Source organism: Sarcophilus harrisii, chromosome 5 (assembly GCF_902635505.1).
Source record: "Sarcophilus harrisii chromosome 5, mSarHar1.11, whole genome shotgun sequence".
Lineage (NCBI taxonomy): Eukaryota > Metazoa > Chordata > Mammalia > Dasyuromorphia > Dasyuridae > Sarcophilus > Sarcophilus harrisii.
The window spans coordinates 225,243,622-225,315,710 of record NC_045430.1 but is presented as its reverse complement, the minus strand read 5'-3'; the positions used below and the strand labels follow the sequence as shown (position 1 = coordinate 225,315,710).

The following is a 72,089-nucleotide window of genomic DNA, read 5'->3' as shown; positions in this document are numbered from 1 at the left end:
CTCTGTCTTTCTCTCTTTCTCTCTCTCTGTCTCTGTCTCTCTTTTTCTCCTTTCTTCCTTTCCTGTCTTTTCATGCTCTTTTTCTTTAAAACAGGATTACAATGTCTACAAGAATGTAAATATAAGTCAGCTTTTAGCAGAAATCAAATTGAGTAACTCATAAACTATCAAGGGTTCAGGACAGCAAATGATATAATATCCCTCCCTCCTTTGGTGTCCACCTGTCCCCCAACTCTCACCTGTGGTTCTAAGAAGCTGTAGTATATGTAGCAGCCACACCTTGATAAACCACTTAGATAGACAGGCTAAACCAGGTTGAGGGTAACAGGTCTCAAACCCTTTGGTGATTAGTCTGTGAAGACTTCCCCTGGGGGAATGAATGGCCGAGAACATTTTGTCCCAATGGCCATGAAAGCAGCAGACACAGGTGTTTTGGAGCACTTTGAGTTTGATCAGAGATTGAAGACTCCATGGCTATCCACTACATATTGGGCTCTATCAGCAGTCTTTTGACCTTTGTATTGACTTGGATTGGATTGGATTGTAATGACTCTAGAAGACACAATGAAGCTGAGGACTTTGTTCAACTTTGCTTTGCTTAAATCCAATTCATGCACAAGTTAAGACATCATCCCATAATATCTTTGGTCCTCTTTGAAAATGAAGAACAAAAAAATTTTTTTAATGAAGGACCAACAACAAACAATAGTACTATTTGAGGCACTACTTTCTATATTTTTAGTACCTTTCCTGATCTCTCCAACTATTAGTGTTTTCCCTCATCATCAACCTCATATTTAATTGCCTTATATTTATTTTGAATTTATTCTGGGTATTATTTTTATTTATATTTGTAGATGTCTCCCTCAAATAGAATGGAAACTCCTTAAGGATAAGGATTAAATACTTTTAGCTTTTGTACTCAGTGTCTGAAAGAGTGCTTATCACCTAACACATGTTTGTTGATTGACTCTTAATAAATTATGCTTCTTTTGTCCTTAAAGTTACTTCTTCTAATGTCTGTGGGGTTCCATGATTAACAATTGCATGCATTTTATGAATAAATTGGTGTTTAAAAGGGGAAAACAAATGACATTTTATGCCAGGGAACAACTTGAGGTCATGGAAAATATTGTGTAATTTCTGAAATGCAATCCAGTGTGCCCTCCACCCATCCAATTCTGGGTTTATTGCCCATTTACATACAGTATCTGTCTAAAACGTAAGTTGACAATAATATCTGACTTTATATAATATCATATATATTACTTTTGATTCATATATATATTACTTTTGATTCTTATGACAATCCAACTCCAGTTAGCGTAATTCCCATTTTATAGATAGAAAAACTGAAATTGAAAGAGTAGAGGGACTAGCCCACGGCACCAAATCCAGACATATATAAATACTGAGTTCTTTTCTCTTTGCAGTATACCACATTGACCCCTAATTCATTAGATTGCCAATCTGTTTGCATCTTAAAATCTGCTCCAATGATATGGATTGCAAGGCTAATTTATTTCTTCTGAGTTATTATGGCTCTCCTTAGAAAAGCTCTGTATCTTTGGAGACTTAATGCAATCAGCACAAGCCCAGTACCATATACAAATATCTGAAAGATTACCCACTTGAAAAAAAAACAGAACAAAATGAAAAGGCTGACATTTTCAAAAACAACAAAAAAATTAGCATAAAATCCCCAAGTGAAGATAGTTGAGATCCCAAAAATTGGATTTACACTACAGCAGAGACAACAGAGACAAGTCTGGATACTTTGTCACAGTAGATTCATTTTAGGAATTTATTTTTAAACTTCTGTCCTTATCTGTCTTCCATCCTATCCTGGCTTTTTATTTCCTTATGCTTCTTCACTGATTTTCCACTAAACATTTCTTTCTGCTCCTTTTTACCTCTTCTTCATCATCTCAAAAGGTTGGATTTTCAAATTGCTTTATCACCTCAGGAAAAGAGGAAGTGAAAAAGAGAGTGAGAGAAAATTTGGAACTCAATATCTTTTTTTAAATGAATGTTTAAAATTTTTCTTTATATGTAATTGTGAAAAAAACAAAGTTTTTTTTTAAAGAGATTGTTTTATAAGTTCTCTGTCTCTCCACTTCGTCACCTCCTGGCTTCATTCCAAACTTCCAGAACTACATCCTTCCAAGAAACTCCTAATCAGAAATGCCAATGAAGACAACTTTGAAGGACCACTTCAAAACCTCTCAGACTCGCTAAAATGACAGGAAAAGATAATGGCGAATGTTGGAGGGAATGTGGGAAAATTGGGACACTAATGCATTGTGTGAAATAATCTAACTATTCTGGAGAGTAATTTGGAACTATGCCAAAGGATTGTCAAACTTTGCATGTTCTTTGATCTACTAGATCTCCTAGATCTATATCCAAAGGAGATCATAAAAGAGGGGAAAGGACCCTCATGCCCAAAAATGTTTGTAGCAGCTCTTTTTGTAGTGGCAAGGAATTGGAAATTGAGTGAATGCCCATCAGTTGGGGAATGGCTGAATGAATTATGGCATATGAATGGAACATAAGAAATTATAGAACAATGCTATTCCATTCATATGCCATATGCCATAAGAAATTATGAGTATGCTGATTTTGGAAAAGTCTGAGAAAACTTACATGAACAAATCTTCAGTGAAGCAAGCAGAACCAAGAGTACATTGTACATAGTAACAAGAAGGTTATGTGATAATCAACTGTGATGGATTTGGCTCCCCCTCAGCAATTAGTGAGAAACAATTCCAATAAGATTGAGATGGGAAAATGTCATCTGCATCCAGAGAGAGAACAGTGAACACTGAATGTGGATTGAAGTATAATATTTTCACCTTTTTTGTTTGTTTGTCTTTTCTTTCCCATGGTTTTTCTCCCCTTTGGGAAATATGTTTAAAAGAATTGTACATATTAAACCTCTATCAGATTGCTTGCTATCTTGGGGAGGGGGAAAGTAAAGGAGGAAAGGAGGAAAATTTAACACAAAGTCTTACAAAAATGAATGTTGAAAACTATCTTCACATGTATTTGGAAACAATAAAATACTATTGGGGAAAAAAAAGAAAAGAAAAGAAACCTCTAATTAGCTACCAAAGACTTTCATAGAACACCCTGAAGAATTCTGTCTTACATACTCAGTCTTGATATCATGAAAATCTTCAACTACTGTTCACCAGAGGACCTTACATCCATGTAGCAATGAGTTCAAATCTTTCCCCCAACATTATATGGAGAAAGACCTATAAAATCTTCCACTTTTCTAATCAAGTTCTCTCTTTCCCTAGGCTCATGTGTTACTAGCTCATCGAATTGATATTTTTTTGGTTTAAGCTCCACCTTTCAGTTTCTTGTGTGTGGCTACCAGGTGAGGGAATCCTTTCTACCAGTGCAAGTCTATCATTTTTCTGCATCTCAGAGTCTCAAAGAGTTTCTTGGAAACTCTGAGAGATCAGTGATTTACCTAAGATTACACAAGTCAGCATGTGGGTCAGAGCCTTACTTGAACTCGGTAGGTTCATCCTACCACCACTACTGTCATTTAGCTCAACAGAGTCGCCTGAACCTACAAAATTTCCATTATTTCACCATATCAAGTCTAAACTATACTACTTGGCTTTCAAAACCTGCTGGTCCTTAGAATTCTCATTCCAATGTGATAAAGTAAAGTAACAGAATAATCCCAGAGGACTGATGGTGGAGGATGCTATCTACCTGCTGACAGAAACACGATGGATGCTGAACCAAGCATGTATTTTTGTTCATGGTGGGAGCCATGATTTGATTTGGTTATTATGCATATTCATTACAAAAGCTTAGGAAAGGGATTGCAGTGGGAAGGGAATAGGAGGAAATAAATAAAACATAAATAAAAAAATTAAAAATAAAATTTTGTTGTCTTTCTGGGTTTTAGTTTCATTTCTGCAAGATGAGGTTGTATTGGAAGATTCTGAAAATTTCTTCAAGCTCTAACATCATATAATTCTACTATTCTTTATCATTTTCCCCCTTTGATCAAAGAGAGGAAAAACCAGCTACCTATTTTCTTGAATTCACAACAATTCTAAGCAATAAGCTGCTTTTTTACCTAAGTGTTTAGGGGCACTAAGAGCTGCTTTCCCACTTCCTTTTCCCCTCTAGAGTTTATGGTCTTTTTAGGTAGGTTTACAGGATGTCTTCCTTCCAAAGACCTCATTTAGAGTCATCTGGTTAAATGTGAGACATTTAATATTATAAGTGGTTACAAATTGAAATAGGGAATTGAATTAGGAGGGAAGATGATGGAGACAGAAGTGGGAGCCAGAGAGGATGAGGGGTAGGGGAAGGAAGTGGCTTAAGCAGAGGAGACAGGAACATATTGAACCAGGCAAAGAACGGTCAGTTCAAGTCCCTGGGAAATTCCTGTTTTGTGCCTGAGAGTCTCAAAGAACACAAAAATTATTCCCCTGCCCTTCCCCACCCCTCCTCTCATTCTGGTTTATTCCTAACTTTGATTGTTGACTGGCTGGATATTTATATATATTTAAGTATCAGCACATATATCATTCATTAGAAGACCTTTTTTGCTATTTAATTAGGGGCTTACTTGTCTATGGGAGGGGTTTTAAAAAATGGAACAGTCCCTCCTAATGACTCTCTAAGTAAACAATAAATTTTTATTTATTTGTTTGCTTTTGTTTCTGTCTGCAATTGGAGTCATTTTGGAAATTGGAGAAGGAGAGGGAATGACAAGAGGTATACAGAATGTATTGCTGATATGTAGCCAGGGAGGCTAAAGACTACCACTCCAGACCTGTTAGAAGCCCTGGCTCAAAAAGCTCATTGATTTATTTGTTTATTTGTCCTTCTTTCTTGAAAAAGAACATAACATCAGGAAGGCAATTCCATGATTGCAAGTAAATCGGATTTAAGAGAAGGAGGGCCATGCAAAGTCACCAGATTAGAGAGTAAGGACTACAAAATACTGACCCAACCAGTGCTAACTTTCCAGTTAAGAGCAAATGATGCTTTGGGTCTCTTTTCCTTCTTTGTAGAATTGGGGATGGGTGGATATAAGTGTTGAATTCTGCATACACCATTAGACTATTGATAGGCTGTTTAGTTTAATTTCTTGCCCTTTTAAAAATTTGATTACAAGGGATGGCTCTCGGGATGAGAATTCATCCTAGAAAACGAAAGTGATATAGTTTAGAAGTGTCCACAAGATTAATGTGTCTGTTTTTTCTGAGCTACCATGGCAAGCAGATGCACTAGACACAAACAAAGCAAGACTTTGGCTACTGCAAACACCTACTGGATCCTTTCAGCCCACAGAATGACTCTATATCTGGTGCACCTGCCTGGCAAGGGAACTCAGAAAAAATAGACACATTAATTTCAGGGGTACTTTTACTGTAAAAATAAAAGATATCAATTTTTAAAAAGATTAAATATTCCCAAGTTAAGATTTTCTTTTTTCTATATGTGAGATTTTATAAATCTGAGGAATTCCCAATGTAGGAACTCCCTCAGGAAATATAATAAATAAATTATAATCAATTTTCTGTCTTAGAGAATTGTCCAGGGTACTAAGAGGTCAGTTGATCCACCTGTAAGGATATGGTAAGTCTGCATGAAAGGCAGAATCTAAAATTAGTTCTTGTTCCCTCAAGGCCTATCCTCCTGTCACATGCCATATTTGTCTAATATTTAATATGATTTAATAATATTTCAAAAGAGGTGATATTACACCCATGTGAATGTTCTACCTATTTTCTAAAATGCTTATTTAACCATATGAACTATTCTCCATTTAAAAAACTACAGTAGCTTCCAATACCTACAGGATGAAATATAAAAACTTCTGTTTAGAGTTCAAAACACTTTAACTGCACTCCCTCCAAAAAAATTTTCTAGTCTTCTTACACCTTACACGCTTCCCACCATCACCATCACATATTCTGTGACCCAGTTCCTCCAACAAGACATTTCATCTCCTATTCCTGGCATTTTCACTGGCTAGCCCCCATATCTGAAATTCTTTCCCTTCTTATCTGTGCCTTCTGGCTTCCATCATCAAGTCCCAGCTAAAACCCCACTTTTTACAGGAAGCCTTTCCCATTTCTCCTTTATTCTAATGCTTCTCTCTGCTGATTCTTTCCAATTTATCCTGTATATAGTTTGTTTGTTTATATGTTGTCTCCTGCCACGAGCCTGGGAGCTCCTTGAGAGCAGGAACTGTTTCTTGCCTTTCTTTGTATTACCAATGCTTAGGACATCACTTAGTACATAGTAGGCATTTAATAAAGGGTTATTGACTATTAGTGTTAATTAAGTACCTATTACATGCCAGGAACTGTACTTTTCAACCTACCACCTTAATACACTGACACACATACACACAAGTAATTAATTTTATCAGTTTGTGAAGCAATAATGGTAATAATGATCACTTTGTGGACAATTTCATAGGCTCTTAGAGTTGTAAATGACTTTAGACATTATATAGTTCAAGTCTTTTGTTTTATAGAAGAAAAAATGAAGGTTCTAATTCCAATTTTGGTGTTTTTCCCCAATATGAAATGCTATTGCTGAATTTCTCATTTAGCTACATTTATTCTTGTGTCAAAAGAAAAAAAAAGATGAGTACTAATACTATATTTTGTTCAAGTCTCCCAGAATCAAGTTTATTTTATATCTATATACATATAGAGGTATGTGTGAGTGTGTGTGTGTGTGTGTGTGTGTGTGCTAGAAACAAAGATATCTATATTTCAGCTTCTTCCTAGAATCGTTCTCTCCCTTTAAGAACTTCTCTTTAAAGAAAATCTGGAACTGAATCTCTTCTCAAAGCTTGGAAACCAAAAAACCAAGATTTCTCTTCTTCCAAAAGCTCTCCCATTCCTTCCCCCTGACAGCAGGCTCAGAGCATTGAACAATCAATCTCCACAAATGAGGATAGTCCAATGAAAACGTGCTTTGAGCCATGGTTATATTCACATAATACAAAAACATTCTTGAAGAATAAAATAAGACAAGTAAATAGAGATATATTTAATGTTCACGGCTAGGCTGAAGAGTTGAAATGATCAAAGTAACCAAGTTACTATACAGATGTAGTGCTACTAATCAAATTACTAAGGACTATATTATACAATTTGGAGGGGGGGAAAATAACGTTCATATGGAGAAATAAGTTTTTAAAAATCAAAGAAAATGTAAAAAGAAAAAAATTAAGGATTTGTCACTGTGTGATCTCAACCTATCTTACAAAGTAGTAATTATTATTCAAAACAATCTGATATATATTTAAAAAATATAAAAGTTCATCATGAGAATAGCTTAATTAGGCCAAACCTAGAAATAAATGTGCCTGGTGGGGAAAAAAAACTCTTAATTGAATAAGAATTTCTGAAAAACTGAAAAACAGTTTAGTGAAAAGTAAGTTTAGTCTAGCATCTAATACTAAACATAACAAATTCCAGAAGTATAAATGAGCTAAAAATAGAGAATCAAACCTTACAAAAAGCACAATGGAAAATTCCCTCCCTCTGTGTGTGTACATGTGTATTTCTTTTTCTCTGTTTCTGTCTCTTTCTCTGTCTCTGCCTCTGTCTACATCTTTGTATCTATCTCCGTTACTCTTTGGGTCTATCTTTCTATCTGTCTGTCTCTGTGTATATGTCTCTGTGTCCATCTCTGTCTGTTTTACCTTCCCCCCAAATATAGCTGATCATAGAATTCCTAACAAGATTGAATGAAAAGTTTGCACACGTTCAAAAAATGGCAATCTCAAATACATTAAATTTTTAAAAAAAGATTTTTGATAAATAAAATCAGAATAAAAGATACAGACCAAGAAGAAAAAATCATTGATTTAACATTTCTCATTTAAGTCTATCATCTAAAAATCAATAGACAATTAATATAGATTAGATAACTAAGAACCATTTCACAACAAAGATGGATAAAAGATATGAACAAATAATTGTCAAAGGAGAAAATAGAAATTGTCAACAGTAAATCTGAAAAATTGGAAGGTAAATATTAGATAAGTAAATAAATAAAATAAAATAAAATGAAATGAAATAAAAACACTAATAATCAAGGGATCAGGGATATTTAGAAATGCCATATGCTGACTATGTTTAGTTTTGTGCTCTGGCCTGTGTTCATAGTATATTTAATAAATTAATAAGAATAGGACCCTAGCTCTAGAGCTGGAAATGACATCAGAAGATATCTAGTCTAACCCCCTCATTTCATAGATAAAGAATATAGGCCCTGGAAGAATAAGGTCATGCAAGTAGATTTAAATGCAGTTCCTTTAACCCAAGAGTTCATGTTCTTTCCCCGGAACCCTGTGGGAATATGTTTTGCTTGACTATGCATAAAAAATCATTTTATTTTTCTTTCTTTTTCAATAGGGAAGTATGGGGGCAATTGGGAAGTAGGCTGGAAAGAAAGCGGATATTTATTGTTGATTGGAAAAAAAAGATAATTAATTTTTTAAAATATTAACTCCATGTTGCCCACAAGATACTTAGGTCAAAGGAAAGATTTAAACTCAGGTCTTCTGGCTCCAAATCAGTCTTTGAAAAACAAATTCATCTTCTCTGTGCAAGGCAGGTATTTCACCTGGCTGTCTCCTTAAACGGGTAAAACAGTATAACTCAGTTCTTCATTCCTTCCACATCCTGGATTTCTCTTAGTAAATTGCCCTCCGGGTTGTGACCCTGATCAGAATGGAATTTTCAAGGGAGCCTATATCATGAGAAATACTTCTCCTATGACCTTTAGTCACCAGGGAGGGCCTCTTACCCCGACTGGGCAGTCCTATGAGTAGGGTGTCTTGGGATCAGTCACTACAAAGCTGTTATACAATTTTTTTTCTGACTGGCCCTCCTTTATTCCCCTCACCTCCACCCCAAATGCAAATCAGCTCTGTTGCTGTCCCCTTAAGTGAAGTAAGATGTAGCACTTTCTTTTGAATAAACCCTGGGTCAAATCTCAGGCTTTTTAACTATGGCAGTCACCATCCAGAGCCAGTAGAATCTGTGCATTCTAAATCTCGTGTTTTCTTGTGATGTATGTGTCAGTGGACTTGGAGTTAGGGTCAAGTACCTTCTTTTACATTGCATAGGGTTAATTACTAGTCTTCTAATGCCTATTAGAAACTATTTTCCTTCTGTAATTTTTTTCCACTGGGGCATCTAGGTGTGGCAATGAATAGATCCCCAAACCTGAAGTCAAGGAAGACTAATTGTGTGATCCTGGGCAAGTCACTTAACTCTCTTTGCCTCAATATCCTCATCTGTAAAATGAGCTGGTAAAGGAAATGGCAATCACTCCAATATCTTTGCTAATAAAATCCCAAATGGAGTCATGAAGAGTCAGACATGACTAAACAACAATAGAAATTTTCCATTTCTGCCACTGTCTTAATTTGTCTTGAAAAGATGTCTTTCTTTTGTGACTTTCTAATCTGCAAATCATCCATGATCAATGTGAATACTAAGGATTGGCCCTAGACCATGGAGTTTGCTTCCCCTGATGATAGTTTTTCCAGAGAAGTTCTCCAAACCTGGTTCTATACTTTCTGGGTCAGAGGCCGTGCTCCTATGACTCATGACCACTGCTGTCTCTGTAAGAATTGTCACGCTCTGACAGATGAGGACCATGGGCTTGGCATCTGAATAATTGATGTGGTTTCTTCCTAGTCTACAATTATATAATAAATCACATTTGCATAGCATGTTAAAGTTTGTAAAGAGCTTTCCCTCACAACAACCTTGAAATAAAGTAAAAATTATTCCCATTTTACATTTCAGGAAAATGAACATCAGAAAGACATAGTGAGAAAACACTGACTTTATGGCTTAGGAGCTTAGCACAGTGTGTAGCTAAAAATGTTCTTAATAAATGCTTGCTAACTGCCTTTTCATTTCTATCCAGCAGCAAACAACTTAAGCTTCTGTTGGCCTATAAATCAATGAATTATTGGCCACTTGTCCTAAGAACTTTGCTCCACATTTAAATTGTTTTGGTAACAACTTATTTCAGAGTCAACAGCTTGTATCTGAGAAGTGAATAAAAGGATCTCACAGTCAATGAGTGCCCAGAAGAAAAATACAATCACTTTCCCAATAGAGTGTTACCCTTACCACCTAGACTAAACTCTTCATGCAACACAAAGGCCTTGATGAGATAATAATAATTGACACTATCATCAGGATTTAAGGTTTACAAAGTACTTTACAGATATCTGGTGTCCTAAAGGTCTTGGTTTAGTTTTAAGCTTCAACAGCTTAAAATTATACTAAGGCTCTTGGGACAACCCTTGTAATTTCATTTGAGCCTCACAACACCTCTGAGAGATAGGTTTGACAAACATTAGTATCCCCATTTTACAGATAAGGAAACTGATGTTCATTTGCTCTTGGTCAACCAATCAGAAGGTATCAGAGGCAAGATTTGAACCCATTTGGGTGGGTTGATAGATAATTTCCAGATTTCCATTCTGTTTGAAATTCTATGATCCTAATAGCTTCTTTATGCATTTCCTCTAAGAGAAACTATAAGTTTTCCCTCTACTTAATAGCAATTATTATTCTAGTTTCATTCATAGTGAGACTGCCTGAAGCTAGGTGTGGCTCAGTGTCTTGGTATTGTCTAGACTTGCATGCTTTTAGACAAGGAGCCTATGTTGTGGGTAACAGTCATTGAAACGGATGTTTACAGGAAAATGAATATTATGTTATTATAATGACCAAGTTTTTAGCCCCTGCGGAAGGATGAAACCACTCTGCAGAGGTGGAGGACTGTGGGTATAAAATATTCCTTATATTGTTAGACACAGATAATGTATCACTAGCTTTGCTGAAATGCTTCCTCCCCCTTCTTTTTAAATCTTTATTACATGATTGTTCATGTATAACCCATATTAGACAGTTGTTGTCTTTGGGAGGGAGGAGGAACAAAGATAATGGAACTTAAAATCTTATAGAAGTAAATGTTAAAAAAATTATATTTATATATTATTGTGAAAAATAAAACTATTAAGTGGGGGAATTTTTTTTAAACAAAAGATAGCTTACTGGGTAGGTGAAAGGAGAAGAATGTCATTGGACTTGAGAGTGATACTAAAAACAAGATGCAAACTAAAATATTTATAGCAGTTCTCCTGATGGCAGAAAAACTGTAAACAAGAAGAATGACTGTGAGTTATGGCATATGAATTGTGCTATGAGAAGCAAGGAAATAGATAATTTTGAAAAGACTTGAAAAGACCTCTCTAAATTGATGCAGAGTGAAGTAAGAAGAACCAGGAGAAAAAATATACATTATGACATTGATATTATAAGATGAATTCTTTTAGGATTTTTATAAATTGATGAAGAATATAATGAGGACAAGAACAATATACACAGTAACACATATCACAGTAACCATTCATGATTCCAAAGTACCAATGATGAAACATAGATCCATCACAGATAGTTCTATGGTTTTTCAGGCTTCTTTGAATTCTTCACATTTCTTGTTTCTTATGGCAGCTAAGTGGCTCATTGGATAGAGTTCTGGGTCTGGAGTCAAGAAAACTTGAGTTGAAACAAATCTAGTCTTAAACACTTAGCAGTTTAATAACTCCGGGCAAGCTACTTAACCCTTTTTGCCTTAATCTATTGATTAAAAAATATAAAGTACTCTAGTATCTTTGCTAAGAAAACCCCATGAGCAATATGATCTATAGGATCATGAAGAATACACACACTCATGTACTCTTCAAGTTCTAAATTTACCCACTGCTTTACTTATTAAGAAACAAAGAAAAGTATCTGTCTTTGTCTCTCTGCTTCTTACTTTCTGTCTCTGTCTCTATTTTTATCTGTCTCTCTTTACCAACTTAAAATTTCTCAAGACAAATGACCAATTTTCCAGTCCTTAAGTGCCATCTTCCTCTTGCGAAACAAGATCAAAACTACGGTCTTCCTCTTCCCTCTTTTTCTTTTATAGAATCAACCATATACCAGCCCCAACAATCACCATACAAGACTTCAGGAGAGAATACCTTTTATTCTCCCCACTCATTCAAATAGGAAAGGTGGTAGAATGGGAATTATCTTTTATTTATCACATTAATTTCAGTCCTTAAAGTACCCCTGGAAAGTGGAAATGAGGCTCATCACAGTTGAAGAATACACCTGAGATTCCATAGCTAGTGAAAATTCCTTCTAGCAATGTGCTGGTAAAGGTTTAACAATCAGCTATCAGAGTACTGATAGTGGCGATAGTGGTGGTGATAAAATGTACACACAGAAGTTTAATTTGCATTATTAAAATTTTCTCCACCCCTTTCTTAATTTAAAAAAATTAATAACACAATAAATCAAGTCTTAATATTGCCAATTTTCAAAGAATATTCACAATTGAATATTTAACAATTAGCTCCCTAAACTGTTTTTTAGCACACTCACATTCCTTCCATATAACCTAAGTGGAAGGCAACTTACAAAGTCTTTATAGATTATGAAAGTCTAATCAAGAGCACATTAGTTCTTCAAAAGTTTTTTGCTATTTCCTTATTTTAAAATGCGGATATTAGTAGGAAGAATCATATTTAATATTAATTAGTTCTTTCACAAGTACAGCACCTATATCTTAAGTCACCCTGATCTTAGGTGGACTCGAAGGACTAACTTAGAGTCAGAAATGGATGACAAAAGTTTCCTATTTCATAACATTGAAATGGGACATCTCTGTGCCTATGAGTTGCATTTAGCTCCAGCTGGAGAGATAGATATTCCCATAGGTATTTTCAAGGCAATGCCTGGCAAAGACTGTAACCAGAGAAAAGAAATCATAGCCCAAAAGCAGGGCCAATACCTCAGATGCTAGAACTTCTCTGTGTTCATGTTCTAAATATGGTGTCCCAGACGTGCAAACCCAAGGAGAGAGAACTGTTGCCAAGAAATTCTAAATATTTAGAGGGTATCAAAAATTGGCCCCTGAGGAAGAACATTTGTCATGAGTTCAATAATGTGTATTCATTTCCATGTACTTTGGAGCACAGTTCAATTTATATTTAATTTAAGGCGGGTATTAGGAAGTAAATAAGGGTAAAGAAAAGAGTTTAGCAAAAATTCCCCAGTCTAATGCTTATTGTCTGTCAATCAACAAGCATTTATTAAGTAGTTATTATGTACCAGACATTGTGCTAAGCACTAGGCACATACAAAAATAAAAAATTTCATCCCTGCTCACAAGTTAAACTATGTATATACACAATATATAGTGTGATCTTGGAAGGATCCTGACTTGCAATGGGGAGACCAAGGAAAGACCCCCTTATTGAAGGTAGGATGAGCCTACAAAGTGGAAAGCATTGAAAATAGTCAACATTTATATTTGGTACAGTGAATAGAGTGCTGGGCTTAGAAACAGGAAGATTCATGTTCATGAGTCAAATCCTGCTGCAATATAACCCTGGACACATCACTTAACACTGTTGCCTCAATTTCTTTATCTGTAAAAGGAGCTGGAGAAGAAAATGGCAAGCAATCCCAGTATCTTTGCCAAGGAAACCCCAAATAGGAACAGGAAAAGTCAGATATGACTAAAATGACAACAGCAACATTTATACAATAATACTAGCATTAATATAGCACTTTAAGATTTTAAAAGTATTTTCTATATGTGATCTCACTTGATCTTTACCACCAAACTGGGAACTACGTACTAATATTATCCACATTTTGTAGATGAGGAAATTGAGCCTGGGAGGGGTAAGTGACTCTTCTAGAATCACCAATTAGTATCTGAGGTAAAATTTGAACTCAGATTTTCTTGGATTCAAGTCCAGCAACATACACCATGTGGCTTGACAGCTAACTGATCCTCAAAAAACATTACAAAGTAGGTGCTACAGATATTATTATAACACTACTTTTTATGGACAATCTGAAGCTTAGAAAAATTGAACAATTTATCCACAGTCATATAACTGGCAAGCCTTGGAGGCTGGGTTTGAGTCCTGGTCTCTCTTGACTCCTTATCTTGCCTTCTAAGGGTCATGAAGGATGTGTGTAGAGAGCTTACCTGTCTGCTCCAACTAGAGCTAGAGAACTCAGTGCTTCCATAATGATGAAGCAATCCTCTTCATTGACCAATGAATGGGAAAAGTTTCTGACCTAGGGGACTTTAAAAGGAGTGACCAAGTTCCATGTATTATCCTTTTCCCACTGTAGATGATATCAGGATTGTGCTAGCCTCTTCAGTTAGGAGTGGGAACGGATTACCCTTCCCCTTTCCCCCATGGAAAAAAAGACAGACATCTTCTACTTGGAAGACACAAAGACCAAATCTCAGTAGCCTAACTTCCTCTTCTGTTCTGTGCACCTGCCCTAAGCGTAGGCAATAAAATATCCATCTACAGATGGATATGTTTAGCATGAGAGGCTCCCTTGTGAATTCAGGAAACTAGAGTTCTATGATTCATTAGTCAGATCTATTTAGCTAGTGAAAAGGGGGATTTCTGAACATAGAAGATGACCATGAAGAAGAAAATGAATGAACAAATCAGTTCCAATTGACTTGTGATGGAGAGAGCCATCTGCATCCAGAGAGGGTGTCATGGGAACTGAATATAGATCACAACATAGTATTTTCACCTTTTTTGTTGTTGTTGTGTTGTTTGCTTGCTTGTTTTTTTTTCTTTTTAATTTTTCCCTTTTTGATCTGATTTTTCTTGTGCAGCATGATAAATATGGAAAATGTTTAGAAAAATTTTAAAAAAAATATTGGATTACTTGCTCTTCAGGGGACAGGGCAGAGAGGAGGAAGACAAATTTGGAACACAAGGTTTTGCAAAGGTGAATGTTGAAAACTATCTTTGCATGTATTTTGAAAAATAAAGAACTATTATTATAAAATAAAATAAAAGAAGATGAATGTAAATCCTAGCCTAACTTATAGAAGACTTTGCTGGAGGGAATTATTTAGATAGTGCCAAACTGAGGTGAAATGAAAATTGTCTCTTCAATAAGACCAAAAAGGGATTTATGTTTTGATGGTTTTATATCACATCTTCCAGGAGAATATACCAGTACTTATGAGTTATTATATCTTGTTTGGAGTCTTTTTGTGATGATATCTCTATGGCCTTTATGTGTGTTAAGAATTTTTGGGTGTGTGTATAGAGAAAATTAATCAATTAGTAAGCACCTGCTATGTGCCAGGCATTGTGCTAAGCTGGATAATAAATATTCTCCCACACCTCATTCATATTGTTCATTAAGTATCTATTCTCCCTCAGCCCTTTATAGAGTCCCCAGACATGAACCAACCTAATCTATAAATAATCCACCACACCCCTCACCACTACCCACAAGTTTGGAGGTGTAATGGTGGAAGAGGTTCATACTCTGCCTCTTGCAGAATGAAACCCTAGGACTATATGTGTGTTTAATACCAATGGGCCTCTTCATAGAGAGGAAGAAGGCACAATATGACAGTCTACAAGCCCAGCAATAACAGTGGTTACAATTATTAGATTTCTGTTCTATATTACCCAATATATACCACAACTTTTTTTTTCTGCCTGAGTCTGCTACTATTATATTGATTAATTAAACAAAGTTAATTAACATAGTGAAATGGGAACAACAACACTTCATGATCCCATTTGGGGTTTTCTTGGCAAAGATATTGAAATGGTTTTCCATGTCCTTCTCTGGTTCATTTTATAGATAAGGAAACTGAGGCAAAAAGGGTGAGTGACTTGTTCTGGGTCACATAATTTATGTGTCTGAGGCTGGATTTTAACTCATGAAGATGAATCTTTCTGATTCCAAATCCAGTGCTTCAACCACTGCATCACTTTAGTTGGCCATGATGCACTTATGTCTTATTTTTAATCCATTCTTCACATTCTTTTAAAATAGAATCTCTGACCTCAAGTGGATGAGTTCAGTCTTAAAGATTTCTCAAAGATTAATACTCTCTGTGGTTAACATGTGCCACTACCAAAAGTTTCTCTGAGGACATAAGAATCTGAATTATTTGGGATTTCTCCTAAAAGGATCTTCAGAACCACTGAAAGAAATTGAGCTCTATCAATGCACAGAATATAGAATGAATTTATTCCATTCAAGAACACAGAAAAAGCATATTAGAGCTCCCAGAGAAGCCATCTTGCAGACCCCATATTGCCTCGGGGAATCTCTATAGTCACCCCTAACTAGACTGATATTCTAGGATTGAAATTGTGAAAACCACCTCCCCAGAGAAGAATTCAGCATCTCTAGAAAATTGATCCTATTCTTTCAGACCTTCATAGTCTGGATGCTCATAGTTCCAAGTTGGTTCTTCCACATCATGACTCTGTGTCCCATTGCTCCTTGGTTCCAGACTCTCTTCTGGTTCCTGAGGCTGAGATTTACTACCATGGTTCTCTTTCTCCTCCAGACATCTACTGTCACTCAGCTATTGATGATTTCCAGACCAGTAGACATTTTCCTTTTATTTTGGCCGATTTTTGCTTGATGTAACCCAGATTCTTGATAATGGGATCATTGCAATCTATTTCAATTTAAGTCATCGCTACCTCCATCTTTGACTTTCCTTAAGGAAGTATTCATAGCCCCTTTCAAATAAAACCTACCTCTGGGTCAGGTTTCTAGCTTTTCATGTGTTTCCAAGCCTTTCCACCCCACTGATTCATTTCAATTAGTCTCTAGATAACTAGAACTTGAGCTAATTCAAACTCTGAGCTGAATCAGGACAAATGAATTCTATTTCTTCCCCTCCTCAAGAAACAGGCACTGTGTCAGTTTCAATGGTTTGTGATGGAGGAGAAACATCTGTACCAGAGAAGGAACTGAGTGTGGATCACAACATAGTATTTTCACTTTTTTGTTGTTTGTTTGCATATTGTTTATTTTCTCTTTTTTTCCCTTTTTGATCTGATTTTTCATGTGCAGCATGATATTTGTGGAAATATGTATAGAAAAACTGTACATGTTTAACATAATATTGGATTACTTGCTTTCTAGGGGAGGGAATGAGGAAGAAATTTAGAAAACAAGATTTTGAAAGGATGAATGTTGAAAATTATCCATGTATATATTTTGAAAATAAAAAGCTTTAATTAAAAAACAAAAGTAGACACTGTGCTCCTTACCCACCTCTGAGAAGAGGAAAAATTACTCACACTTCCTTTCATTTACCTATCTGATTTTTACCATCACCACCCTACCACTCCACCCCCAAAACTACAACCAAGCTATGCAAATTATCCTGAGGCTCAAGAAAACACTATAATTATCAGAGGAAAAGGAACATATGTCGTATTTCTTACTGGGCTTGCCTTTTGGTCAAGGACTCTGAATTCTGTCTAAATTCATTTCTACCACCTTGACTAATAATAGTTAAAAGCTAACATTTATATATCACTGACTACGATGGATACTGTGCTAAGCACCTTATAATTATAATCTTGTTTAATCCTAGGAGACAATTGCTATGATTATCCCTGTCTTACAGGTGGGAAGGCAAAGGTTAAGTTCCTTGCCCAGAGTCACACAGCTTGAAAGTGTCTGAGTTCACATTTAAACTCAGGTCTTCTTGACCCCACACCCAGAATTCCAATTCCACAGCCACTTACTCAATTAGAGTTAGTGGATTTCTTCTATTTGACCCATGGTTATGTGTGTTAATTAGGGGAAAGATCTCAGACTAATAGTCTAGCTGGAAAATTCTAAGCTCTTAGTTCCCTTTATCCCTATCTAGGCTCAAGTAGTTGCCTCTTATAGAGATTATAAAGTATTTTTTCCTTCCTGGAACTATTGCTAGAAATTTGTGCAGTAAAGAAAAGTACCAGAAATTACTCCTGGGGAAAGCTACAAAATCCCATCTAGAATCACTGAGATACTAGTGCAATATTGCTGCCTAGATGACCATCACTTGGGAAAATGAGACTGAGGGGGAAGAGCTTGCCACTATATTCTACTGGCCAGAGAGAGCAGATTCTTAAATTTTTAGTGTGAATATTGGCATCTCAGAAATCACTAAGCAAATACTACAAATCAGGGCAAGCCTGATTGTTTTGTTTATTGTTTTGTAGATTGTCTAGACTTTTAAAAATGATGGAGAAAATGTAAATGATGCAGATTAAGTTTAAAAGTGTACCATGTTTACATTTTGATTTCCCAGTTAAACATTTACTAGGAAACTTCTGAATTTCAGAATTTCAGAAACCCCAAATCTGCTATCAGGCAATTTTCTATATTGATTAAATATTCTTGCTAACTACATGTTAAGCTCTTTTGCTTTCATGCTGCTAAAAAAAAAAACAAAAAAAAACCTCTAAATTGTCAGCACTCCCTAAATTTGGTGCCGTGGTAAGAGATCCAGACCTCTCAACACTAGTTATAGCTCTAATTTTCCTTGTAGCAAGTATTCCTCCTGTAGAATGTTCCACTACCATCATCTCTAGCTGTTTTTCTTTCTTTTTTCTATTTTGTACTCATTTTGCCTCAATTCTTGAAATCCATGTTTTTACTTAGCCTCTTTTCTTCTTGGAGCCCCTTCTTTCTGTTTTATCTAACCCTAAGTGGTCTTCCTATTTGTACAAGCAGATGTTACTATCTCAATTTCATTTCCCCTTTCAGTCTGGGACCTAGATATGCCTTTCTGTCTCCTTTTTGTTATGACTTGATTTGGACGATTTATATATGTCCTTATTTAATTCAGAACTGACATCCAACTTCTTTTAACAGAAGATACTGCTGGTTTTCCATTCTTAATATCCTGCTTCTCAGAATATTCAGCCCTCTTTTATATCCGTAGAAACCCCATTTCTGTAGCTGAATGAGAAGCACCAGGTTCATGGTTAACCTTGTCTTTCCCTTTGCCAGGAAGCTCAGATAATATTTGTTCAATTCAGATTTGCATGGGGCTTTCCTGGGACTTGAACCTGATTACCATTTATCTTTTCCTTCTGTGATAGAATATCTCCAAGATAAGACCCTTTGCAAGTTATTTTTTTGTCTCCTCTGACCAGGGAACACAGTCTGTAATCCTTTGCCTTTCCCCGGGGAATGCTTCCCTAGGATCATTTCTCCATCACCTGAGATACTCAGTAGCAGCTTATTTCCTTTCTAGTAAAAGTGATCTTAATTGGCTCTTAGAAGAGTTGATCAGGCAAAACCTGGGCTGGAATATCACCTCTTACATTTTCTAGCTGTGTGACCCTGGGCAAATAAGTCCCTGTGCTGTTTCCTCATTTGGGAAATTGGAACAATAGTTCCTATCTCTGGGTTGCTAGAGGAATCAAAGAATATAATGTACGCAAAGTGTTTTGTGAACCTTAAAAGACGAGGTGATTGCCCTACTGCTATGATAATATCAGATTTGCTGTTACTGTTGTATTTATTTTTGCTTCTAATTCACAGGAGTTGTGTCGTGAGGATCAGACAAGAATTGATCTATGCAGAGGTTTAGCAAATATCAGTGCAACACTTTGTGTGTTTAGAGTACTATAGCAGGGTTGGGGTATGATGCAATGCTTGGAAATTACATTGTCTCTGGCTTGTCAGAGCTCGCAATCTGGCAGGGGGATAGGACATATACAGAAATTATAAAACAAATTAATACATTGCTATAGACAGGTAGATGAAAAGTATCATGTGAGTCTGGGGGAAAAGGAGAGGGGGTATAAGAGGTTTAAGGATCATTTTATACAAGAGAAGGCTTATTAAAAGAGATCACATTTCCCCCATGTTTTAAAAGATTGGTAGGGGCTATCTCTGGTCATCTTGACCTACGTCTTGCCGCTGGACTCAGATGGCTCTGGAGGGGAAAGTAAGGCCCAGTGCCTCACTTAAATCCAATTCACTTGCAAGTCAGGACTTCACTTTTCTGATGTCACTGGACCTCTTCTAGAACAAAAGATGAACAAAAGATTTAGTAGGAACTCAATAGGTAAAGGGAATAAGACACCATACTGAAGGCATAAGGAGCAGCATAAGCAATAACTCAGAGATGGGAAAGTAAAGAGTCTGGCTTGGATAGAGTATGTAACATCTAGTGAGGAGAAAAGCTAGACAACAGCTAGAAAGGCAGGTTGGGGCTAGATTTCAGGGGTCCTTAAACTCTAGACTGAGGAACTTGTAACTTTGTAGGAGCACAGATTCGGAGGTAGACAGGATGTCAAAGTATCAAAGGCCATATAGTTCAGAACAGTCGAGATCCCACAACTAACATACAGCAGAAGCACATTTTAAATCTAGGGCTTTAGACTTCAGATCCGGTAGTCTTTATTACATCCCTAGAAGCAGAACAGTATCAGAGGCATTATAACAATGTTAAAGCTTCTCTATTCTATTTTGCCTTTCCTCCAAAGTTCTATAGCAGGGATACTTATTAGGAGTGTGTGTGTGTGTGTGTGTGTGTGTGTGTGCGCGCACAAAACCTATGGATCCTTTTTTGTAATAAAGTTTTTAAGTGCATAAAATAAAATACATAAAATTAAAAAGGAAACCAATTACATTGAAATATAGTTTGTTTTACATGTAATTAGAAAAAGAAATACTATTTAATTAAAAAAATAAACATCCTATGGTGAAAATCACATACTAAAATAAATATAAATAAAATATTATCTATATTTCAGTTATATCTAACTCTCCATGACCCCATTTGGGATTTTCTCGACAAAGGGTTTGCTATTTCCTTCTCAGCTCACTTTACCGATAAGGAAATTAAGGCTAGGATAGAATCAATAAAGTTTGGAAATAAATCAGTGGATGAAAGGTAAAGGATAAAGAAGAGTCATAAGTAAACTTGTTTTAACTATGTACTATATGAATGTAAAGTTATCCTCATTATTATCATTATTTTTAATGATTTTAGATTCTTTTAAATGAAGATCAAAAAGTACCAGCATCAAAGTTACAGAACAGCAGACAACCTATGTCTCTAAAAAGCTAGGGGACCATTTTCTTCTCCAATTAATTCTGAAAGGTCTCTAGTAGTGTCCCCAAAATAGAGTTCCCCTTTTAGCTTTGACTTGAAGAGTTGCTCATTAGGGCATGATGACTGTCCCATACCTTAAATCACAGCTCCTGATGAGTTGGAGAAGATCAACATTTTTACTCTCTGCCTCATAAGGGTGAGTTGAGTCTCAGAAATAATTTACCAGAAGTACTGGAATAATAGTATTCCTGTATCTAGAGGCATTCAGAGGCAACTAAACACTGGATTGAATGCTGGACTTAGAGATAAGAAAACCTCAGTTTATATCTGATCTCAGTTGTTTATTAGCTCTGTGACTTAAGAAGTCACTTAACATGTTTGCCTCAGTTTCTTCCTTTTAAAATGAAAATAATCAAAATTCCCCTCAACTGTAAAATTGGAGTAATAACAGAACTTACTTCTCAGAATTGTTTTGAGGATCAATTGAGAAAATATTTGTGGAGCATTTAGCAGAATGTGTGGCACTTAGTTGGCACAATATAATTGTTAGCTATTATAAGAAGTCATCTGTAAACTCATGTTCAATGCACCTGTAATTGTCTGAAGTTAGCCAGTCAGACTATACCAAAGATCATGAAAGAAATAGGTAAGGAGCCCTCCTCAGAGGTCTTCCCAATCCAATTCCCTCACAAGCTTAATTCTGGAAAATAACCCAGGGCTGTTGCCTCTTCTTGGAGGAGAACATTTTGGAAAGGCAAAGTAGTACATCTATACCTTATAATTTTAATCCCTCTCTTATTGGCCAGGACTCAGCAAGGTACAGTGGAAATAACCTTGGTTTTGGGAGTTGGATCATTTGGACTCAAATTTTGTGTCCCATGCATGTGATGTATGTAACCTTAGGTGAACCATTTCACTGGATAACTTCAATGGGTAGACTCAAATTCTGAGCTCCTTGTTTCATAGAACAGAAATGCATTTCTTTCATTTTGATCCAGTTTTCTGTTAGGATCCACTCAAAAAAGAAACTGGGTCTTCTTATATGCATTCTGGTCCTTCTCCCATCTGGAATCAATAAAGTTCCATTCTGGAACTTTTTTTTAAATTTTCCAAGTTCTCTTTTGCTGACATTAAGAGATTTGAATGCCAGGAATGGCAAATTTTTGACAAAGCTTCATCCATCAAAGTCTGAATTGGGGAAGATAGCTTCCCTATGGAATTATTTCTTCCAGGGATTAGCTAAGTAAATCAAAGAGGAAAGTGTCTAATCAATTGCATTTATCATCACAATCTAATAATATTACACTACAGCCTCTGGGAGAAGGTCAGGGGATTTTTCACTTGCTTTTCCCACCTTGGGGTGGCTATCCTTCAAAAGCCAATGAAGCTGGATGAGAAAACTGGGATGAAGCCCTCAAAAACTGGCCTAGAACTTTCATGACTCCTTTGCCTAATAGGACCTCACAGTGATGGAACCAATCAAAAAATGATGTTATCTACTATCCTGTCTCCAAAACCTGTGCTCAAGTTAGGAATAACACAGGATGTGGCCCTCTGCATTAGGGAAAGACATAGGTAAGTCAGCATAGAGAAGTCTGGGGTGTGGGGCAGTTTGCATGCACTTAAAAGAAGAACCTAAGAGATTGGATAGAAGGAAAACATGACGGGGTGCGGGCAAACTGACTGTAAATCTACTGAACATTCAAACCAAGAACTTCCTCTTCTTTCAGATCTTTTTTTAGTTTTCCTGGCTGAGTTCCTAATTACCATCAGTTAGAGCAGAAGAGGAAGGAAACAAGTACTAATCTTCATGGGTGAATGTGTCCTTTTAGATTAAATTCTTTTTCATCTACATTTTTAATACTTTCTTTTCCTCTTATTGCTTTTGAGTTGCATGCAAATTTATTTAACTGACAAGTCCCATATTTCTGAATTTGGTAACAATAGAGTCAGAATATGTGCAGAGAACTTAGAACCTCAGTATTTTTTAAAATGCTATCTGATTTTTTATTAAGAAGAAGATTTCTCATTGTTTCTTCTTCATCCCTTGCCACTACTTCCTCTCAAATCTGACTCGTTAGGGAACTATCCAAATTCCATATTTCTGCTGGCTTTTCTTTTAACCAAATAGTATATAATCTGGTTAAAGAAAAAATGACTTAAAATTTTCCTTTTTTTCTGATATGTTGTCAGGCGATTAGTCATGTCCAACTCTTCATGACCCCTTTGGGGTTTTCTTGGCCAAAATGGAGTGTGGCTTGCCATTTCTTTCTTCAGATCATTTTACAGATGAGGAAACTGAGCAGTATTTTTCTTAGGGTCACACAACTAGTAAATGTCTAAGACCAATTGACCTTAGTCCCTCCTGATTCCAGGACTGGCATTCTCTCCACTATGCTACCTAGTTGCCCCTCTTTTCAATCTTGTTGAAGATTAAATATTCATTTCTATCCGAACAGTATAATGGTGTGCCTTGGGTTCAGCATACATACCAAGCCAAACATTAAAGAGAGTGAAAAGACAGGGGAGAATGTGACATAATTTCTTAATTACCAGAAGCTTGGAGTGAAGGTCTCAGAGTCAGAGATAGAGGAAGCAAAATAGTGAATAGGATGGAAAGAGTTTTTTTCCAAATTTAGCCTTATCCTCTCCTATTCCCCTGAGCTCCAAAAGTTATGACTTAACTGTGACAAGGAGTAATCAGAGGTCCCTGCCAATGAAAGAACCACAAAATTAAAAGCATTGGCTCTGTAGCTAGTGGCTTTTTCCAAGTCCATGCCCTGTGCCTTTAGGAAGAGCTGACCCAGATCCAGAATTCCTGAGTTGTTCTTAGAAACACCAGCTCCCATATCTTGGAAGCTGAATATCAGTTGTGTTTCCTATGTCCCTTTGCTTATTCAAAGAGTAAGTGATTGTGGGAGAGCTAAATAAACAGACCTACGTCTTTCTTAGAACCCATAAGTTGTGCCTATATATTTGGATAAGCCGTCTATATGGATAGGTATATCTAGGTCTTATTTGTATCTATCTCATATAGAAAAATATCATTATATCTATGTAGATATATAGATAGCTCTACATAAATGTCTATAGAGATATATTTATAAAGCTATATAGATATAGTTCTATATATATAATAAATATAATACAATACCTAGTATATAGTTAATTACATAATATATAAAAATATATCTTATATATTTATATATAGAAACATAGAAATGTTTCTAGCACTATGCATTATTTTATTGGATATATATCAATCTCCACATAGAACTATCTGAATATTTATATATTATGTAAATATGTAAGTATAAACATATTATATACTATGTAGCATATATATTTATATATAATATATAAAATAATATCATATTTATATAGAGAAACAGATATATTTCTAGAGCTATTTATCATTTTATATATATATATATATATATAATATTGGATATATCTATAGCTCTATAAAGATATCTACAAATATATGGATACCTATAAAACTATAACTTGTATAAATATACAGGTAATATATACAAATAAATGTCTCCAGGTATCTGAAGATATCTTTAGATATTTATCTATCTTTATCTATATATAAATATAGATAGATACAATTTGTCTAAATATACATACCCAAGATAGCTACAGATATGTGGATTTTATTAAAAATATCTATAGATTTCTATATGTTGTCTCTATTTAGCCATATTTATATTATAATTGTAAATAGATAAATATATATTTATGTATATATATAAACATATATACATATAACCATCTAAATATAGGCATCTCATAAGTAATTTGCAGCTTCTATAAATTCTGAGGTCCTTATCCCAACCCAGTCATTCAAATGAGTTAGCTCCTTCCCCATTCCCCAACCCCTACTCCCCCAGAGCATGGTGGAATACAGCCTCCCACTCTCATTGGTAAGTTGGATCCTCAGAGCAAGACTACACTTTTCAGTCAGGAACCTGATTCAGGTGTTTTTATAGTTAATATCTTCTTTACATTATCGATACTCTCTAATAACTAACATCCTGATATCCTTTACTTAATTAATACTCTTAATTAGCTTTTTAAAGGTTTCCTGAGAAAATATAGCAAGAACAGAGCTAGAAAGCTGACTTAGGGAAACAGTCTCCTCTACTTCACCTCAGTCATGGGGGAAATGAACTTAAGCTTCCTATTATTGATTGATCCACTTGGGCTACATTGATTGTCTGGGTTCAGCTGCCTGAAAACTATGACATGGTCTCCAGCTCCCAGGTCTCCTGTGGCCTGGGAGAACACACTAGATCATCTCTGGGATGCTCCATTTCTAATACTCTTTGACCCCCTTCAGAAACAGCAGGGGGGTTGCTCCTGACTCCAGGCCAGCTACAGGTTTGCATGGGTGTAGGGCTGAGAAAGATCCTGAAGACTTCCTCCTACCGAGAGGCTTAAAGCAGCTCATTCTCTCCACTTGAATGACAGGGAAGGAAAGAGACAGATGGTCACTTTGGCCTTTTAGTGCCTTTTGACTGATTGCCCAGTTCTGACTCAGCAGCCAACCCAAAGTCCTTTTCTTCACCACAAAGGAAGCAGATATTTTGGAAACAGTTTCAGAATGCTTGCACATGCTTTGAAAATGGAGAGGGGAGCTCTTAATTCTGTATCATCAGCCCTCTCCAGTAGCTGGCCCACCAAACCTATGGGCTTCATAATATGCTCTAAATAGATACTTGTTAGCCAAATAGCCTTCACTTCATAATGATGCACCAGAGTAAGACTTTAGTGAAGGAGTATGATCCATATGTAGACAACCAGGTAGCATGGTGGACAGAGTGTCAGGCCTGCCATCAGAAACCTGAGTTCAAAGCTAGCCTCAGATACTCACCAGCTGTGAGATCTTGGCAAGTCACTTAAACCTGCTTATCTCAATTTCCTCATCTTTAAAATGAGCTGGAGAAGAAACAGCAAACTACTCTGTTATCTCTGCCAAGAAAACCTCAAATAGGATTACAAAGAGTCCTACACACCTGAAAAATAACTGATCTTGAACAAAGTTCATTAAGGTAATGACTATTCAAGGTCTTACATGTTAGAATATTTTCTTTTCATCAAGTTCTTATTGTATGAATTAAACAAATTCAACAAGTATTTTTTATGTCAACTTTATGAAAGGATATCTGAACTTGGACTTCAAAAGAGACTAAGATTCTAATACTACCTGTATGTTTTCAGAACTTTGCTCTATCAGTGTAAGACAAAATCCAGATAGAGATATGCTCCAGAATCTGAATACCCTCCTTTCAGCCTATTCCTTCATTCCTTTTTCTCCTAAGACAATTTATATTTCTCTAGTGCTTTTGGCCCAAACAGTTGTTTGTTCTCTTCCCCTCATTTCTCTGTCTCTGTGTCTGTGTCTCTGTATGTCTGTGTGTCTTTTGTTCCCTCCCTCTCCTTCTCTGTCTCTGCTTCTCTCTCTCTCTCTCTCTCTCTCTCTCTCTCTCTCTTTCTGTGTGTATGTATGAGAGAGACAGAGACAGAGACAGAGAGATGTTCTACTTGGCCAAAGAACAAGTGGTTCCTTCCCAACTGCAAAATGACTCACTTTCTGTCTGTTCCAGCAGTATCATCACTCAGTTGCCATCTGAACCTACACTCTTACCCATTGGAGTCAAGGGATCTGCTTCTTACTTACTGTCTGTGTGACCCCAACTAAGCAATTTTGCTTCTTTCTGGAACTCAGTTCCTGTAACCATAGAATGTGTTGGTGAACTACATCTTTTCTGAGACTTGCCATTTCTTGATCCCCTTGTAAAACCTCAGGACAACCATTAGCTCTAAACTTAGAGGTAATTAAATAGTCCCTAAGGTACACAGTTTTCTTTCCTCTAAGATTTCAGAGAATTTATTTCAAATGAACTATCATGAGTTACAATCATTGAGCTCCCGGTTAAAAAAAAAAAAGAATTGCTAACATTTAGGCATGGATTGGGCTCTCTATTTAAATTTGTATTTCTATTCATCTCTAGTTAACCCTTGGCTTCTTTGTGGTTGAGGAAAATTTTAGATTATTGATAACATTTGCCTTATATTATTACTGGTTTATATATAGAATATTGGCTTATATTATATATAGAAATTTATTACAGTGTCTGTTGAAAGGCACCTAAAGAGCGAGTTAGAGAAAAAGCAGACATCTTCATGACACTCTGCTAGATCCTTATGTAAATGAGTGCATCCATAGTAGCAGCACAGCTCTTTTGCTCTTATATACTTGTAGACTCAATTTATATTTCTATTATCTGTCCTAGATCAGTGTTTACCTTCTCTTTCTTCTTTCACCAGTTGCCTTGGGATTGATTATTCCTGGATCAGTTCTGCTTGGTCCCCACTTCCTCACCTTCCAAACTCTAGGAATTTTGTGCTCTGGTGTAGCTCCCCTCCTTTTAGGCAAATTTCTTAGAACAAGACTAAGACTTTCACCCATTGACTTTATTGAATCGGTTGAGAAATTTTCTTACCTAAGTGGCAATTACTTTTAAATGGATCCTCACCCTCCCATTAAGACCAACATTCATTCAAATGTAAAATGGTGGCCACCTTCTTCTCTTCCTCCTTCTCCTTCACTTCTTCCTCCCCTTCCTCCTTTTCTTCAGCCCAATGCCACAGAGAAAATGAGGATTTCCCTTAAATCTTACCACCTGCTACTAAGCTTTGTTAAAAGAAGCTCTCTTTATGACCCAGAGGCATTATTCATCAGGGGACTATTTCTTACCCGTCCCCACCAACCCACAAATACATTCCCTACCACACTGACACATTGGTTGCCCTTAACGAGCTATAACTCTGATTCCTTCCAAGGAGCAACTCATAATTTTGCCATTATTCCTTCCACCAATATATCATTCCCTCTTCCTCTTTTATTTTTCTGCTGAATTAATTTCTTCTATGGTATCTTTTCCCATATCTCCTTCCATAAGATTCCCTCATATGTTTCTACACCACATCCTATGACGTCATCCTACTTCCAACCCACTTGGAAAGAGTGGGTGTAAAGAGTATGATGGGGTAGGAAGATTAATATATTCAGAGAAAGTGCAAATCCTGACTGCTATTTGTGAATGACCTTTGATTGTAATCTCCTTTTGTCTATCATGCATGGATGCCTATAGCAAACGAGTAAAACCCTTTTTCAGAATAATTTTGATTGATTGATTTTTTTTTTGAAATTTATAATTGAAGAAAATGCTCAATTTTGGCTAGAAGTTAGCAAAAATAAAGTTGAATTTTTTTCCCCATCCAAGTTTATATATTCTCTCCTCCCTATCCTTCCCAAAATCCTTCCCTGGGCTAATGAACCCCAAGTTAAGATTAAATCATTTCTATGATTCCTTGTTATTCTAAGTCTATGTTCCTAAGTGTTAAAAGCCCCTTTTTGTTTCTACCACAGGATTTCTCAGGTCATTGTCTGCTCCTAAAAACTGTACCTTAGAAAGATCATCCATAGGTGGGAAACAGCAGTGCATTCAAGTAGAATGGTTTGGAAGTCAAACAGCTAGCTCTCCAGTCCTAATTCTCCCCAGAATCTTGCCTGCTCTTTGTGAAGTATATCTTTCAAGGTCAGAGTACTGGATTGGGGATGAAGGAGAGCTGGATTCAAATCCAATTTCAGATGCTACTAGCTATGTGGCCCTCTAGGATTACCTCTTTAGGCCTTTTCTGCAAAGTTAAGAGGTAGAACTGGATATCCTCTGAGATCCTTTCTAGCTCTAAGTCTATGATGCTAAGCTACCAGCTTTCCATCAACCCACCACAACTCAGCTTTTAGATACTATCAGGTCTGCTGCCACTATTCATCATTGTACATTGGCCATATAACCTTAGGCAAGTCACTTAAACTCTTATAAATCTCAGGTTCATAGAATTTGGGACTGGAAGGGAATTAGAGATTATCCAACCTAATCACCTCATTTTACAAATGGCGAAATTGAGGGCCAAAGAAGTTATGTGTAAGTAGTTTTGAACCCAAGTCCTATATTTCCTTTTCTGAAAAATGGGGGAATGAGGGAAAAGAACATTTTATGAATTAAGTATAGCTACAAATTGAAATTGTTATATTTTGTCAAAGGAAAAAGCACTACAGGTTCATGTACTATTTGATGTTTGTAAATTCTGAATAAACATCCATTTTTAAAAAGAGAAGGAAGCACTATATAAGTGTTAATCTGAATAAAACTCTTCTTTCCTAAGATATTCCATTAAAGAATATCAAATGAAAAATGCTATGGTGAGTTGGTGTAGATGGGAATTGAGGGTAAGGGAGAAGAGAAGGAAGATATTTCTTATAAAGGAAGGAAATACAGAACATCTATCCTCAACACCCACCAAGGAATCAGTCAAACAAATCTGGGTCCCACACTGAAGTTGGACCAAAGTTTTCCTTGGATCTGAACATAAATATCTAGAGATGAGTGAGAAACGAACTAGCAGTCTCAGGAGGCCTCTTTGCTGCCTGCTACTCAACTCCACCCAGAAACCTTTGGGTTTCAGGTGAATGCACTTCCATAAACTATACCACTTTTTTTCTGTTTCATTATGGAAAATCTTAATTAGGGAACATTTGCTTGCTTGCTACTTAGAGCTGGTGAGATAGCAAAAAGAAACCAGGAGCAGGAAGTAGTAAATGAGGCCTTCGCTGTTCTGAGTCACCATTAACCTTTTCCCTCCATCCTTTTGGCTGGTATGAGCAAAAACTTTGGCAAGAACAAAATTTCCCTGCAAAAGAAAAGTTTGTGCCAGGAGGAAGATGGGAAGTTATGTGTTTGTTGTCGGTATCCCAGAAGTTAAAAGTTGGCTGAAGGCCATCCTTGGCAACAAGACCTATTTGGGATTGTTTTATTTTGGAATGATTTTTTTCCCTATTGGTATCATTTGCTTTTCAGAAGTGACTGTTTGCATTCAAACTATGGCATATGTGAAAAACAATCTCAGACTAAAAGTGATGAGCAGTTCCTTGGTTTGAAAGTTCATAAACTACACAAATTCTCTAGGGATATCTATTAAGGTCTTCATATCCTTTTAGAACTGTGAAGCCAGGAGGATGGCTAGCTTGATCTAAATCTTAACTTGGGATCCATAAATTTATTTTTAGAATATTTGGAAAATTATCTTTCACCTGGAAAGACTTATATGAACTGATGCTGAAGGAAGGTGAGCAGAACCAGGAGAACACTGTACATATTTTTTTTTATTTTTTTTATTTAATAGCCTTTTATTTACAGGATATATACATGGGTAACTTTACAGCATTAACAATTGCCAAACCTCTTAGAACACTGTACATATTAACAGCAAGATTATGTGATGATAAACTATGATGAACTTAGCTCTTCTCAGCAATACATTGACCCAAGACAATTCCAATACACTTGGAATGGAAATGCCATCTCCGTGCAGAGAAAGAATTGTAGAGACTGAACATGGATCAAAAGATATCATTTTCATTGTTTTTTGTTGTTTGCCTTTTCTTTTTCATGGTTTTTCCATTGTCCTGATTTTTCTTTCACAACATAACTAATATGGAAATATTTTTATAATGATTATACATGTATAACCTATATCAGATTGCTTATCTTGGAGAGGGGGGAGATAAGGATGGGAGAAAAAAATTAGAATTCAAAATCTTACAAAAATGAATGTTGAAAACAATCTTTATATGTAATTAGAAAAAGAAAAAAGATTATTTTTTAATAAATTTCTTTTGTGATCTTTTGCATTTTATTTTATGGCTTTAAAAGACATGAATTCTGATAAGGGGTCCACAGGTTTCTTCAATCTGACAAATTGGATCCAGGACACACACAAAACAGATTAAGGACCTGTAAGAGCAGGATGATCTCTAGGGCTTTTTCTATTTCTAAATTCTATAATTTCTTCAATCCTCTCATTTTACGTATGTGAAAAGATTATCCCAGAAAGGCAAAGTGAATTCTTGAAAATTTCACAGCTTTAGTGAAATGGCCAAATCTCCTACATCTCAGTCCAATACTCTATATGGTACTGTTTTCTTTAATGAACTATTTTCTTTGATGTTTTTTTGAGATGCTATCAATTCTGTACCTTACTGTCAAGTAATTGAGCATTTACAAAATCCCACCTCTGCCACTTATTACCTTCACATTCTGGGGCTACTCATTTAACTATTCTCTGAATCAGTTTCCTCATCTGCCTAAATAGCATCTATGTTCCCTTTCAGCTCTAAATAAATTATACTAGACACTACTATTTTGATAATATGCCACATGCAGTAGAAAAATTAGGAAACATGTAAGATAGATTCTCCTGCTTTCTGGGACTTGGTTGTTTTGTTTAAAGTTTAAATAGATAGAAAGTTTCTGCAGAAGCCCCAGGACTGAGAGAGAGAGAGAGAGAGAGAGAGAGATGATTCTAGAATACAAGCTGGGATCAAGCTGAGTTCTCTCAATGTTCCCCTCCAAACAAGTTTAAAATAATGCCTTAAATAAAATTTGGGAGCAGCAGAGCCAACAAAAGATCAGAGGGAGACATTTTTCCACCCCAACGCAACTTAGAAGGTCTGCAGGAGAAGTCTGGAACACTGGGGTTGGCATAGATCCAGGATGTAACAGGAGCACCAACAATGGGTCTTGGCAATGGTCACGACAACAGCAACAGCTTCAGTAGCTCTTTGCCCAGTGATGATAAGGGGCTGGACAACTTATTAGAAAGATATTACAGGGGATCGTTTGCTGGCACTGGGTGCGGTTGGCTCTGATTGGCAACTTTATTGATTACAGCAATTCTGGATTGTAGTTCCAAAGTAGAAAAAAGCATTTGGGATCAGTCACAAGGAGCAAGGACACTGGTCATCATTCCAGAGCCAAAAGGAGTGCTAGCACTTGTGGACGCAGAAGAGCAAGAGAGCAATGACCACATCTCTCCCAGTGGAACACCACCTTGGAAGCACCATAAACTTGCAGTATTCCCCTCCTACCCCAGAATTAGCTCTGAAAACAGCAGCACAGAAAAGCTTGAAACTTGACACAATGCATTCACTCTCTGAGGTAAGCAGATCCCAATTTTATGTTAAAGTTCAAAGTGAGGCAATCAGCTGGGAAATGAGCAAACAAACAAAAAGAACATGACTATAAAAAATTCCTAAGATGACAGAGGAAATCAAGACTTAAACTTAGAAGGAGACAATGTGAAAATAGCTACAAAGAAAGACCCAAAGAAAAATGTTAATTGGTCCCAAGGCCATCAAGAAATTCTTAAAAAGTTAAAGAAAGAGTTAAGAGTAGTAGAAGAAAAATTGGGAAAAGAAACACATAATGCAAGAAAATTATGAAAAGAGGATTAATCGCTTGGTAAAAAGAGGCACAAAAAATATTGAAGAAAATATCACCTTTAAAAAAATTACCCTAATGGTAAAAGAGGCACAAAAATTCAATGAAGAAAAGACCTCCCTTAAAAGCCTAACTGGCCAAATGGGAAAAGCGATACAAAAGCTCACTGAAGAAAATAAATTCTTAAAAATTATAATTGAACAAATGGAAGCTAATGACTTCCATGAGGCAGCAAGAAACAATCAAACAAAATCAAAAGAATGAAAAAAATAGAAGAAAATGTGAAAAATCAGAATATCTGATCAATAGAACCAGTAGAGAGAAGTTAAGAATTATTGAAATGTGAAAGCCATTTCAAAAAAAGAGCCCACACATCACATTTCAAAATCTTATAAAGAAAAGCTGCCTTCGATTCAAAAGGTAAAATAAGCTCCCAGGAACATTGTAGCCAAATTTCAGAGCTCTCCAGGTCAAAGAAAATGTTGTAAGCAACCAAAAAGAAAATTGTAGAACCACAATTGAGAGCATACAAGATTTAGCAGCTTCCATGTTAAGGGAATGGAGGGCTTGGCATATGATATTCTAGAGTACAAAAGAGCTAGGATTACATACCAAGAATCACTTACCTAGCAAAACTTAGTATAATCCTTCAGGAGGAAAAAAGAAGATATTTAATGAAATAGAGAATTTCCAAGCATTCCTGATGAAAAGACCAGTGCTGAATAAAAAATGTGACATTCAGAGAACTCAAGAGAAACATAAAAAAGTAAACATAAAAACATAATCATAAGGGATTCAATAGAGTTACACTGTTTGTATTCTTGTATAGGAAGATACATGTTACTCCTAACAACTTTATCATTATTAGGGCAGTTAGAAAGTCAGTGTAGAAAGAAATCATGGGTGCAAGTTAATTATGTTGGGATGATCTCCAAAAAAACAAAAAGAATATAAGGGTGAGGAAAAGGAATAGATACACTCGGAGAAAGGGAATGGAAGATGTAGAATGAGACAAATTTTCTCATCTAAAGGTGCACAAGTTACTTAACTGTTTGCCTCATCTTCCTTATCTGTAAAAATGAGTTGGAGAAGGAATTGGCAAACCACATCTTTACCAAGAAAACCCGAAATGGGGTCACAAAGAGTCGGAAATGATTCAGCAATAATAAGAATGATCATGTAATATAAACTACAGAGAAGGAGGAAGACCAATTAAGGGAAAATCTAACAGAAAACTTTAAGCGACTAGACACTTTGACTTGTCTTTCTAGCAGGCTTCCTTTGTGAGGTCACAGAATACTAACAAAATCTCATGAAAATGGCTATTGTGCTCTTACATACAGCATACAGGTAGTCCACTCATTATCATTTCCATCTCCATAACATGGGGTGGCTACAGATTTCTCTGAAATGATTACATTCTTAGAACTCTTCCTAGCACTGATACCAAATAGCCACATTTTGTTTCACAGGAGGTCACCCAGAGATACACCTGTTTTCTATTAGACTGTAATGTAGAAGCAAAGAACTTTGCATGTATCTGAGTGATACATGGATGATAAATAACAAAAACTGTCTTATGAACCTGTGGATCGGGAAGACGTTGAACTCTGGGATATCCTTGGTTGCCACTTGCTGCCTCGAAAGTCTAAGGCATTTGGGGCAGAGACCATTTGTTGGATTTTGAATCAATGAATGTGGGTCAAACTTCAGGTCTGTCACTTATTGCCTCTTTAATCTTGGGCAAATTGCTTAATGTTAATGAGTTTAGTTTCTTCATTCAAAAATCAGGGGATTAAATTAAAGCTTCTTAAATTGTGGATTGCAACCCCATGTGGAATCATGTAACTGAATGTAGAGATCACAAAATTATACTTTATTATGAATGAATGTTTGATTTGTACAAATATTTTATATACCTATACCTAAATTTATACCCAGAGGTCCCCTAAAAATTCTAGGGCAAAAAGTGGTCTCAAGTGGGAAAAGTTTAAGAAGTCCTGGATTAGATTAAATGACCTCTAAAGGTGTTTTTTATATCTAAATATATGACACTATGCCCTGTCCTAAGAATATCTTTCTTTCTTTAGATGAATTCATTTTTGGGTTAGAATACATCTTATAATATTGGCTTCTGATTTCTGTTTGTAGATATAGAGATAGATGGTATAGGTGATAGATATAGATGATTGGTAAAATTGTGAATTCCCTAGTCTAATTAAAGATTCCAAATTTGAAAAAGGTATAAAGATCTGAGCTAACTTTCAGTATCTTACCCATTTATTGGCAAAGCAAATTGGAAGTTTGAGGTCAATTGTGTAGAAAATGTCTAGAGACCTGAGCTGAAGAAGAACAGACCATCTGGAAAAATATCTCCCTTCTATTTTTTTCCTTTTGCATCTTTTATCTGTAAGGTCTACTTCTCAAAGGGCACTTTCTTCTTTGATTTTTTGTCAAGCATCATCCATTTTCCATTTTTCTTTTCACATTGTCTTCCTCATAAGTCCTAAGAAACACTTGTTTTGTCTTCGATCTAAAAGACCATTTTTAAAGACCTATTGGCCGTGTTAATAACATTATTAAATTGCTCCCCCCAAAAAGAATCTTTCTTCATACTCTGGCCTGAATCTGGTCAAATCATTTGGGCAGAAATAAAGAGTCACCAAAAAACTGGTAGAGGATGCTAATATGGCCACTGTTGTGAAATTGATTCTTGAAATCCCTTCTAATCACTTTGTGCCTTGGTACTCTTAGCATAATTATGTTAACTTGAAGAGCACTGCCATGTGTTTTAGTTTTCTAAGTGTGTTTTATGAATACACAATTCCACATCCCTTGAATTGAACACAAGTCTTGTCTAGGAGTCTGTTGACAGCAAAACTCACTTGTCTGAAGTAGGATATTGGGACAACATAGGGAACGGGTTTTGTATTTCATTAGCATATGGAATTCCCAGGTAAAGAAGCTCCCTGTACCAAAGCAGATCAGCACTTTCTCTGTGACTTAGTCTTAGGCAGTTGCTTAAAGCATTGAGAAGCTGATTTGTCCAAAGTCACAGAGCTAGTTTGTATCAGAGTTGAGAATTGAACAACAGTAATCTTGACCCCAAAGTCCATTCTCTACTATAGAAGGATGCATATCCTAAATCAATACATGTCACATCAGGAAGGGACTTTAGAATGAAGCCACTCAAGGATCAGAGACAGTTTTAATTGCTTACGTTTTTATTAAATTTTTACTTTCCTGAAGTGAAATTTCATGTAAATCCTAGATTTATATCAGTTGATACAGCCCAAGAAAATATAGCCTTTCCTGCCAGGAAGTCTTCCTTTAGAAGGAATTTGATTTCTTCCTGGAGAGGAGCTGCTTCCATAAGCAAGATCAGGTTCCTATTCACTTTTCACTCGAACAAGAATACAGGCAATGTTGTTTTAATGTGTAATTGGGAGGGAACAAAATACAGGCAATGTAACTTCAAAAACACGTAGGCACACACTTGCAGGCAAGAAGATAAGAACAACTAGTGCTATTTGATGATGTTTCCCTTGGATGACAGTCTCCCACTCTTGCTAAAGAGAGATTGGATTCAATATTCCCTTCCTTCCTTAACATTAGAATTGAGGTCTTCTAGTCCAGTGTCTCAATGGTTTTCAGAGATGTGTCTGTGGGGTGGAGAGGAAAAATGTTTAGACTCGTGATTTGGTTAATTCTAAACCAAAGGCTAAAGACTGAAGCATATATAGGGTTAAGAAAAAAAATTCTGTGTACATGTTAAATTTATATCAGATTGTTTGCTACCTTGGGGAGTGGGAGAGAAGGAATGAGAGGAGAAAAATTTGGAACACTAGTTTCCAAATCTTTGCATGTATTTGGAAAAAGGAAATACTATTAAAAAAAAAGAATTCTGCTTTATTTTTTTTCCTTTTTGACTTGGAAGAAATTAGTTACTAAGGGATTTGGCTCTGAACATTATGTTTTTCAGATTTAAGAACCAGAAGGGAAAAAAGAGAAGCTCTTTTTAACATGAAATTGCAGGGGAATAAAAACCATGAAAGTTTAAAATTTGTTCATATTTTCTGTTTATCTACTGAACACTTCACTAATTGCTATTAATGAAGATGCCTTCCAATGATATTTCACTGTCAAAAATTGTTACCAAATAAGAAATGACCAACAGGATGATTTCAGAAAGACCTGGAGAGACTTACACGAACTGATGCTGAGTGAAACAAGCAGGGCCAGGAGATCATTATATACTTCAATAACAATACTATATGATGATCAATTCTGATGGACCTGGCCATCTTCAGCAATGAGATCAACCAAATCAGTTCCAATGGAGCAGTAATGAACTGAACCAGCTACGCCCAGAGAAAGAACTCTGGGAGATGACTAAGAACCATTGCAAAGAATTCCCAATCTCTATATTTTTGCCTGCCTGCATTTTTGATTTCCTTCACAGGCTAATCGTACAATATTTCAGTCTCTCTTTGTATAGCAAAATAACAGTTTGGATGTGTATACTTATTTTGTATTTAATTTATACTTCAACATATTTAACATGTATTGGTCATCCTGCCATCTAGGGGTGGGGGTGGGGGGAAGAAGGGGGAAAATTAGAACGAAAGGTTTGGCAATTGTCAATGCTGTAAAATTACCCATGCATATAACTTGTAAATAAAAAGCTATTAAAAATTTTAAAACAATTGTTACCAAAGATGGAAATTTTATAGGGCACAGAAGTGTTCCAAAACTCTCTCCCCAAGGTATTTTAGTAAAGATGAGCTAAGAACCTCTGGTCCTCTTGGTCTCTCCTAGGGGGTTTCCCCTCCCTTTTAGAACATTTTTCCTTCTCAGCAATACAGAAATCATATTCCACTCCCTAGCATACAGGTTTCTCCAGTGCCTGGCTTCCTCTTCCTTGAACTGGAACTGAGCCCTGGTATGACCAGGAAAGGTCTATTAGACTTGTAATAACATCATTGTCTCCTTCTTGGACACTTTCACTGCCAACCCTGTGATGAAGGGGTTGAAACTTCCTTAACTCTCTTCCCTACCCTGGTCAACTTTAAGAGATTTTGTTCCTGTCTCTTTCTTTCCCATCCTGCGCCACTTCCTCCCTTCTATCCCTCTTCAAGGATTAACTGTATTGGAATAATAGCTACTACTAGATTTATTCTAGCCTTAGCTACCTTACAGAGAAATAATGAAGATATGTAATAATTTTATGCTAAAAAAACCAAAACTCCTAAAGACTAGTACTATCCCTTTGTGTTTATAACAAACATTCTCAAAAATTTAGAAGGCAGAATTAATTTGATTCAATAGCTTTCTTTAAAATCTGATGCTTAGGATCTCAATTGTGTTTTGAAAAGACAGCTTACTGTCTTGCATCTCCAAATGAATGATGGAGAAATCACGATAGAACAGAATCAAAAGAAGCACAGGAATAAAAGGGTATGAGACAAGATAATCACAGTTAAAAAGAAAACCACACACCATAGCTAAGACAAAATATGGAATTTATTCAGCTGATTGACCAGTCCACATTAGACAAAATATTTTGCTTCATCATATTTTGTTACCCAAAAACACATTTTAATAATATTCTTAAATATTTCATAATGTCAAAAGTACAGGATTGTTCCTGGAAGCATTTGATATACAACATACACAGTATGTTCCTTCAAAACTCAAATGCTTCAAGCATTTCAACATTACAAATGTTTCAGTTTTTCCTAGAAGTTCACTCATTCATCCCATCGGATGTACAGAATTATGTGGTTTACACAGTTTTGCCAACATCCAAAACATTGTGTTTTAAATGTATTAAGCACAGCATGTACAGTAAAAATTGTTTCCATAGGAACATAATAGGACGTCATTAGTGACAGATTGCTAGGGATACATTCAATTAGCCATTCCATTACACTGGCTGACCTTATTGGTGATTAAAACAGTACTCTTAGCATCCCTCAGAAGAGTCAATTCAATTTTTTCCAGAATCTAACATCAAGGGCTCAAGAAAACACCGTCCAAAAACAATAAACATTCTCCAATAAATGAAGATTTCTTATCCAACTTAGAAACACAAGTCATAATTTCTACATTAATGTATTCTTATAATCATCCAAAACTGAAAACATCAAAGTACATAGTAGATGGAACCAATCACCACAAAGTCCTTCTTCTAATCATATCAACCATCTTATTTGGGGTTTATCATCAGGAACGTGAGAACATTTCTTCTTAGTTTGTACCAGTCCAGTTTCAGAAATCAACTGTATGTGAGCAACGTAGAGTCCATACCATCTAGCTAAAAGACCCGTGGTACCACCAACTACGTAGTCACTATGCAGATTCATTTTTAAATCTTCTAGGAGAAGATAAACTAACTCAAAGCAGACGGTGCTGACTATCAACCATACTCCAGCGTGGGAGGTCCTCGGACAATGTTAAAATAGCCAGCCAGGGCTCCGAGGTCGATGTAGAGAGACCGTTGCCTCTTCATTGCTTCAGATTCTTCTGTGCTCCCTGTGCATGAAGAGGAATCTGCAAAGACAACAAATGGACAACTATAAATTTGCCATCCAGAACAGACCTGACAGACATTTAATCAATAGTCACATGGGGGCATGTAGAGAAACCTTTTAAAAATCTGATTTTATTCCAAAAGATTATGCTTGAGTGTTTTTCCTCAAATGCCCACTTCAGATGAAACAGACCAAAGAGCAGTTAAGAGAGCAAATGACTATGTGATGACATAGAGGAACTCAACAACTAGATAAATTTTTTTTTTTTTTTTTTTTTGCTACGGCAATTGGGGGCTAAGTGACGTGCCCAGAGTCACACAGCCAGGAAGTTTTAAATGTCTGAGTAAAATTCAAACTCAGGTCCTCCTGACTTCAGGGCTGGTACTCTATCCATTGCACCAACTAGCTGCCAGCAGATATTTCTTAAAAGAGAAACAGGGAGAACCCAACATTCTGATATTCCTTAAAAAGAGAAGCAAGGGGAACCTAACACATCCAGAAAGAGAAGCAGAGAACATCTTCAGGGGATGGTTAGAGCTGCACAGGGGAACAGAGTATGACTCCAATAGCTTTTAATAAAAAGAAAATGATAAACACACATTATTCCTTAATGGGGAATAACTGGGAATACAGCTCATTTACTTAAAAACGAATTTATCTGTTGCATGAAATCAGACATCACTCAGGATAGGACCATAATGTCCAGATGTAGGAACTATCCCCTAGTGACCAATTTGATGCCCATTTACCATGGATGAGCGTTGGGATTTTCTAGTCAACTGATTCTCAATGAGGGAAAAAAAAATCCAAAACTCGTTTCTAAAATCCTAGCTATGGTTACAGTCACTCATGATGTGCTATTATGCTATAACCTTCAAAGAAAGGAACTTGGAGGGGCATCAGAATTTAGCAAGTTTGGAAGCAGCAGGTTCAGAGAGCTCGTACCTGTGATGTTCTCTGGCAGTTCCAAATCCTTTCTTGTTATTCTTTTCCTCTCAAAAAGGGCCGAGTCCAGACTCTGACAACGCGGCTGCTCCTCTCGGGGAGGGTACAGGGCCTCGTGCTTTAATAAGTCGGCCGCAGTCGGCCGCTGGTTGGGGTTTCTTTCCAATGCTGCTTCTATCAGTTCTCTCATACCTGGGCTAGAGTCCTGAGCGATGTCTTCCAAAGGAGGAGCTTGCTTGTGAATCTAATAACAAACCGATTTTCTTAGTGTACAAAGAACAGATTGTGGAATGGGAGGGGGGGGGGAATAATCTCATAGGAAAAAGTCCTCCAGGGACCAGTCCCTGGAAATGACATTCTTTCTGTCACTAATTCCCTCCCACCCCTCCTGCCAGCCAGAACACAACAAATACTATTCACCAAGACCAGGGGTTTCCACTCAAACCCTCGATGTACCATCTAAAAGCACTGGATTTAGAATGGAGGCACCTCATCTCTCTGCCATCTCCATGATAAAGTCAAGAACTCAGTTTATGCTGCTTTAGCAAAGTCTCAGTACTTTTTCCTTTGAGAAGGGAGAATGGCATTGCCCGACCTGGACCCCTGGCTCTCAGAGGGATCAAAAAAGCTTAGTTTTGTCTCACTTAGCATAGAGGTTCATAATGTTTTCTGAGTCATGGATCTCTTTAGTGATGTGCTGAAGTCTAGAAAACCATTTTCAGGAAAAAAAACCAACAACAACAAAACATTGGTTTCTACATTCTTAATTAATAGAAATGCTGAATTTCAGTTATATATAGGTGAAAATAAGGTCTTTTTTTTCTATCCAAGTTCATGGATCTCCTGAAATCTTAAATTCCCTTGATCCCAAGTTAAAAAAAATCCCAACTCAAAGAGTTCAAAGTGCTTGGAGATTTGGATCATTTCCAAGTTCCTGCCAAGTACTTTAATTTTATGGGATAAAAAGGAATATTAATGCTTCATGGATGGCTGATTCAGGCCCAAGAGGCCTCTCCTTTTGTATTATTGTTGTTATTATTTTTATTATTAATATCCTCCAACATAGGAAGCACTTGTGACTCAGCACCATTTCCACACTCTTGGGGGTCTAGGAGCTTGTTTGAACAGAATTTCCCCAGCCCAGGCTGTACCATCCCTCCCACAGCCAGTTTGATGATTTCTACTTACTATGTAAAGGTAGGAGGGATAGGCAGACCGAGGGTAGCGTTTTACCCAGGGAGGGGTACCCGTCTGCATGTGGATGAGGGTGGCCCCCAAGCTGTAGATATCGGCTTTTGTCGAATGGCCTCTGCAGAGAATCACTTCTGGGCTCATGTAAATCTGAAGGGGAAAAAGGAGAGGGGGAAAAGGGAAAAAATTAGTCTGATGCTCCTTCATTTGGTTGTTTTAGTATTTATTTCCCTGCTCCAATTCTGGGAATTCCCCCTGGCCTTATCATTTCTATCAAACCCTCTCTCCTCTGCAGAGAAGGCAATGCTTGCTTCTTCCAGTTACGAAAATAAGAGATAGACTTTATTTGGGGAACCAGGCAACCTTGGCCAAGAGAGTAAACTAACCTGACAAAGAATGCCTTTCAGCCACAAGCTGAAGATGCTGCAGATTTAGTCAAGAAGAGACCTGATGCCAAGCAAAGAACGAAGACTTTCCATCTTGCTGTAAGCAATGATCTACTGCACTTAAATGGTTTTCTTAATGAGTTGAAGGTTTTTAGTTTGTCTTTCATTAAATTTTTTTTTTTTAAGTCTTGATCTGTCTTGCCTTGCTACTTATCCCCACTCGGGTTGGTTCAACACATCCCACCACATCCATCATGCCTGGGGACTCACCATAGGAAGTGAATTTTTATTATTAAGTATACAATTAATAATGTTAATAGAGAGCCAGGAACCTCAGCCCACTGCAGCTCAGTACTTCTGAACTTAAGAAATCTGCTTGTCTCAGCCTACTCAATAAAGTAGAGATTACAGGTAGAGTGTACCACCACTCTGCTTGCTAGGACTTTTCCAAATTAAAATATGAATTTTATTTATTATTTAAAGTGGATAGGTTTTTGATTACTCACACAGGGTGGATGCTCCAAAAGTTAGAAATTATCATCAAATCATTTTTACTTGGCTTGAAAATGGGGTTTTGATACTTACATTTGAATGTAAATATGACTAATGTTCTGGGAATTAAGTTCTATCAAATACCTAGTTCAGGAAGAATGACTTATCTCCATTCTGACTCCTACTCAATTATTTCCTGGGGCCCAAAATCTGAGGAGATGAAAGCCTTCTTTGAACACTCAAATCAGACAGAATCTATAGTGATTCCAAGTATTCTGGAGCAAATACTGATCAATTTATGAATTTAGATTTCAAAGGATTTCCACAGCTTTGAAAAAATGAACTTAAATGTATATGATAACTTTTTATAATAAAGCCAAAGTGTCTGAGATTGGAGATCTTAATAGGATTGTAGAGATTTCAAGAAGTTCATGAACTTCACTAATCTTTGGTTTCCTTTGTAAATCCTTTGTGTTTTCCTTTCTGCATTTAACATACTCTGAGAAGAGTTTCATAGGCTTTTAAGATTACCCAAGGACTAAACAACAGACAAAAGATTAAGAATCAAAAAATAAATAAATAAAATCAAAAAGATTAAGAATCTAAAGTTTTATGGTTGGCCCTTATCACACTTTAATAATGTCTTAGTGATTATGCTGCTGGTATAAGAGAATGATTATAATGCAGGCTGAAGCTTTGGTTTAGGAGTGAGGAAGCTTGAGCCCTAGCAATGGCTCTGGCTTTGAGATCTTAGAGAAGAGATAATCTCTGAATTGCTTTGTTCATCAGTTAAATGATGGGGCTAAATCAAAGAGAAACTTCCAAAGCAAAAAAAGATTGAATTTTTTGGTCAAAATTCTTTAAATTATTTCATTTTCTATGTTTTTGGAACTGAGAAATTGTGTCTATGAGGATAAATAGATGCTACTTCTAAAACTTTTTAAACTCTTTGCACTTGAGATCCCTTAGTGCTTTGGAAATTTTTTACACAACCCCAGGACATACAGGTATATACAAAGGTACACAAATCAAATATTTACTTTAAATGAATTAAAATTTTGCCACCCCCATATTCAGTTGCATAGCTTCATATGGAGTCAAAATCCACAGTTTAAGGAGTGCTGCTCTAAACCACAGTGAACCTACAGCAGGTATTCTTTTGGACCCTCCATGTAATGGTTCACAGAAGATTGCTTTTGTTTTGTTTTATTAATGATCCAGTGGCCAGAATTCAGCCGTGACTGAATTCTAATATAGGCTCTATTGTGCAATCATATTAAGCAAGCTATTACTTGTGTGCTAAGCTAGATGCAAAAAGATAAACTTTCAGGAGCCATCTTTGCCTTCAATGAGCTTACTGGGTAGTAGAAGAAAGATAGCAGACATTCATTGACTAATGTAAGATTCACAAAGGACATCATTCATATACACACACATAGATATGTGTGTGTATGTGTGTATGTCCATATGTGTATATATGTGTGTATATGTAAATGTGTGCATACACACACACACACACACACACACACACATTTCAGCCTCACAATTCTATTTTATAGATGAGAATGGAGCTAATTTGGAGACCGTGACCTCCATGGTTGTGCTAGCAGTTTGCATACCCATCCAGTCAGTGACTTCATGAAGAAAGGTACCCAACACTCCTTTTTACTTCACCACTCCATGCTGTCTCTCCACCATCCCCCCAAAAAAATTAGATATAAACTCCAGCAGCTCTCAATTTCCTCTAGTATAAGTTATATTAAAACATAAATTTCTGTTTGGCTATGTGAAGAGTTTTAGACTCTTTCCAACTTGGCTGCAAACTATCTGTTCAGTCTCATCCAGCATAACTGGTTTTTCTGTTTCTCATAAACAGCACTCCATTTGCTTACCAGCACTTATTTGTATTTGTTCTCTTTATACTTATTTTGTAAGTTATATATATACACATATACATATTTCCTATTCTCTCCCTCATTAGGACGTAAGCTTTTTGAAACTGGTTTATTCCATTCTGTCATTGGCATCCCTAGCCAAATACAAAATACCTGACACATGGTGGGGGCATAATAAATGTTCTGTGATTAATTGATCCACCACATAGGTTAGAATCAAACAAAAGGAAAATGGTTTTAATCAAAAATATATAGAATCTTTGGGAACAAGCAAAATGTGGGATGGTTTCAAATTAATCATCCTAATGTTGATTCGTTTCTCTCATGTTTTAACTTCTGGTTTTTCCCAGTTTTTTCCCTCAAAAAAATGTAATGTTACTGCCCAGAAATACTCCTTCAACTTTTAACTTCCCACTATAGAGTCAAAATTTGACAACTGTAAATTTTGTTACTCCCAAGATATAGACTAGCTCTGACATTTATTTGGAGCTTCAAAATCATTGTGAAGTTCTCTTGCTAATCTTTCTAGTCAATCTACAAGTAACAATTTTCTGTTGCAGAAAAAAATATACTATCTAAATGCTATTTAACAGCAGAACACTACATTACTGGATTTCTAACTCAGATAGGCACTGCCCTTTTCCACAGAAGATTCCCAAAGAAGGTCTGTTTTTTCCCCCTCAAGCATTGCACAATGCATAATAGTATGATTAAATTATATCACTGGAGAAAAGTAGTAGAGGGGAGGGGTATGAGGTGGATGGGGAGTGAGGTATAGAGATTTTTTCCTGTTTAATGCCATAACTAATTTGGGTTTTTTTGTTTGTTTGTTTTCTTACAACTCCAAGGGAAGAAAAAAATTATGATGCTTCAAATTTTAAAACTGATAACAAGATATCCTGAAGCATTTACCAAAAATTTACCCAAGGTTAGACAGCAAGCATCAGTCAGAAGCAAGAGTTGAACATAGGCTTTCATGACTTTAAAGATAACTCTCTATCCACTGGACCGTATTGCCTTTCATATTAAGTTGTAAAGAAAAAACAAAAAAACTTACTTTGGGCCAAGAACTTAAAAGCCTTCCTTCTGGCTCAAAGATATGCATGAACAAGTGCAAGGATTATGTAGTTTAAAAATAGTCCCTTTGGGGACCAGAATACCTGTAACATATGCTATGAGGTGAACCTTATGCTAAGAGACTGGAAGAGTTCTGAGCTACAGTGGGCTAAATCCCATGCCATATGAAGTCTAAATCTGCTGTCAATATGGCAAGCTTCTAAGAAGCCATCATGAAGAGGAACAAACTATTCCACCTCAGAAAGGACAGTCAAAGCTTCCTTGCCAATGCCTCATGGGAGGAGTAACCACTATGCTTCCAGTCCAGGGAAAAGAGACTTAGTTGAAAAAAATCCCTCCTTACAAATTGAAGGAAGAAGAGAGAGAAGAACATTTCACTAACAGATATTCAAAATGGTTATGGCCTACTAAGGAATTTACTGATGACAAATCTAAGCATTGTGAGGATATGAAAAACCCTGGGGTTATATTTCCCTTCATTTCAGGAAATTCTGCTCCTTTTTGCTTCATAGAAACCTTAAATATTATTGCTATTTTATTTTTGGCTCATATTTGCTCATTATTCATTATAAAAATTAAATTCAGCCACAATCATCCCTTTACTTTAAGAAAAGCTAGTAATAGTATCAACTTACAGAACATGTCACAGGCTTTTCCTTCCTTTTAAGCATTCTAGAACCATTACTAAAAAAATCTTTAAAAGTCAAAGTATTTTCTTGGATATTACATGTAAAATGTAATTACCTCTGTTCCCCGAAGATCCTTAGGAAAATATATCTCTTCTGTCATTTTAACACTCAGGCCAAAATCTACCAACACAGCTTTTGTCGACATGAAAACAATGTTGCTGGCTACAACAGAAACAAAATATTTTTTTAGTCTAAAAATGTACACATGTTATATAACAATGCACAAAGTGATAGATATCAAAGCCAACAAAAGCATGAGCATCTGTCTGGTTTTTGTTTTTGGTTTTTTTTTTAAAGCAAGTGGGGGGAAAAGATTCAGATTTTAAGCATAGGAGCAGCACAATTTGAACAAAAATGATCAATACATGCTAACAAAGTGGTCAGGGACTCAAACTTATGAATTTTCAAAACAAAAATGTAGACATGAATGATGTCACAATGTAACTAGATCATTCTTAGGAAAGAGAAAACAAAAATCCCAATTTTGCCCCTATAAAAGTTGAACATATAATGGAGTCTAATGCGTACAACAAGTTTCATACTGGTTCTTTTTAAGATTTGCTAATAAATGTCAAGGATCCATCATGTTATCCAAGAGGCTATCCCCTTTACCAATACAAATTAGGAGGCTGCTCAATTTTAACAGATTACATTCATGTTTGAGTTGTTACAGCCAGAAAAAGAAGTCTGCACTTAATGAGGAGCTCTCCAGTGCTCCAATTAGACTGGGCTGTGGACAAAATCCCATTTTGGGATCTATACTCCTAAATCTTGAGAGAGTTTGTACTCCATTGGCATAGTCTTCAGGATCCAGGATAATCTCCATATCACGATGGGTTACTAGAGTAGGACAATGTGAATTCTGTCTAGTTCTAGATATTCCTAGGAGAGTTTTCAATATTTAATGTATTTGTTTTATACAGCTTCAAGGTAGAGATAAGAGATACCATTGATAAGGGTGAAATAATACATAGATTTTCAAATTTTTTTCTGATGTATCAATCAGTTTTGCTCACTTTTTTTCCTTTGCTATTTTTTTTTAAAAGATCCTTTGTCATGTGTGATGACCTTATTTAACCTCTCAGTAATCCCAAGCAAGTTCTAAGTTTATAAACTGCAGAATTGCTTCCATTCAGCAATGGTAAAAGGGATTTAGCTGGTTAAATGAAATCACAGATCCAGTTGCACCTATTCTCCCACACTGCACTCCCTCTTCTCCGCCAAAAAAAAAAAGGCCATGAGACATAACTTACGTTTAATATCATGATGTATTACTTTCTTTGAGTGAAGAAAATCAAGTCCCTTCAGAACATGCTTCGTGACCCAAATAATTTCAAATTCTCTCATTGGCCCACAGCTCTCCAACTTCTCCATAACAGATCCTCCTTCACCCGCTTCCATAAAGAGATGGATAGTTTCACCCCATAAGACAGCACCATATAGTTCTGCAATATTTTCATGATGGAAACAGGCCTGAATTTCAACATCTGATGGCTTGAATTGATCTACTGGAATCTAAATGACAAAAACAGGAGCTAGATTAAGGACAGTATAATGCTACTAAGGACAGTATAATTCCTTCACGTCTTATGATGGGGATCTAGCAGACAATCAATTAAGATAAACTAGGTGGCCAAAAAGATATATTTAGATGGTCAGTGCAACAGGATAAATAATTATTATTATAATTATAACAATAATGACTAAGCCACAGGCTAGCCTCCACAGAGCCAGACTGGAAAATCCCCATAATACTATGTAGCTAAGTGAGACTTCCCACAAGTGATGGTTCACTACTGTTTATTCTTCCCACCTCCTAAAAAAGTGAAAGAGTAGTCACTCCCACAGCCCACTGGATATGCTGACTGCCCTCTGGGTTGGTCTGACTCTATGGGGAATCACTTAGGTTTTGAGGAAAAGTGTTTGCTTCAGGTAACATTGATCTATCCTATAAAATTAAAAGATAGGATTATGTGTATGTAAACCATACATACACATAATCCTGTCTTTGAACATATATGCTGTCCTTAAGTCAAGTGTATGTCTAATTCTGCTAGAATTTGAGAGCCAATCTTTCGCTGGCTCTTCAGAATGATGTGAAGATATGTCCTATTCAATGGGGCAGCCAATAAGCTCCAGTCACTGGTATTTTATGGTGACATGCTTCTCAACGTAGAGAGAAACCAACGAGGCTGATGGTTTCAATTTCATATCTTAGCAGGAGCTAGAGATGTTTACACTGTATGTTTGTAATCATAAAATTATATATTATATAAAATTTAATCTATACTAAATATTTAAGTATAGATTAAAAACATAGACAACAATTCCATTATTAAGCATTCACATATACATGCATCCTTTTGAAGATATTTACATCTTGGATGTGCCCAAGTTTTGAGAAGTCCTACAAACTGAAGAAAACAACCAAACAAACTTATTTTTCCAAGTTCTGATTAATTCCCTGTCCATCTCTCTCCCACTTCTCAACCCAGAAAGAGAAAGGGGTCTGTGGGTTGAATCCACCACAACTTTTCATTGTTCTATGCCTCCCTCTAAGCATGGAAGTAATAACAAACAGCACTAAAACAGCATGAAAGTAAACAAGTTATATCCCAGCTCTGGGCTAGCTGTAGGCCCTTTCTTAGAAGCACAAAAATTGTCTGCAAGAATTTAGGTAGCAAGTGAATCAGTGAATACAGATGTTTTTAAATGGGTCAACTCAGAGATGGGATCCAGCCAAAGAAATTACAATCTAGTGAAAATATTTCAAACATGCAAGGGGGAAAATATGTGAATGGGAAGGAGTATTTTTTGCTATAAATACATACCAGTTTACATGCCATTCTTTTTTTTGTCCTCCTATCTTGTGCTAAGTATACTTTTCCAAAAGCTCCCCGGGGAATGAAATCAGAGCCAATATTCCTATAAGTCAGCTTCCATGGAAAGAGAAAAACATCAGCATCGATCTGGTACCTCCCATTTTGGGGGGTAATGGCCTGTTAAATGATTTTGAAAAAGATATAAGGTCAATTAAAAAGATCCTTTTCAATACATGTTACAAAGTACTGTATTTCTGAAGAGATGCCACTAACCACATGTGATCATCATGACACACTACATACAGAAAGCTATATTTAGAACCATTGACAAGGCAAAGGAAGCATGTGAAAACTCATTCCTGGCGAAACTTGCTCAAATTTCCGTGTAGCAGTGAGTAAGCTCTTTAAATTGTAACCTATAAAATTATTTGCACTATGGAACACCACTGCCATACCATGCTGATTGACTAAAAACAATGATTGCATAAACAGATCTGCAAGTTGATTTGTTTCTAAGTAGAATATGATAACCTGTTAGTCTACATAGCTATTACTCACCCATGACACACACCTCAGAGATTAACTATTGCTCATGGAGTAGTCTAAAAACAGTGGGCTAAGGCGAGACTGAGCCATTTTAAGAAAGGCACTACCTAAAGAATGTTATAGAACAGCAATCATACAAAAATATTTCCAAAGGGCGGTTTCTGCACAGACTGTCTCCAACCCTATGGAACATCAAAGAAGGCAGTCAATCATATATTAATGTTGGGAACCAAATTTAAGAAGGCACATAATGCCTTCAACAAATTAACCTAAATACATGCATATTCCCCCCTCCAAAAAAATAGCCCTGTCACAATTTTTCCCAAATGCAATGAATCTGAATCAAAATATTATTAAAGATTCAAAATGACATTTGGATTATTTAGCTCCAGCATAGGAAAGACTGTAGATGGGGGAGGGAGAAAGAGTATGTGACTAATAGTACTAAAAAGCCAATGAATAAGGGAGAGAGAGAATGAGAATTCAGATTATATTTCACTATATATCTCAGAATTCAGAGAATTCACCCTTCTATATGGGTACTATTAAACTATTAAAAACAGTTAAGACTAAATAATTAATTTTAGCTGAAATTCTCCAAATGCTACACCCATTGGGGAGAAAACAAGTCAAACACTATAGGAATCAATATCTACTGAGCAACTGATGTGAGTAAAACTTTGTATTAGGCCACTATTGGCATTAAAAAGCATAAAACAACTTTGGTCTCTTCTAGAGCAAAATCAGATCCTTCCACGTTATGAAATAATATCTTGGAGCTGGTGGGAGTTTTAAGAAATCAAGTAATATACTAGGAACACAGTCATTACTTTATCTTATCATTTCAGACAAAATAATTCTTATCACTTTTATTGGAAATGTAGTTTTCCTGTTCTGAAAATAACAACAATAATAAAAATGGAAATTCCATAAGTTCCCCAAGTAAATGAATTTGATTTTTAACATTTTTCTCTCAGAAAATGCTAATCACATCTATTCCAAATTCTTCATGCAACAGTTTAAATACATCTTTTATTCCATCCAGAAAGACAGAGAACTAGTAGCTACTATTCTCTCAATAAGAGCCCTTTAACTTATTTGAATGAACACTGAATATCATCATTAAAGTATCAGCATCAAAATATATTTACTAGGGGGCAGCTAATTGGTGCAGTGGATAGAGCACCAGCCCTGAAGTCAGAAAACCTGAGTTCACATCTGGCTTCAGACACTTAATACTTATTGGCTGTGTGACCCTGGGCAAGTCACTTAATCTCAATTGCCTCAACAATACATACATATATACATATACATATATATATATATATATACATACATATACATATATATATATATATATATATATATATATATATATATATTTAGGCTACTAAAGTTAGGCTACTGGTAAATATACATATTTACCAGTAGCCTAACTTTAGTAACCACTGAGTACATATTAACCTTATCTTCTCCTGAATAAATAATCTAAATTCCTTTCATTTCTGGTGGCTCCCAGTCTTCTTTAGACTTGGGGCCAATAATTAAACCTCAACTTTCTGCAATGATTATGGTCAAATTGTTTTCAATTCAGTGCTAATATTCTAATCTGAGTTGGTAATTTTTTTCCAGTGAAACCCATATCTTTCCCTGACATATTTGCATATGGTCAGTCCTTCCAATTTGAATTTAAATTTTTTTATCTCCTTTCTTACACATGGCCATTATGAAAGTCCAGGTGATTTACTTCTGACTACTTTTCCATTTTACCAAGATCACTGTCAAGATTGGAAAAAATACACTGATTTTAAATTAATGAATATTTTTAAGCATTTTCCTATTTATCCGCATCTGGCATACATAATGAATAAATACTAGAATCAGATAATTTTGAATATCTTTGAACTTCTGGATATCATCTCCACCAAAAACTTAAAGAAAAAATTGAGTAAAAAAAAATTTAGCTGGTTGTCTATACTACTTGTATTACGCTCTTTTTACAAAAGAGAAAATTGAGGTGTAAAGAGGATAAGTAATTTGCCTATGATCAGAGGGTTAGTATCCAGGCAGCGAGGTGATGCAATGGATAAAGTACTGGGCTTGGAACCAGGAACCTCAACTTCATGAATTCAAATCCAACATATGCTTACTAGCTGTATGATCCTGGGTAAGAAACTTAATTTGCCTCATTTTCCTCGTTTATAAAATGAGTTGGAAAAGGAAATGGCAAACCACTCCTGTATCTCTGCCAAGAAAACCCCAAATGGAGTCAGGAAGGGTCAGACACAATGGCTACTATCAGAGGCAAGATTTGAACTAAGGCTATGGTGTTCACATTGTCATGCTACCTTCCTATATATATATATATATATATATATATATATATATATATATATATATATATATATTTATATTATTCTTTGTTTCTCTTCACAAAGACTTATTAAACAAAAAACACATGCTTTAGATCAAAGGATCCATGGACAACAGTATCTCATCTGGGCTAGAAAATTACAAGCATCCAGTCTCCTGTTTTAGATGATATCACCAGAGTTTTGCTATGCTGGAATATATGCAGAGTAAAAATCAAAAATCTTATTAACATAAACCTATATTCCAGAAATTATTCTTGCCCTCCATCTACAGAGTCATGAGAATCAAAGGAGATATTCAGAAGTAGTCTGTGAAAGTTATTGCCTTCAACAACTATCAGCTATCGCTATTATTATCACCACCATCATTACTAATACTATCATCACCACCACTAGAAATGGCACTAGCTTGAAATTATGCTAGATTAATCTATTAAGAAACAGTTTATCATAAGGTCCTGTTGGGCATCATGCCCTTTTGCTCCTAATAACCATTTTAGTGAAGGCAATAATGACATGTTTAAAATAATACTACCTACTCTTCTGCAGCTGTCACCTTCTATGTGTAATTATGATGTTTACAAGCCTGGTAAACAAATTTTGAGATATCTGTACTTCTATACCTTCCAGGGTGCTGATTTGTAGCCTTCTGTAAAAAGCTGTGATAAAAAAACACTAGAGCTACTTAGGGCTTTCCCCCCACCACTTCCAAAATTCTCTAAATATTCTTCAAAATGAAAGCTGATTCTGTAGTGACTTCTGTCACTTCTTTTGGAGGACTAAATTTTGTCATTTGAATCTGCCATTAACTTACTAGACACCTCTTTTACAGCAGATCTAGCACAAGGATCTTAGGATAGAGAAAATAAAAATCCAACATGAAGAAAACAGGATAGTTTTTTTTTTTCTCCTCAGGAAGCTTGCAATCAAATAGGAAGAAAAGACAAGAACACCAAAAATTAATATAGAGGTGGCTATCAACTATACCATAGCAGGGGTATAAGATGGTAGGTTTTAAAAGAAAGCATTTGGAAAGGAAAGATCAGGTTTGGTTCTGAAGGAGAGGCTGGTGAATTCCAAAAGGTTTGGTGAAGGAGATAGCATTCAGGCTTATGAAAATAGAAAAGGCTTTGTAGCTAGAGAAACCCTCCCTATTCCAGTTGGAAGGAAATGAAGGGCACAAACAGTCCATCTTTGCTAAAAAGATATGAATTAGTGATAGGAAAATATCAGAAGTTAATAATACTGGAAATGGAGACTGAAGCTAGCACATGGAAGGGATTTCCCTTTTCTATATCAATTTTATTATACCAAAAATTAAAGATTCACACACATACATATATATACGCACATCTCACTGCAAATAAATATATAGATCATTTTGACCTTTAAGATGACTATCTAGACATTTAATTACAGGCTGCCACCTAGTCCTCATCTCTCAGTTGGTTTCACTAATTTGGGACTTCTAACTTCTATCCCTTAACAACCCCCACCCTTTCCAATTTCCAGCTTCCTTTTGTATGGTGTGTTCCCCCATTAGACTTTAAACTTCCATGGGCAGGAATTGTTTATTTGTTTGTTTGTTTTCATATGTGAATCTATGGCATTTAGCACAATACCTGACACATAGCAGGTGTTTAATAAATGTTTATTGTTTGATCATGGCATTATATACAATGAAAGATATTTTCCATTAGAAATAAACAACCAAAAAAAGTGAAGGTACCCAAAAGGAAGGAACTCTGCTCCGTCTACTATTCAGTAGAGTTTACAATCTCCATACTATCAAGCAAAGCAAACACTAACCAAGCAGATTTATCTTGAACAATATCAGATTACAGCTGAACATGGCCAGCTGCCAGCAAAGACAAACAATTCAGGCACCTAGCTGATCCAAGTGAGAATTCTTATTTATTTAAGTGAATGTGGGATGGCAGACATTTGAAATAATAATGAAAAAAAAAAACTAATCAAGTACAGACTGTAGACATGGGCTGGTTTTTCTCCTTCTACATGGGTCTCCTTAAAATTTCCTATTTTGTGATTAAGGGATATAATATCAAAGTCTTCACTTTCAGTTAGTGTTATTTACAAGGTGTTGCTAACTGCTCTCAGAGTTGTGTGGGCAGTTGTTTCTAAATTAGGTTAGATTCTGATGATGTTTAACCCCACCTTGCAGACACTAAGACCAACAAAGGCACACCCAAGTACACCACATGATCTTCTATTGGGTCAACATTTTGTTGCCATAATGTTTTAGATTATTTGCATTCTAGGGATGACTAGCAAACACAACATCTATCACTCACTCACGCTCTGAAAATTAAAAAGGATGAGCTTGTAATTAGATATTTGCAGCCTGTAGCTTATAAATTGTATCATTGCAAGGATTGACTCTAGTTACTGGTAAAATTCCAATGACTGAATGAACTTCACTCAGTCCTCCACTACCCCTAAATGACCGAGATGAACAATAAGTTTGGTCTTTACAAATAAAAGTTAGGTACAGTTATTATTTCTATTTTAGAATAAGAACATTTATTTCCCAAGAATTCTTACATTTTACCTAAACTACATGAAAAGAGGAAAAACTTTTCTTATGAGGCCCCTTGTTCAAAACACTCAATGGCCACCAATAAAAATACCAGTGTTTGAATGTTTAAAGAGGGGAAATATGGTATAGATTAAAAGGCATCCTGGCTTGGAATGGGGAAAGATATGAAGTAAAGTACTAGTTCCAACAATTATTAGCTATAAGAGCATGGGAAAGTCATTTGACTTCTGAGTCTCAGTATCCTCAAGTGTAAATTAGAGCTAATTATATTCCTATTACCTCTTTTAGAAGCTAGTTGCAAGGAAAAGGTTTTTTGTGTAGACTTCTGGGATACCCTATAGAAATGTGATTTACAACTCTTGCTTTTCAGTCACATTCAGTAAAAATCAAAAGTGAAATCTAAAAAGATTTCATGTTGAGCCTTTAACTTGAGGGTGATGCTTACCACATTTAAAGGTGTGAAAGCTGGCTAAGGTTGAGCTATTCTTAAGCTACACTAGTCTTTTTGCTCTATCCACTGAGTGATCTCTAGACTAATAGACAATAGCAATAATACAAATGGAAAAATCATGAAAAGCAAAAACTTGGAAGGGCATTTACTTACTGTATTTAACAGAATTCCAGATTCCTGTGGCCGACATCCACAATAATGCTTTGTGGCATTGGAAACATGATTTGCAAAAGCAAGCAAGTCTTCCACAGTTCCATATTTGACAGATGATGGCAAAGAAACCTCCTGACCACTAAGTAAAAGTGATTCTGCACGCTCTTCATTTTGATTAGTGTCCTGGCCCATGTTGACAAGGCTATGTTCATAAACTGCAGGTTCTCCACTTGGATAGAAATTTTCCATCATGTCTATGACATCAGACACATTCAAGTGTTTAATCAACAAATCAATTTCTTCTTTATCATCACTTCCCGTGCTCATATACTCCATTACTGTTGTGTTCCTGGATCAACTGCAAAAATCAAAGGATAATTATTGATTACAATAAGAAGTGAAAATCAGTATTGAAATAAATGAAAGAAAAGAGCTGAGAACAGATTTCAATATTTTCATCTTGACATATAAGTCAGAGATTTTATTGTATGATATAAATATAACCATTAACTGGCCCAACATGGAGAAAAACACCATAAGTCTTCAGAGAGAGAGAGAGGAATAAATTGTTATTTATTTTTAAGTATCAAAATTTTGCTAATATGGTTTATAAAGTATCAGGTTGGTTGGCCTTTAACTCCAGAGATTTAAAGTTAGAGAAAACTATCATTTCACCTTATAGCATTATATATTTATCCTCTTGAGAAATTACAGGAAAGAAAATTGGGAAGGTCAATTTCAAGAACATTAGTTTCTGTGGAGCACCGTTCATTTGAAATAAAGACAGCCTAGAGCAACATTTAGAGCAACTAGGTGGCGTTTTCAAATCTGGCTTCAGACTCTTATGAGTTGTGTATCCCAGAACAAGGTTTACTGTTCAGAAGTTTTACTAAGTTCAGAAGCCATAAAGAGATGCACAATAAACAACTCTTTACAATTTAATCAGTTTTTGTTTATTTCTGTACATCAATTCCTTAAATCTAAATAAAAGTCATACAAATTCATTAAATTCAGTCACCATTAAAAAACAATCTAGTCCAATTTGATAAACCAGGTAGAAGGTTTTTAGAAAAGAAACAAAGACTATTGCATAGATGATGAAAGCACTAGACAGAACAAAAGCAGGAATCAGAAAGAAAACCACCTATGTACCACAGATAAATACTTGTATATATATAATGAATGTGCCAGTGTGCATGTATACACATATACATACACACATATGTGTGTATATAATCTGCATAATTATATTTTACATGAAATACGGATGTAAAAAAATAACCAAACATAAACTTTTCTCCTTACGGGCTTTTGGAAATTTATTTCCTTCTCACCTGCTTACACAATAGAAAGGGGAGTATCCCTCCATTGGCATAGACTATTGAAAGCCCAAATAATATACCCTGAAACAAAACCCAGAATCATGAAAAACTCAGCTTAAAGAAAAAGCAGAAGATGCAACTCTGAAATCAAAACCTTGCAGTTAACTTCAGACCAAATCAAGGAGTTCTTTAAGATCAGAAGTTCTATGGCCACCTGCCCAACATAATTCTAGTTTCAAGCCAAACACTTTTTCTTGGCTCTTGCTCCTGAAAAATTAGCAACAACACTGTTCTCCTCCCCACAAGAATTTCTACATATAAAATCTGCACATCATAAAACAGCTTTCAATTAGTTAACTTGGCAAATGAAATTCACTCTCTGGAGCCAGTTTCTATGCAAATAATTTGGGTTACATTCTTTGGGAGATCATCAGATGAAAGTTCTATTTCTGGAAATAATTCTGGATCTAAATGGACAAATTCAAAGTGCTTACTGGGAAAAGGATTACAGTTTCAGATCTTAGTTTTGCTAGTGTCTACAAGTCTGGAGATATGCCAGTAAACTAATGAATTAGGCTTTTGTAAAAAGCCTGTCTTCATCAAAAACATATACTTCAGCTGAATTTGGGTGCTACTATGGAAGGGGGTTTTGTTTTTTTAATGATGCAAGCAGCAATCATAATTACAGGTAAAGGGATGCAACATTAATTATTCAAAACTGGAATATCTGCTAGCTATTAAGCTAAAGTTAACCAGTACTTATTCACAGTACTTTTTTTTTTTTTTTTTTTGAGGCAAGCCAGATTAAATGACTTGCCCAGAGTCACACAACTAGTGTCTGAGGTTGGAATTGAATTCCAGATTCCAAGGTCTGTGCTCTACCTACTGTGCCACCTAGCTGCCTGTAGAGTTATAGCATCATATACATCAGATGCAACACCTGGGAATTTTCAAAAGGAGATAAAAGGGAAGGGAGGGAATTTAACTAATTTCTCAGTACTAGAGAGCATTTCAATCCAAAAAACGAGTAGAAGGGATATTTTCTTTGGAGAGGCAACATAACCTGATGGACAGAAAATTGGATTCAATTTTACCCTCAGGCACCTACTGGCTTTGTGACTGCAAGTCATAATTTCTCAATGTTCTAGAATAATGGTGTTCAACTCAAATAAAACCGGGGCCACTAATTCACACACACAACATTTTAAACCATATATTAACTTAGTTTTAAAACATATCTTTTTTATTAGCTTTTTTAAAAATTCTGCTAAATATTGTTCAATGATTTCTGGCTTCAGTTGCGAGTAGTGTGGTCTGAGGATGCCTTATGCTGCAAAATCCTTCCTAAGGGTCATAACTATCTTCATAATAAGACATTTTTGTTATGAGAAATATCAATAAACACAATTCACAAACAAAAATGGAGGGAAAGAAGCTAATCTTTGATTTTTAATAGTGTAAAAGAGTCATGAAATTGAAATATTGATAACCTAAAATTAAAGGCCCAATTCCTGTCGCTGTCTTATATTTTCTCTTGCTGGAAAAACTAAGGGACAATACTACCTGAAAAATGGACAATTGTCTCTAGTTCAAAGCAAGAATTCCTAAAGAAACACCTCTGTACTCTGCAAAGATATACAAACATTTCATAATTCTGTAATCATAAACTGTCCAACAATCTTCTACTAGGGTGATAAAGATCATAGCCTTCTCCTCTTCAGATCATAGCTCTGAGAATATGGCCCGCATTGGTAGGCTGTGATGGATGAGTTAATCATACAGCTGCCTTACGTATGGGATATGTTTCACCTTAGGTACTTCTCTGAAAAATGATGATGTAGCCCTAGCCCCCAGTTATCTTAAGTGAAGTTTCTAAAAAATCAGATTTTTTTTTTAAAAAAGGATTAAGTACTTGATCTGTCATGAAGACAAGCCTATCACTATAGTATAGCACAGCTAATATACTATTTTGGCCCTTGTATAAAGAAGGATGATTATGAAAAAAGACAATCTTCCTGTGGGTACTGTTGGCTTTTGGGAAGAGTAAATCAATTTTCTCATCCTCATATTATTTTAATTAATCTTCTAGACTATAGGTTGCAAAGTAAGGGCCAATCTCCATTGCAAGAGGGAATTCCCTACATGAAGTCACAGATATAGTTTAAAAAATAAAAGCCTCCCTAAAATTTTACTTTCAGATTGTAGAGCTCAGAAGCTAAACAATTTTAAGATCAAACATTAAAACTCTTGATCAGGCTCACCTCAAAAGTTATTCTGGTATAAGCTCTCGAGGCAATCTGTAGGAATTTAAAAAGCATGCCTTTCACATTGGCATCAGCTGAGCCAAGTGTAAACTCTGTGGAATTTTTCCCTGCTTCCTCTCTGGAGTCATGTGAACCCATGGACTTTTTTTTTTTTTTTTTTTAAGAAACATATTTCATTAGTAAGTCAATAAGCCCTCCCAAGTCAACAGGATGCTAAGTAGAATTGTAACTTCTGTTTTTTAAGCCTGTTTTCTAAAAGAAGAAACTGCAACTAAATGTGCTCAATAAAACTAAAATAGCATCCATGTTCTGTCACCCACATCCCTCCCTCTGACATGACTGTAACATGGTGTTTTGGACCAACTTATGATCCAACTACTACAGATGCTGGTGGTGAAGTTTTCTGAGTTGCTTTTTAAACTGAATAAACAATATACTGATACCTTCAGAGCTAGTCTAGAGAATCCACAAGATAGTGCAGGTACCATTAAAATTCTGTATTACAGATGAGCAAAGGTGAGATTCAGAAAGTTCAGTTTGCACAGAATAAGAGCAGGCAGAAGAAAGAATGGATTAATTGTGAAGTTGTTCTAGCACAGCAGTGAATGCTTTGTAGCACATGTAAGCCAAAGGCAATGTCTCCCCTCTACAGAGCATAAGCAACTTGATGCCAAACAAAATCCCTACAAAATTTTATACCTGGAAGAGAGAAGTATAAAGTCATTTGCCTTAAGTCATCAGGTAAAAGCCATAGCAAAGGTAACTAGGTTAATTCCTGTTAAATTGACATCAAAAGTGGAGTAGGAAGTCCCTATTCTGCAGCCAGTCAGAGGTCACCTAAGGTTAATCAACTTACTACTCTAGTGCCTTTAAGTTTATCAAGTGCTATTCTCATAGCAACACCTTAGGTCTCCTGACTACCAGCCCAATATTTTCACACCTTATTAACTTGGTGTATTCTAATTAGGAAAAAAAAAAAGAGTTGGGGGGGGGGGGGAATAATACTAATCTATTAATCTCAAAGTCCTGAAGAGGCAAAAGAGATCATCTATTTGGCTTTTAAAACAGCAGCCTTAAAAGTGTAAACTACTGAACATCTGCAAGAATCTTCTTGTGGGATGTAGGTTGCAAGAATCCTGAGGGAGGGGTTGGCTGCTCCCTGGTAATCAATATAAGAGCCCTACACCAGTTTATTTTAAACTGAGGTTCCTGCAAGAATGGATGGGAGGGGGAGAATTTACTTAGTGGTCAATTGTCCCACGTGCAAAGATTTACTTTAATTTAAAAATTTAATTTAAAGTTGGCTTTAATACACAAACGAAGGTGTTCCCTTTCCCATAGAAAAGAGTAGCCAGGTGTCCGGATAGCACTTCGAATCTCTAAATAGAGACCTAATGCTGATGTATTTTAATTGGGCTGAAGTACCTATTGCTTTAGTTAATCACAAAAAGCCAAAGATTTATACAGCAGAGAAAAACTGGTTTTAAGGTCAACAGTAAGTACAAAAAAAAAAAAAAAAAAAAAAAAAATTTAGATGAGATAATAATCTATTTGGCCTAAAGAGATTACTCAAAGTAATGGTATGTAAAGCTGATGTATTTTCAATTTCAAGGAACAGCCCCTTATTTTTGGCGCAAACCATGCACCCTCCAAGATGAAAATTAGCAAGAGTTTACATCACTTCACACAGACTAGATTGGGCTCTCCCCTCTCCCTTCCTCACTCCCTTTGGAAAAATCCCAACCAACAACTTGAAACATAATCTTCAACACTTTCTGGTTGAACCTGTCAGTTTCTGAGCCCGCAAGAAGTGGACGCTGCGCCTCGAAGTGTCAGGGTGAACGGGAACAACCCGCAGACAACAAGTAATTTCCATGAAGTTCCCCCCGCCCCTTGTTGACATATTCTTCCGAGCCCCAAAGCCCAGTCTTGACGCTATGACGCAAAAGCCATTTAAAAAACACTTGGAGCAACTGAGTCGGACTCCCCAAAGCCCCACACTCCCTGCTGCCTCCCCAGCCAACCCGCCTTCCCCGCCTCCAGTCTGGCCTCCCCCGATCTCGTTACTTCATTAAAACGATCAGTCCCCTGAGAACCTGCAGTTTAGGAATAATTCTTAGGATTAGGTCACCAAGATGCACTGGGTTGATGTATTAGTAGATAGTTACGGGTAGTGCGATTTTAAAGGGGTGCAGAGAGCAGTCGGGTCTGGCTCGCACTCACCTGGGACCCAGCTCTGAGAGCTCCCCAGTGGCCGTGGGAGGGAGATGAGGTGTCAATCCCACCTCCCCGGACACTGCCTAGACCTGCACGACCAACCCAGAGCAAGTCTTGCGGACAGACAGGAACCGGGAGCTAGAAGGAAGGAGGCGGGTTCGAAAGACCGCCACCGGTTAGAGTTTCGCAAGGTGCTTTCCAGCGGGATCTCGTAGCATCCCGACCGGGTTCGAGAGGAAGGAAACTCGGCAGCGGCTGGTTCGTAAATCCAGCTGGCCCCAGGGAGTTCCCCTCCTCTTCCCGGCAGTCGGGGACAGAGAAGTGGGGCGCTGCCAAAAAAAAAAAAAAAAAGTCCTCTCCTCACTCCAGCCGAGTCCCCCGGTGCTCCCGTGACGCCCCAGGTTCCCGTCCGTGTCCTACCTGCAGCCCCCGTGCAGCCCGACGGGCGGGCGGCCGGCTGGACCGCTCCAGCGGAACCTTCCGAGCTCGCGCACGGCGGGAGTGTAGCCTCGGCCAGGGCCGAGCTGCCGCTTTGCCGGAAAGATTCGACGTGAGCGAGAAAGGGGTGGAGCGAGAGCTCAGAGCCGCGAGGAGCGCCAGAGTGCGGGCCCCGGGTCTCCGCCCCAGCAAAAGTGAAGTGGCCGAAGCTGAGCGTCGAGACTCAGCCAGCTCCGAGACTCAGCCAGCTCCGAGACTCAGCCAGCTCCGAGACTCAGCCAGCTCCTTGACTCACTGCGTCTGAGCCCGGCGACGGGTGGCGCTGCGGAGAAGACCAGGCGACACCGCCCCCTCCCTTCTGATGTTTTCCATTTCCCCTTTCTCTGTGTAATGAGAAAGAGGTGGCCCCGATAGCAGGGGAAGCCTGAGTCCAGAAGGTGGGAAATTCCCCCTCCCCACTGGGTGTCAAGGTCCTAAACGCACCGGGGGGGGGGGGGGGGGGGGGAGGAGGGGGCGGGGTCTGGGGAGGGGCTTAGGAGAAGCGAGACCGGCTGAGGGGCAAGGGGGAATTCCCGAATTATTTTGGAGGCAGGAAGCAGCTCCCGCAGGTCCCAGCTGTAGTGCTCACCCACTGCCACCTCCCCTCAAAAAGAAAAAGAAAAAACTCCAGTGGAGAGGGGAAGTGAGGACACCCGATAAGTTTAATTCCCTGTCCTGGTGGGTAGGAGGAGCTGCGGGTTCCCAGCGTGCTAGGGAAGAGAGCTAGTGTACGGGGGTGCGAGTTCTTCCCACTTCGCCAGGCCAATGGGTTTGGAGGAAGCTCTATTATTTGATGATTCTCCTTTCCCACCCTTAACCTCCCTCTCCTCTCCCCCTCCCCCGGCTCCTAGATGCACTCACTCTGAATTGGATCAAAACGTGTTCTCTTCCCACTTCATCAACTCAATCACTACAACTTTAATGGCCCAGAAGGAGATAGATACAGCTAGCAGATTGATGGACCGATAGATGTTATCCTATGCCAGGCATTGTGCTTAACGCCGGGGGTACAAATAAAAGCCAGCCATCCTCAAGAAGCTTTTACTCTAGATTTAGAAAGAATATAAGAGTTGAAGCCCAGCTTCCCCAACTTACCCGTGAGAAAACCGAGGTCCACCAGGCAGGTTAAGTTCAATGTCTTATAAATATTGTATCAGTGAGGTCCTCTGACAGCTGTCGTGTGGCTTCCTCCGGTATCACATTGCTCCTGACTACTGGATTTGGAGGCAGGGGACAGAAGTTATTCAAATCTCAGTTCTGTTACTGTTTATGACATGGCCAGGTTACTTAACTTCATCGGGCCTCCGTTTCCCCTTTTGTAAAGTGGACTCTCTAGCCAGGACTCTAATATCCCCTTGATAGCCAATACTCCGGAGCCGGAGGGCCGGAGGAGTGATGTTACTAACAATCTGCCTAACAGTGCTGGGAAGACAGATGAGCTCCACCCACAGCTGAGTTCCTCCCTGCTGGGAACCGTGTGCTCAGTCCCTTACCCCTGAAAATTTCACCACTATTCTCCCTCCTCCCTCCTCCCTCTCCACTGGAAACCGCTCCTTGCATGGGTCGGGCCGGGAGCTGCGGCCAGGCTTGGCCCGGGACCCCGTCTACAGAGCAATTGCCAGTAACCTGGGCTTTCCACACCCGGTCTTCCCACTTCAGGAATGCAGCAATTTGTATTAATGGTCATTTTCTCAGGAACTGTGCGTTTGAGGTGCCAGAGGAACGCCGGGGCCGGCCCGGAAGCTGAAGGGGTGATCACTTTCACCCCTTGTTAAGCTTAACTAGAATATCTTGCAGAGCCCACAAGGATATTTGGAATTGGATTTATTTGGGGGAACCTAATTTTTTTTTTTTTTTAATTAAAACCTAAGTACTTAACTTCTGTCATTTACTACTTGTAGAAGGCTCTGGACGATATTTTGTTTCTTAAATAGAAAATGCTAAGTATGTTATGAGAATGGTGCGATTTAGGAGGCGGAGGTGGCAGTGGAAGGACAGAGACTGCATTTACATAAGTTGTTCTTTCTGGCCTCTCGAGGTGAAGAGAGCTCAAGGGTACTGCTTATCTGTCCCCACTGCACTCGGATTCCCTCCCCAAGGGAGGCACCTGCAGTCTGGACTTTCGAGGTGTACTCCCATAAATACTGAATGATCTGGGCTTTCCTTCCCCAAATTCAAAACAGGAACAGGATCCCTTATCTTAACTCCCGTATGGACTGAATCATGAGGCTAAGTAGATCTTCCAAAGGAACTTAAAAAGTACTAAACTCAAAGGGAATTGGGGAGGGAGGGAAGCATCCCACTACTTTCATTTTCTTCAAGGCTTAGTTCAGATCCTACCTTCTTGGAGGTCTCTCTCAGTTGTCCAACTCTTCTAACGCGACTTTCTATTTATTTTGTATCTATCTTATAAGTTCATAATCGTTTGCATGCTGTGTCCCCTTTAGAGTATGAACTCCTTAAAAGCAGTGACCAGGTTTTGGCCTTTCTTGTAGATTTAGCACAGTGCCTAGCACTTAGTATTTACTATTAAATTACATAGTATTTACTATGCTTGTGGGCTGACCGGCTGATAGACTCGAGAATTAAGGTTGTGAAATACGGCATATACCACAAGATTTCACTGATGTCTTGATTTTGCTCATTTTAATTTTCCTTTTCATGTTGTTCTTTGTTACCAGGGATAATGAAACTCACTAATTGGAGGCAATGGAGGTGCTGAGAAAATGGATTGAGGTTGGGATAAAGATATTTGAAAGTGAAGATATCATTTAAAAAAAAAAAAAGAAAGCAATACATTTTAAAAGACAGAAAGCCTTTTTCACGGGCATAAGACTGATGTAAAAAGGGGGCTGGGGCCTTAGGAGCTTTCACAATCTTTTTCTATATGACCTTGGACAAATATTACAAGTTTCCCCTCTCAACAGTGAAGTGGATTATGACTTGGACTGGGGTAATTTTTTGTACCACACCTACTGAATAAGCCCAATCAGATATTATATTTATATCTCCTGGATAATAAGAGCCAGAATGATTGCATACAATTCATTCTGATGAGTGGATTAAAAAGGAGTTTTAACTACTCTCTTTATAGTTAAGTCACAAAAATATACAGCACAAATGTTTTATTTGGATGCATCTGTAAAGATAGTTGGTCCTTTAAGAGGAATCTTAGAAACATTTTCTTCAAAAATTCATTACCAATTATGTAATAGTTAGGTTATCTTTAACGGAGACCCATGTGTAAAATTTGGAGCCATGGCTAATAAAATTTGCCACTCTGGGATGGTTTCACAGCGTACATTAATTTGTGCATTAGTATAAAAGGTGTATATCTTGTCAGGTCTTATCCCAGATAATTGTACTGCTCGCTTAATGGCCTTTAATAAGATTCTAGCCACAAGCACTGGGTAAGGACTAAGCCTTTGTTCTGGTTGTGCTGGGAAGTTCACCCACTTTATCAATATTGTCTCCTTGATAAAGGACTGGTGTGGGTGCCTCTTTTGTAGCAAAAACGGATATTTCCAAGGGTTTCTGAGTAATTCTTTCAACCACATTGGATAAAGCCAGTTTAAACTGGCATGGGGAGTCTTAAAGTAGTGGCTCCCCTTAAAATGTCATATAATGGTTACAATTGATAGGTAGTCAAGCCTAATACTGGATGCATCCATTAGATATCTCCTACCAATTTCTGAAAGTCATGTAAGGTGTTCAATTTCTCTGTTCTTAAAGAAAGCTTTTGTACTGTAAGTACTTTAGTATATACTTCATATCCTAAATATTGAAAAGAAGCATTCCTTTGAATTTTTTCTGGAGTTATGTGCAATTTGTAGTTCATTAGTGTTTCTATGGTCTTTTGTAGACATGCTTCTAACATTTGCTCCTCAGTTACACACCCCAAGATATCATCCATGTAATGTAATAACATGACTTTTGGAAATGCTTTTCTTACTGAAGTAAGAGCAGCAGCCACATACATTTGACACATAGTAGGGCTATTCTTCATTCCCTGTGGCAAAACTGTCCTTTCAAATCTTTTAAAAGGCTCAGCTATGCAGAAAAAGCATTTGATAAAATCCAACATCCATTCCTAATAAAAAACACTTGAGAGTATAGGAATAAATGGACTTTTTCTTAAAATAGTCAGGAGCATATATTTAAAACCATCAGTAAGCATCATATGCAATGGGGAAAAACTGGAATCTTTCCCAGTAAGATCTGGAGTGAAACAAGGTTGCCCACTATCACCATTATTATTCAATATTGTATTAGAAACGCTAGCCTTGGAAATAAGAGTCGAGAAAGAGATTAAAGGAATCAGAATAGGCAGTGAGGAAACCAAACTATCACTCTTTGCAGATGATATGATGGTATACTTAGAGAACCCCAGAGATTCTACTAAAAAGCTATTAGAAATAATCCATAACTTTAGCAAAGTTGCAGGTTATAAAATAAATCCCCATAAATCCTCAGCATTTTTATACATCACCAACAAAATCCAACAGCAAGAGATACAAAGAGAAATTCCATTCAGAATAACTGTCGACAGCATAAAATATTTGGGAATCTATCTACCAAAGGAAAGTCAGGAATTATATGAGCAAAATTACAAAAAACTTTCCACACAAATAAAGTCAGACTTAAACAATTGGAAAAATATTAAGTGCTCCTGGATAGGTCGAGCAAATATAATAAAGATGACAATACTCCCTAAACTAATCTATTTATTTAGTGCTATACCAATCAGACTTCCAAGAAAATATTTTAATGATCTAGAAAAAATAACAACAAAATTCATATGGAATAATAAAAGGTCAAGAATCTCAAAAGAATTAATGAAAAAAAAAATCAAATGAAGGTGGCCTAGCTGTACCTGATCTAAAACTATATTATAAAGCAGCAGTCACCAAAACCATTTGGTATTGGCTAAGAAATAGATTAGTTGATCAGTGGAACAGGTTAGGTTCACAAGACAGAATAGTCAACTATAGCAATTTAGTGTTTGACAAACCCAAAGATCCTCACTTTTGGGATAAGAATTCATTATTTGACAAAAACTGCTGGGATAACTGGAAATTAGTATGGCAGAAATTAGGCATGGACCCACACTTAACACCGTATACCAAGATAAGATCAAAATGGGTCCATGATTTAGACATAAAGAACGAGATTATAAACAAATTGGAGGAACATAGGATAGTTTATCTCTCAGACTTGTGGAAGAGGAAGAAATTTGTGACTAAAGACGAACTAGAGACCATTATTGATCACAAAATAGAAAATTTTGATTACATCAAATTAAAAAGCTTCTGTACAAACAAAACTAATGTAAACAAGATTAGAAGGGAAGCAACAAACTGGGAAAACATCTTCACAGTTAAAGGTTCTGATAAAGGCCTCGTTTCCAAAATATATAGAGAGCTGACTCTAATTTATAAGAAACCAAGCCATTCTCCAATTGATAAATGGTCAAAGGATATGAACAGACAATTTTCAGATGATGAAATTGAAATCATTACCACTCATATGAAAGAGTGTTCCAAATCATTATTAATCAGAGAAATGCAAATTAAGACAACTCTGAGATACCACTACACACCTGTCAGATTGGCTAAGATGACAGGAAAAAATAATGATGAGTGTTGGAGGGGATGTGGGAAAACTGGGACACTGATACATTGTTGGTGGAGCTGTGAACAAATCCAACCATTCTGGAGAGCAATCTGGAATTATGCCCAAAAAGTTATCAAACTGTGCATACCCTTTGATCCAGCAGTGTTTCTACTGGGCTTATACCCCAAGGAGATACTAAAGAAGGGAAAGGGACCAGTATGTGCCAAAATGTTTGTGGCAGCCCTGTTTGTAGTGGCTAGAAACTGGAAAATGAATGGATGTACATCAATTGGAGAATGGTTGGGTAAATTGTGGTATATGAATGTTATGAAATATTATTGTTCTGTAAGAAATGACCAGCAAGATGAATACAGAGAAGCTTGGAGAGAATTACATGAACTGATGCTAAGTGAAATGAGCAGAAAACCAAGAGATCATTATATACGTCAACACCGATACTGTATGAATATGTAATCTGATGGAAGTGGATTTCTTTGACAAAGAGACCTAATTCAGTTTCAATTGCTCAATGATGGACAGAAGCAGCTACACCCAAAGAAAAAAACACTGGGAAATGAATGTAAACTGTTTGCATTTTTGTTTTTCTTCCCGGGTTATTTCTACCTTCTGAATCCAATTTTCCCTGTGCAACAAGAAAACTGTTTGGATCTGCACACATACATTGTATCTAGGATATACTAGGACATATTCAACATATATAGGACTGCTTGCCATCTAGGGGAGGGGGTGGAGGGTGGGAGGGAAAAATCGGAACAGAAGTGAGTGCAAGGGATAATGTTGTAAAAAAAAATTACCCTGGCATGGATTCTGTCAATAAAAAGTTACTATAATAAAAGGCTCAGCTAAATTAAGGATGGGCACTAAAAAGGCAAATCTTTTCATATCCTCCTTATCCAGAGGGATAGAATAGAAACAATCCTTAATGTCTATAACCCAAAGAGGCCATTCTCTAGGCAATTGAGTAGGAGATGGTAACCCAGGCTGAAGAGTTCCCATAGTTTCCATCTGTTCATTTACCTTTCTTAAATCAGTCAACATCCTCCATTTTCCAGATTTCTTTCTTACAACAAATACAGGGAATTCCAAGAACTTAGAGAAGGTTGTAAGTGTCCTTGGTCAAGTTGCTCCTGTATTATATCTAATAAGGCCTGAATTTTATCACTAGCTAAGGGCCACTGTTCTATCCACACTGGTGTATCAGTTTCCCATTGAATAGGAACAGGTGAGAGTGTTGGCAGGCCTTCAACAGCAGCCCTGTCTAAAAAACCCAAAGTACTCAATTGTAATCCTAACTGTTGTAAAATGTCTCTTCCCCACAGATGGATGGGGATTTTTTCACTGACAGAAGGAGTAAAAACTCCTGTCTTATCTTTAAATTTCCATCTCAAAGAGGTAACACTGATTTCAGCTACTATTGATCCTCCTATGCCAAACATATGGTTTTTTGCTGTAATTTTTGGCCAATGACTGGGCCACTTGTCACTTCTAATGACTTTATAATCTGCACCTGTGTCTACCAACCCTTTCAATGGTATGCCATTTACATAGATAGTGAGCACAGGACGGTCAGCTGTAACTGCTGCAGTCCAGAAAATTCCTGGATTTTGTTGCTTGGAGTCAGAATCTGGGCAAATATCACCAGATTGCCTATTAGGATCCTGTATCAGTAAACTTGATGCTACTACTTCTCCTGGGTGATAGATCACACATTGTCTACCTGAATTAATGACTGGGACATTAGCTACACATTCCTCAGTTTTCCAGATCTGTATGGTTAGACACTGTTTTGTAAGCACTTTCAAAAGGTTAAATGGTCAAGCCTACTGTGCCTGGAGGCAAGAGATCTATAGGCTGGACAGGGACAGATTTCAGCTCTCCAGAGGATACCTCAGTAGTCCCAGCAGCATACAGCTCTATTCTCCCTAATTTCAATCCCTTTTCCCCATCAGGTTGCTTCTTGGCTGATTGATCATGTTGGAATACTGAACTTTTAAAGGGTCTCTGGGTGTAGCATTGGCTGCCATCATGCCCCAAGTGTTTTTTGCCTGAGGCCTTGGAGCCGGAGCCCCACTTCCCAGATCTACATTCTGACACCTAGTAGAAGCCCTTGTTGCATTTTGGACATGGCCTTTTGGCCCATCTCACATCCTGTTTTTTCACTTTATCCTTTTGCCAACATTGAGCTTTCAGATGCCCTGCTTTACCACATTGAAAGCACTAATGATTCTCTCTGGAAGTCCCTTCCCAAGAGGGACCCTGTTTTCACATTTCAGATTTTGAAAAGCCTGCATAATAGTGTGGGCATAAAAGGTATTTGTGCCCACTATGGACACGTCTTATGATCTCCTCTAAAGGAGCATCCTTTTGTAGTCCTAGTATAATTCTTCTACAAACCTCATTAGCATTTTCTCTAGCAAGGTGTCCTATCATAATTTCTGTTGCTACATTTTCACCAATAGTTCGTATGACAGCTGTCTGCAGATGACCCACAAAATCAGCAAAGGGTTCATTTAACCCTTTCTACTCTACTTTCATGAAGACTTCCCCTCTATGTCTTCCTGGGAGGGTGCCCCATGCTTTGATAGCAGCAGCAGCAATTCGCTCATATGCTATCAAAGGGTAATTAATCTGCCCTAAAGTGTCTGCATAAAGATCTACACTTTCTAGTTGGTCAAAGATGACTCCAGGTTGCCTATTTCATTGGGCTTGTATTCTTCACAGTTCACTGTACTCAGAAAGCCACAACAAGTTTTGTCCAGGTTCTAAGCATGTTTTTACTATAGATTTCCAATCATTAGGAGTTAAAATTTCATAAGCCAAATTCTCTAATAGCATCTTAACATAAGACAATGTAGACCCATAAAGAGTACAAGCCTTTTTCAGATCTTTGATAATTTCCAGATTAAAAGGAGTGGATCTTCTCTTGACTTGGCCTGAAGAGTCAAGCTCTTCAATCACAAGGTATGCTTTTACCTCAAGCCAGATGTATCCTCTTGTAATGGTGACATGGGGGTGGCAAAACTGCTGCATGGGTGGTGCTAATGGTGTCACTGCCCCTTTCACTCCTCCTCCTCCCTCCATCTACCAAGGAGAAATTGAGGGAGGAGGGTCAGGAGATGGGGAATACCTAAGGGCACCCGCTCAGGTGTAGGTGGAAGTGAAACTGAGCTGTGAAAGTGAGAAGCATCCTATTCTTTTATCTCACCAGCACTGTCCTTAAGGTACTGAACTCTTTTCCTGCCCAACTCTCCATGCCTTCCAGCTGTGTTGTCAATACCATCCCCCTCCTGCTCTTTCTCCTCACACTTCCTTGTCTGGCTGCCCACATTAAAGTTTTTCCTTGTTTTAGAATTTGTGGCATTCTTTAAAGACTATTGTATTATATTATACATAAGGAACGTTTCCTCAGGAATTGTATCAGGACCCATAGCTTCATAATATTCAATTAGTTGCTCTCCCACTATTTTTCACATATCTGGTTCTAAATAATAATTGGTATTCTGACAAGAGTAGCATGGGCCTGGGGAATATAGTCCAGAGGCCCAGCTAGGAGGCCAATTCAGGCTTCCATTCTAAACTACAGTGAAGAGAGGACAACTCAAACTCCTAACTGGGGGGATTGATTTGACCAGAACCACACTGGTGACTAAGGTTGGGGGTATGGTTTTCCCTCTCTGCAAATTCTGGCTCCATGGTATCTGAAGGTCAAAAATTGAGGTATTCAGCAGTTTCATTTGCCCCTGAAACACTATGCTCATTTTCCCTCCTCTTCCCCCCAAAGGATGCAACAATTTCAACTTAATCTAATAATCATTTATCAAGCATCATGGTGGGGAGGGTAGGAGCAGGCAGGAAGAACAGAAGTATATCTGCTCCTAGGTAATAGGGGAATGTCACACACAAAAAAACTATAAAGCCAGATGATACTGGATAAGTGTTTCAGAGAAATGCTCCTCCTTCTGACTTCCCTCCATTTCTTTAAGACTCAATCCAAATCCTTTCTTTTTATAGAGGCCTTTCTAGTCCTTCCTCCCCACTTTCCCTCTAAGATCACTTTCCACTAACAATGTTCTCACACACACACACACACACACCCCATAATTCTTTCTATGTTGTCTTCCCCATTGGCCTGTGATATCTTTGTGAGCAGGGGCTGGTTTTGAGGGTTTCTTAGGCTGAATTATCTGCAGGAATTTAATACAGTCCCTGGCACTTAACCAATTATTACTGAGGATGCTAACAAGAGGTTTCTAGTTTTCTAATTCTTAGCATTAAGGATACAAAGAAAGATCCAATCAGTGCCTGATCTCAGGATCCTTAAGGGGGAAACAATGTGTGCACAACTAGTTACAAGATACAGAATGAACTCAGAGAAGGCAGATGCAGCAGGAAGAACTGAGGAAAGTAGTACTTGAAGCAGCCAGAATTCACTCTCAATGGGGAGAGCAACCAAGTGACTACAGATAGATCTTCAAGTCTGCAAGAGAGGAACAAAGTAATGTTCTATTGTCACATGGAACCTCATTGTCACTTGATCATAGAATTGAAGAATCATTAGATATTATTTAGTCAGGTCCCTTCATTGAACAGTTTAAGAATCTGAATCCAGAGTAAGGTCAAGTAACCTTGCCTAAGGTCACACAAGGTCACCCAATCAAGATTCCAAATCCCATGCTCTCTCCAAAGCCCTTTTCCTACCTCCTAACGAACTTCATTGTCATCATCATTATAGAAGTAATTCCACCTAGTGGTTCTGTTTTCAGAACAAAACATAGATGAATTAATTAACTTGCAATTGCAGTGTTATAACATAGAGAGTTTTAAAGAACCTAAGTATCAAGTATAGTGTTGTTTCCTATGGAAAAATGCATTCAAAAATAACCAATTTGCAATACCATGGATATACTGCCTCCTGTTACACCCTGTCCCACCTTGCAAAGTACACCTGCCTAGAGCATGGATTTTTCTTCTCCTTTCCTATTTGGCTCCACAAACAAGTACTAGTTGATGATGAGGAAAAGGCTTTTCTCTTCCCTCTCTCCACCATCTCTACAAGCTCCTACCCCTCATTTAGCCTTACAGATCTTGCTATAGAGAAGTGAAAATCAGGAATCAATGTTGGGGAAAGAGGAGTACAGCAATGGTACTTCTGGTGAGGAAGGGAAAGGAAAGGGAAATCACCAAAAACAGTGGGGAGGGATGGGGAGTTTCTGCAGCCACTCAGTTAAGTAGATGATTGGTAAGTAAGAGACATATTTCTAGAGTTTCTCAATCACAGAATCCCAAAGTTGGAAGGTGCACCTAGTCAGGAATCCCTTCTATTATCGATAAGTTGTAACCTATTTGAAGAGGCTCTAGTGATTCCATTTATTCTTGTCAAACTATTTTTTTCCTTTTTTTAAATTAAAGGTCTTTTATTTTCAAAACATATGCATGGATAATTTTTCAACATTGATCCTTATAAAACCTTGTGTTCCAAATTTTCCTCTCCTTCTCCCTACCCCCTCCCTTAGATGGCGACTAATCAAATATATGTTAAACATGTTAAAATATATGTTAAATCCAATATATATATACATATTTATACAATCATCTTGCTGCATATGATCAAATAAAAAATGAGAAAGAAAATAAAATGCAAGCAACAAAAAGAGTAAGAATGTTATGTTGTGATCCACACTCAGTTCTCATAGTCCTCTCTCTGGGTGTAGATGGCTCTCTTCATCACAAGATCATTGGAAC

General features: G+C 37.1%; 1 protein-coding gene across 2 annotated transcripts; it reads right to left on the bottom strand.

The window, feature by feature from the left end:
- Window positions 1-37,826: 37,826 nt before the first annotated feature.
- Window positions 37,827-62,255, bottom strand: MAP3K8 (mitogen-activated protein kinase kinase kinase 8). Of its 2 annotated transcripts, none has more exons than XM_012551788.3 (8): window positions 61,809-62,255; window positions 54,434-54,791; window positions 48,364-48,531; window positions 46,786-47,047; window positions 45,588-45,694; window positions 40,991-41,143; window positions 39,803-40,046; window positions 37,827-38,876 (listed from the first exon to the last, which is right to left on the bottom strand). In XM_012551788.3, exons 2-8 carry the CDS (start codon window positions 54,767-54,769, stop codon window positions 38,743-38,745), a joined length of 1,404 nt encoding a protein of 467 aa, XP_012407242.1. In that variant the 5' UTR covers window positions 54,770-54,791; window positions 61,809-62,255; the 3' UTR covers window positions 37,827-38,742. The 2 variants fall into 2 exon arrangements, with proteins under 2 accessions (XP_012407242.1, XP_003772666.1); XM_003772618.4 differs by lacking the exon at window positions 61,809-62,255 and adding an exon at window positions 60,657-61,055.
- Window positions 62,256-72,089: the final 9,834 nt, after the last annotated feature.

What these genes read in the sequence shown, in the direction of transcription:
- MAP3K8 (XM_012551788.3), bottom strand. Translation starts at nt 54,769, where the DNA reads ATGGAGTATATGAGCACGGGAAGTGATGATAAAGAAGAAATTGATTTG. An exon ending in AAAGAATGGCATGTAAACTG is followed by an intron (nt 47,048 to 48,363) that starts GTATGTATTTAT and finishes TTTGTCATTTAG; the next exon opens with ATTCCAGTAGATCAATTCAA. An exon ending in ATCCCTCCTACCTTTACATA is followed by an intron (nt 40,047 to 40,990) that starts GTAAGTAGAAAT and finishes GTTTGTTATTAG; the next exon opens with ATTCACAAGCAAGCTCCTCC.